We start from the raw sequence: 62,832 nt of genomic DNA on the forward strand, positions 1-62,832 counted from the left end.
ACGTGTTCGCGCATTCCGACTGAAAGGTTGGGATCGAATCTCTGATTGTCGGGTGCAGGCATAGACGTATCGCCGCCGACGTCCCCGCCGCCGTAAACTTGTTGAAAACCAGTACCAGCTTCAAAGAGAGCGGCGGGGGAGGGGGTTCTGGTCGCGAGGGCAGAGTGGAATCGATCAGAGACGGACGAGGCAGCCGCCGATGCGGGGCTGAATACTCGTGCGAAACGATATGTTGTAGTTGTGCCAAAGCGTTTCCCATGCCGGTCTGGAATAACCGCTCACCGGTCCTACGAGCGTTGGGATTAATGTCAGAAAGCTCCGCGACAATGCTATTACCTTCTCTCGATTCGCGTATTCGCAGACTCGCCAGCAGCAGGGGATTCCGCTCGGGGAGGCTGTCTCGCGCCCGCACCGAATTGAGGCTCGCCTCTTTCAACATCGGCGCGACCAACGGTTCCTGCTCACGTCAGCTAGCTGCATGCAAACTTTGGGCCCAAGCGACCACAAACACACCATGGAGCTCCGAGCGGAGCTCATGCTCGATCAGGCTAGGGAGGACGGTACAAAAATTGTCACCGATCCCACAGAACGGGGCGGTCAGTCCCATCCCGAGCCTTCCCGATCCTGGATACTCCGATTGACGCGATTACGAGCAAACGAGAGAGGAATCGGCGCATGGAGTGACAGCTCTTCGCATCGGGGATCACGGAGCAGCGATCATGCGTCGGCGCGTGTTTTCAGAGGAGGAGCCCAGATGTGTGAATTTCATTCCCGAGCAACAGAGTAACGCTCGGAGACCTCGAAGACTCCATGGAGCCGAACAATGAGCAGGACAAGGCCACACGGCCGACAGTCGAGGCTGTCATCCGTGGACGGGACGCTTTTTAGCCCTTAGCACTAGAGACCCGGAACGCACAAAAAGAAAAACAATGTCGATCGGTGTAGCATCGCTCCGTGCAGATCCCCTGTCAGAACATCTCACGAGCGCTACACGCGTCGCCGCCGCGGCTTCTCCCTCGAATCCAGCAAAAAACGTGCGGTCTCTTCGATGTAAACGCGACCCACCGCTTGTCTCCGTCAGATGATATACTGCGAGTGGAGACTGCTCTCCTATGATCTCGATCGAGGTTTTCGTATTCGCTCTTTTCTTTGCCAAGCTTGAGTGAATAGTTTGCGGGGAAAAAAGTGCGCAGAAGCTCCGAGTCCCATTCGGCGGAATTCCTTCCCTCCTGCGAGCCCCGTTCAGTCTCCCCTCTGCTCCACCATGCCATCTTCCTCAAGCGCACGATTTCACGGTCAAGTCCCTCATGAAGAAAGTCCGAATATGTCGGAAGTTCCAACGTACGGGAACGGGACAGTCCGGTAGCCACACAAGCCCTGTAATGAATCTACTTTTTTTGATGAGGACGGATGCTGACCTATCCGAATCGGAGCCAGTCGATCGGAAGGGACAATCTCAAGAAAAGTGGAGCTTTAATGATCGATGCCTGCTGGAATCCGAACCGATCGGTTTCCTCGTTGTCTTCAGGTGCTGTTCTCAGCAGAATATCAGGGATACAGGATTTGCTTCTGCGGATTAGGATCGTCGTCGCGGACGACGACGTCATCATCATCGACGCGATACGGGTTCCGGCGGTAAGAGGACACACTTCGAGAGGATTTTTACGAGAATTATTATCGGGATGAACCCCCGCGAAGCCTCGGGCTGGACTAATTCCAATTCCACCCAGTGCCGGAGATCGAACCATTCCTCGGAGAAGAATAAAAATACGTCAGATTAGAAAAATCAGCTCGGGAGCCAAGTCATCGATTGCCGTCCTAAAAACATCCGGTCTCGATAATAATGGTTCAAGTTTCGGACGCTTGTTATTCGAGTCGTGGGTGATTCCTCGGTGACGGTCCCGGTCGGCATGTTCAAAATGAAGCCCTCGGAGCCCCTCAGAACAGGAGGGAGCCGCGGAACGACTGGGAGCGATTCCAGAAACTTGTGGAATTCGGACTCATTTGGGTCTCTCTTCCTCCGCCGACATCAGTCTTATGTCCCTCGATCCCCGGATTACACGAGCGTTGCGGGAACATCGAACGTCGCGTAAGGTTCTCCGATCCCGAGCTAATGTCCGGGAGCGTTCCGTGAGGATTTCAACCTAAGATTGGAGCGATCGAAAAAGAATCGCGCCAAGTGTCGAATCGTCCATTCTGTTCTTCGTATCGAGGCCGCGACGGCTTCGCTGGAATTAGAGTCACCTGGTGTAATCTCTTACATTCGGAATCGTCTGTGGAGCTTGAGCTCGGCCGTTCTGCAAAACACTTGGACCGGTCCCACGCAATCCGCCTCCTCGCTCGCTCGATCGATCGATGATCCAGTGATTTGTCAAGGAACTTCACTGAGCCTTCGAATTTCTATCAACGACTTTTAATATGGTCAGTCTCGGCTCAGACGCAGACTCTCGCCTCCAATGACTCTACGGAATCCGAAAACTTTCATCGGATCCCTAAACAAAGGGATTCGCAACGGTGGTTGTTTTCTTGTGAGAACGTATTGAGCGAGAAGACATCGATCGTAGAAGATTGGGGCTGTCCTCTCCGAAGCCGATAGAATCACTCCTTTCCCTTGCTTTGAGGATTCTGACGAACAACGTGGCTTCCGCACATGATATATTGATTTCGCATATTTCCGTACGTCGTCATCATCGAATGTTTACGATGCCGCCGGGGTTGGACAATTCGTCTAAACGACCGACCCACGATGTTCTACCCCGACGCAGGCGAATCCGAGCTGGCGCTCGCGGATCTGTAGGCTTCGGCGAGAAAAACATCTTCTGGAAACTTCCTTCAAGGCGAGCATTAGTTTCCGACGTGAAACAATACGTGTATTCAGATAGAGAACCGATAATCACTTACGCGGGTGTCGAAGCCGTACGAGGCGTCGGTGCTGGAGCATTTCATGAGCATCGACAATGTTTAGCGACAGTCGAGAGAACTACATGAAATGGGGATCGCTCCCCTCGGGCGGCATCGGCGTCTCACTGAAATTCTCGCTCGGTGGGAGATCCTCGCAGAAGCTTCCTGTGGGGGAACTTCGTGATTTTCATTCCGTGGAAGTCCGAAATTGAAGCCGTGAGCCTTCGCGGATTCGGTGGAATTCATGATAATGAGTCCGTGGGAGCCCGGAATACCCTAAATTTTTGAGCTGGAGAGCCAATGCCCTGCCGTGGCCAATGTAAAAGCCCACCTGCCAACCCCGAAACGAACACTTTTGCGATCATAGGCATACGTCTCAACTTTTTTCGTCCGCGATACATGAGAGTACTCGAAACTCGCATTCCTTCCGAATAATTTCGCACCGGAGCGCTCGCTGTAGAAATGCGACGCATCATACATACACTGTCTTGCTGATGGACGACCACGGTGCCGACGCTGACGTACGTATGTCAAAGTTTTCGTCAAGTTCGACTTCGCGGTCAGGCGGGTAGGTACTGTACAGCTTGATCTTTCCGTCGCAGTCTCGGAACGACAAGAAGGGATCAAAAGAGTCCAATAGGAGAAAAAGACGACCCTGCGCCAGCGACGGAATCTCCACGTGCATTAGTCGCCTGACTGCATCATTCAGACACAATAGACTGAAAAATACGTCGTTGCAGCACGTATGCGTGCGTCGCGTCGTATGCCTGCCGCGCACTGACGTTCGTCCCGCAACGACCGCGTCCTTTCTGAATCATGAACTTCGTCAGAGTAGAAATGTTTCATGCCTTCATGACTTCGCAACAACGCGGAAATGATAAATGAGGGGACGAGTAAGTCTCGAAAATGACTCCAGACTCTTCCACGTAACGTGCCCAGCGCTCAGACGTCTGTCTCGTATGACAGAAATAAATATCCGGTCTCCTCCTATCTGAAACTCCCCGTGACAAATCACAACTCCTCGAGGATTGCGACGAGCGGCTGTGAACTCAGAACGCACACCGTTATTATCGGAGATAATCACGATGGGGATTCCACGGTGAAGTCGTTCCAAACCGAAAATATCCAGCTTCTCGCTGAGAACATTAATGACACCAGCTCCAAGAGCGAGAAGCACTGGGGTCGATGCGCCTCAGTGAAGGAATCCGGCTGCGGAAGAAATACTCGATTAAATTCTTTCCAAGCTCCTGACGTAAGTAGATTGTGCGAAGGGCGCCGATTTTTCTGCGCCGAAAGCCGATGCAGCTCGGGCCCGTCAGGATCTTTAGGCTTCAGCGGCTCCCATCCAAACACACAGTTCCATAGTGGAGGCAAAAAAGCTCGTCGTGGAGCGTGAATGGGTTCCTGTGGAAGATGCCGCTCCCGGTTTGCTCCCATGCATTCCTTGCCCAACCCATGAGGCGAGCAGTTGATCGGACTTCATTGATTCATCAGCTGTGGGATAGACAAAGGAAATGTTGCTGACCTTGTACGTTCATGCTCACCCGTGAAGCCCGCCTCCCTGGCTGCACAGGAACGTCGTACCCTATGTTACGACAAAGAGCTTATCGCGGAGGGAATCGGAATCTGTAACAGGACTTCTACCTAGCACCGACGCCGACGCGACCGCGAAAATGAAAATCCTGATGCATGATACATATTTCCCAATCGAATCGGGACCGAAGAGGGTTTGGAGTCTCATCAATGGATTGAAACAGCCACAGTTCCCTCATGTCCCTTCACGGCGAACGCTCACAGTCCGAAATCGAGGTCAGCATCGGCGTTGCTTTTGGTAGTAGTTTGGAATCTATTATACACGCTCTTGTGAGTTCACTCTGACTTCAAATCCGGCCCCCGAGTAATTACAACAGGAAAAGCCCTTCCACCAGAAGTCAACTGGAATGCTCTCGCCAGCAGGAATGCTTACCTGGCTGCTCGTCGAGTCAGAGCTGAGAGAACTCGTTCCAAGGCCGCCAGCGTCTCTTCGGAATCACGCTTCTGGCCTCGAATGGAACAAATCGCCGCTGCGAGAAGCCGTGCACTTCAACCCCTTCTCGGGAAAGCGAGGAAATAATGACGGGAGAAGGGACGGAGCCGAGAAAAATAAGGATTCGGAACTTGAAATCCCCTTGTCGTGTTTCTGCTCGCCTCAACAAGCCCTCCGTGTTCTCGTTCAATCAAGATCCTCGAGGATTATCCAGAACTGACCGTTCCCGCTGCAGGCAAGCAAGCAGAGCAGCGGCGTGGCCAGGGACCGCGTTCAATACCCTGCCCCCCAAGCCTCTCGCCAGAGAACCCGCCACCGCAGCAAAAAGCTCGGGAACGGAAAAAAATGAGAGAACAAGAAAGAAAGAGGGGAGAGAGCATTTCCGGAATTTCCGACGGGAGCCGACACCCGTCGTCAACTTGATCTCTGGGGAACTGAGTCGCGGTCTGAGTATGGTGTTGCGGCGAGATGATACCTTACTTTCCGAAGTGCAGAGTACGCAAACCGTGTTTCTCAAAAGTTTTCGATTTTGTTCTGCTCCAATATCTTACGCAAGTTTGCTGAGGAGTTTCGATCCGAATGATAGAAGAGTTAGTCCCTCGTTTTCACTTCGACATTTTATTGGCTTCACTTTCCTCACTCGCCTATCTAGTAGAGTCCGCCGTAGTATCCTCCGTAGCCGACTCCGCCGTAACCTCCGTAGCCGAGTTTTCCGTATCCACCGTAACCGAGACCCGCATAGCCGAGACCCCCGTAGCCGAGCTTGCCGTACCCTCCGTATCCGATTTTGCCGTAGTATAGGGGAGCCTTCTGATTATCGAATGAGTAGGAGATGCCGGAAGAATAGCCGTGACCGAGGTACCCAGCGGACACGCAGCAGACACCAGCGGCGACGACGACGAAGAGCAGAGGAACGAACTGAGGGAGAAACGAGGAGTCCAAATGAGTTCGAGCAAATGAGTAGATCACCTCACTCCAGTGTTTTCTCCGAATGATCACACATGACGCGCGGTGTGACGGACCTCCCACCTCCCAAAGGTGCTTCATTGCCCAAAACTGACAAAGAAAAACTCACCTGCATTGTGCCGAGTTGAACGATTTCGAGACACGGAAACGATCTGCATATCCAGAACAGTTTCCCGCTTATATCTAAACCGGTTACCCTCACTTTCTCCGGCAGCGGTTCTAACGTGAAACAATTATTGAGTTTTCGCAGAAACTTCGGCTCTGTTTTTTTTTCTTATAGAGGCGAAAACCGAAATTCTATTGCCGTGCGGAAACTCATTTCTGGGGACTTCACTCACGCTCAAAAAATCTAACGATACGTCAGCTAAGGGTTCTCAGTTTCCGAACGCGAGTTTTTGAGCCGAAACTTCTGTATCTGTCGTCACGCGGCCGAATCAAACTTCCCGTCGAGCTAGTCGGAGCTGTGAGAAAGTTGTCCCGCGATATTCTGGCCTCGAGCTGGTTGTGGCGGAAGTGGATCTGTATCGTTATCTTCGTTAGAACCAATGATTCACGCTTTGGTCCCGAGATTTCCCGAAGCCACCGGTCTCGGGCTTCTTGTTCTCTGGCGAGATTACAACGGCAGCACACTCTCCGCGGACCACTAATTGTACGCACGGCCATCTCATTCGCCTTCAGAGAGTTTCCGGTCCGAACAGTCTGAAATACATACCTACTTTCTCGAGCAAGCCGGGAACTATGAGGAGATCGGCGGTGGGCCACTCCGGGATGAAACCCACCGGATCCCGTGTTTAGAATATGTATTTCTTGTACTAAGCTGCCGCCCGGCCGTAAATCCGAATGAATTCCGCGCCGCGTAGAGCTTGGCAAAAAAAGTAGCTCGCCGCCCTAGTCGTCGGTCCGTCTCGCCGTCGAGTCTCTCTGAATATAGTTTGAGGAAATCGTTCAACTTCCACCCCGTTTCCAGGCGAAATTCTTGATATTTTCGGTGAGATTACCGCCATGAAATAGATTTCAGGAGCACATGTCAGACTAGAGAGTGAAAGCTCATCCTTGAAATTCCGCCTACGCCTAGCAGAAGATCGCGGGCGTGCGACCATCGCCCTCCGCAGAAATATCGTTTCTCTGGATGATCATTATACTATTCCTGTATCATTCGATGTCTGTCTCCGGGTGACGTTCCCGTCTCGAATTTCCCAGTCATATGAAGAAGACGCTTTCTCGAAAAATGGTTTGAGCTCATCGTCTCTGGGCCCGAGTGAAGCGAACGGTCTCGTTTCGACTGACGCACGTCGATCTATGCTACGGGATTTTCTTGGACACGTCAACCTCGCCCCGTGCATCTCCAAAGAGTTTCATGGCCTAATCCGGGAGTGTCCGAGCGGACATGTCCAAGCGCGAAACGGCGCTCTATTTTGCCCAAAATCCAGCTGCTGCAAACGACCCCTCTCGCTTCCGAAAATCACAGCACTTCGGATGCTCAAAATGTCAACACTCTCCCCGCGATAGGTTCCGCTAATGACACTTTTGCGAGTTCCGTTAGCCGGGGATTCACTCTTCGCCCGGAGAGCAACTCCGTTTATTGTCCCGCTCAGCGGTCAAGTTTCAAGCGAGCTCGGCGCGTAATCGCTGCGTCATTTAACGTATTCACTATGCGCCCGTAGCGACTATTGTCTCGGCTGCAGACGCCTGACCCCGATTAGGCTGGAAGCGCCCCCGCCTACGGCTGTGAGTCAGGAAGATCATTGCGGATGCTCAACGTCGTTCATTCACCGGTTCCCTTTCCGCCCGTCGAAGATGATCTGGGGGCCGTCTCCTCCCCTTACCTTATAACTGCAGCAACAAACTCCTGTTCGGACCCCCATAACCAATAGAGCATTGACTGCGGCAACTCGACGAGAATGTTCCCATGTGTGCGGAAATTCTGCAGCTCACTCGAGGAGGGAGGAACGTTGGATACCCACGAATAGTAGCGATCTGGTGGTTGCTGGGAGCCCTTGGGGACTTGTCCCGGCACTTAAAAACATCATCCGATTCTCTTATCTTATTCGAGGCACAAAAACGGAAAACACGGAGGCGTTCCGACTCAGATGAAAGGTTAGCTCGTTAGAGTGGCCTTCTCCATCAGATCGAGACTACATGGAGTCGGTTTTCGACGTCAGAGGTGACGAGAATTTTTTTCCGGCAAGACAATCGAAGAGCGATTGCTCTCGGACTAGCCGGATCAAATACTCAGCGAGCAAGACTCCCCTATTAGATCGCGGCCTGGATGCGATAAATTATCCGTGACCATCAGATTGTATGGGACGGAACTTGTACATGGCTGTCGAAGACATCAAGGTCGCCAGCCTGTAATACAGGAATGCTTCTCCCGATATTGACTGGCTGACGGCTGTGTCAGAGCTCTTAGGGGACAAGCGATCCCTCGCTTCGTTAGTCCACACTTCCCGAGTGTTTTGGTCCCCTCCCGGTTGCTACAAGGCGCTCGTCTCGATAGATTAAATGCGACACATTCCCGATCGTTCTCGAGAACTCCGAAAGCTCGCTCCTCGACTGTTGAATAGTGGAGGTCGAGCGAAGTCCCGGAGAAATCGTCGAGTATCGGCTGCAGGTTGCTGCTGCATGCTTGATTCTCGATGTTCCCTGACTTTGACACAGCTCTGATATCTGATGCCCGATCCTGATATCTGATATCAGTTGATGACGAAACTCAATAATAAGCAATAATGTAGTATGAACCAATGCAATGAACAGCTGTTCAGAGGTCTGCTTTCGATGCCCGCTCTCGGCTCGATGCGCTGTTCGGTTCTTGTTTGCTTCCCACAGGAAAAAGTCTGCCCATATCGCAGCTCTAGCCATGATTGTTCCCCGATGGAGTGCAACACAAAAGAATCGATTTCGACACCGGTTATGTGTGTTGTGGGAATATCTGACTCTATCCTAATGGAATGATCGAGTAGCAGTCTACGTACGCTCGTCGAATTACCTTGAGCATTGAGATCATCGTGTATGGAGTTCCTCAGCCAGCGAACCGGGATATCCACAATGGGTCCAGAAGAGTACTCATTCCTGATCTAGCGATTTCGATGAGAGAGCCGTCTTTCCCGCGCAACAGGACGGCCGCAGAGAAGATTTATATGGCCGAATAATGATTGTATTCCGCGCAGTATACGTACATCCGAGCTCTGGCTGAAGCTCAGGGGGAGAAACACAAATGCTCCAACTGGCCGGTATACCTGCCGGGACCGCACGGCATTTCCCCGGCTCGCTTTCGTCTCGTCGAGGCAGGGAGGTAATATCTAGTGGGATAGACCAATCAGACGGCCATTTCTCAACTTTTTGGAATTTTGCGGAGTGCGAGGTCGCTTCAGCGTGTTGCATCGATCCGGAGAGGCGGCCAGGCTCAATGTCGAAGAAAACGCCGACGAAGATGGAAGAAAAGTTTTCGCCCGGGCGCAAGCTTAATATCTTCCTCAAACTCGGCCACATGGAATCCCGGATTCCCTTAGCAAGGATTAAGTCGCGTCGCTAGGAGCCCGCGATGGCTCTCTCATGCTTTGCTCTCCGTATGCCCTATAAGTCCCAGCTCACGACGACAGCGTGTTGTGCTGATACCGTCTCATATTTCGAGAACCCGGAGAGAAATACATTTTTCCGATCCCATCTCATGGGATCTCCCCTTTCCGTGGGCGACTCTGGTAGAGAATAGGAACTGGTTGTTTTTTTCGTGCACGAGATTCGCTTCCAGCTCGTTCTTCCAGAGAACTCGGAGCCTTTCTTTGCCCAGTACTGATTGAGAACCTCGATAGTCTTCGAACAGTCAGAAGGAGACATCGCGAAATGAACAAAGAGTTTTGCTTCGCGACCGTCATACCAGAATATTGTCGAGAGTTTCATTCAGGAGCGCAGCCTCGAGAAGGCTTATTCAATGTCTCAGGCTTGCTCGAATGATCACGTATGGCGTTGCGCGCCGTCGCTGACTGAACTTCATCCACCAAAGATTACGCTAGGGGAACGAATCTCTCACCCAGTCTGGAGAACCGAATTCGACTACTCGAAACTTCTCGAGTACTCAGGGAATTTTCACCAAGGCCCCGTTCGGGGTACGAACATTCGGAGTGTCGGTCTTTCTGGTCATGCTCCATGAGTCCGAGCACTAATCGGACAACTTCGCGGCGGGTGATAAGGACCAAGAGCTCCTCGTCAAGGCGGAAGAGACCAGAGTCCGAAACTGTTCTCAACCTGAAACATTGTTTTCGACGCTCAAACCCTAATTTATTGTATTCCCGATCACATGCGAAGCGTAGAATTCCCAATCGGCTCGTAAGACAATCCCTCGCCCAGACGGAGGCTCCAGCCGAATCTGTTTAGACTGCCCACAGGAGGGAAAGCTCGGATATTCCGCTTTTACGTCTCCTTCTCCTCTCCGAGATGTTCAGGGCGAAACATGAGGTCCGAAACGGATTGTAGACAGAAGGAGCATCGGACTAATCTATTGAATTATTATGGAACTCGAAAGACAGACTTGGGTATTAGATTTATTGAAGTCGAGAATCATTGGGGAGACTCATTGTCTGTACAATAGAACTCCCCGCCCTGATCAGGGAAGAGGCATCGAGGGAGATCCCGCCTTTTTCTCAAAAAAAACACGGGACCTATATATGGGACTCGCCGCGGGCGATGTCCTCTCTTCCGCTTCCGTTCGGAGTGCTCGAAAAAGCGAACGTTTGGCATAGAGCTTCCATTTCTTTGCAATTAGGTAACTGTGAGACGTACTTTTTATTCGCACGAATCTCACCGCCGAGCCATTTGCGAGTGGGTCGCGTCTTCTCCTATCCAAAGGAATTAATTTAGAGAACCGGTTTCGTATAACATTCGTCTGGCACTCACTGATAGAACCATGCATGAGCACTCCAGTGTGAGGACTTCTTCCATCGAGAATTTCGGCCAGGGGGCCGTCGGTGATGATATCGGGGCCACAAGATCCCTGTACGATGAACTCTTCGTCAGAGACGGCAATAATACCACTGAGTGAGTGAGAAACGATAATGAACGATAATAACAATAATTGTAGTAATCTCGGACCGAGTCCGTCCTCCTTTACCCAATGGCTTGGGGAGAGTCCTTCATCGTCCCCTGTGGACAGATCGGGTTGCGGAGTCGAGGAAGCGAATTAACTCCTAGACGGAGAGCTCGGAAATCATCACAGGAACTTCCGACACCCTCTGAGAGCTCCGCGTCAGGGAGGATATTTTCCCGAGTTTCTCACGGGAAGGATCAGCGCGGCGACCGATTCACAGGCCGGGATTGACCTGACTCGTCAGTCTGAAATCTGGATACAAGCATGGAGTCTCTGAATCTGGCTTGAACGACTTTGCTGAAAGGAATTCCGTGAAAGGGGTCGTGCGCGCTCCGTTCACAATCTTGAGAGTGAGCTGGATCAGGATCGAGCGTCGAGAATCTGCCACAGTGTTCCAGATAGGGCAATAATTTCAGCCGTCCCGAATACGACGGCTGAGTTATGATTTTACCCCTCCGAGGGGACGAAGTACGGACTCTGGCGAGGTCGGCGTCGCCAGGTAGCAATTCTACTCTCAGATGGTGCTGTCGATTCTGCTGGATCGATTGTGAGCGATCCGCTCCCATTCATGCGTAGCGTGAAATCAATGCTCGATGATGATCATTCATAGTAGGGGTATTCCTGTGTTTTCACTGTTGATAAGTTCTGCTACTCTCTCGCTGAATGTTGGTCGTAGTCCGCGTAAACACACGGAAGTTGAATACAGTCTACAGAGCTCATTGTTTCGTGTCGTGCCATTGAGATGTATTCCTGCGCAGGGACTTTTACATCCCAGTCGGGCCGAAGGAACGAGCCCCAGTCCGTTCGGTCAAAAAGATGACCGGCTTCTGCATTCTGATGAGCTCGTATTTCCGCACGTTCCAGCAACTTCATGTAGTTCACAACGGGAATCTGGAGAGAATCGGCATGTTCACTCAAATGAATCACCGGTGCAATTTCAACATAACGTTCACCTTCTCAACGGAATGCCCCGATCGAGCTCCGAAAACGTCACGAGCCCCGGTCCTCTTTCTGTCGGATGCCACGGAGTTCGGACGCCGGCGATTCCGAAAGCTCTTGTTGTACTGTTTCCCGTGGATCGGAATAATGTGTCGTATCCCGGCCATGGATCCTCGGCGGACTATTTCCGCTCCGTTGTCGAGCGCCGATCTTGATTGTTGCGATTCCTTTCATCTCGATCTAGTCGACCAGCTCGAGGACGCTCTCCATCCTCCGGAGTTTCTAATGGAGTTCGAGAGGATCCAACAGACTCGCGGTCTCCTCGCCTGGTACGCAGTGAAAGCAAACACCGTGTGTTCCCGATGTGGTTGGACCAAAGGTTCGGCGGCGCGTCAGCTCACAACCGATGTCAAGGAGGCCGAATTGCACGTCCTCATTCATTCGTATCCGGCCTACACGGATGCACCGAAGGGCATCAAGCGCAGACTTTCGCCGTTCTCAAATGATTTCGGTGATCGGGAAGGATACGAGAGAGCCGTGGTGAGGCACGTGGCTAGAAAGTTCAACTTTACGCTCGTCGAACAATTTTTTCCCCAGGGGATTGTACTCGGTGACCATCCGGACTACGATCCAAATGTGCTCGAGAAGTCGATCATCAGCGAGCTACTCACCAGGAAGTTCCACATGATCTACGGAGACATCTCGATCAGAGCCGCGAGGCTCCAATACGGAGACTTCAGCTTCCCCACAACGTTCGACTGCGTGACGGCAGCGTCGAGAGTCGCCGTTGAAAGACGTAATTTCTCCCTGACGGTCGATAGCGCTTGTCTAATGTGGCACGTATGCTTTTCTCTGATCCTGGCCGTGTGCTTCTCCCAGGTGAACGTGCGTGACCCGATCCGGGTGATAAGCAATAATTTTGTGAGCGTGCTGTTCCGACCGATCCATCCACATGGCATCGTAAAAGGTTTGGAGTCCCGCAGCGTTACCGCGGGATTCATTTCAACCCTCCACTCTCTCTGCGCGCTCGTCATAGCCGTCTTGCTGTCCGCAGCTACGATAGCGATCCTGTCGAGAAAAACCTTGTCCGGCTTATTCGCCTCCGAGTCCGAGGTTTTGAAGGCGCTGTCATCGTCGGATGCCGAAGCTTATCTCAGCAACAGCATGAGGAGTTTATTCGGGAATAGCACCGACAGCTTCATGCAACGAATCATGGACAAGCACATACCCTGTAGGGAATCCTCTCTGGACTGTCTGGACGCATGCATCGCTTCCACTGCTTCGAGCTGCATCAGTTTCGGAGAAGCTGTGTCTATGACGGAAGCCTTGTTCAAACGGGATTCCCGACCTGGGATCCATATATGTCCTACGCTGGTATACAATATCTTCGGGGGGTTCCTGTTCAACAAGGGATGCTTCCTCAACCCGATAATGTCCCATGAGATCAGCAGGGCCGTGGAGCAGGGCTTGATTTCCCGTTTCCGGAGCAATGCGGGCTTAGTGAAGCTCCGACACTCGAAGAAGGTCACTACGGCATTCAAAAAAGTGTCTTTGAGTACCTTCCGAAGCCTCACATCTCTCTACTTCTACGCTTGGTTGATAGCATCCGCGGACTTGATCATCGAGAACGTTCTGTACCGAGCGAGAATCCTACGCCTTCCCTTTTCACAAAACTTTGCGGGCTCTGGACTCTGAATTTCGAAGGTCGTGCGGAGCTCTCATCCGCCAGGCTCAAAATGTCCCGCTCTGATTATTCGCTGCGTACGAAATGTTCGGCCGAGAATAATCCGTAGGAGTGTTTCGCTCGATGATCAAGCGGTCATGTTCCGGGCAGGCTTGCGATTAGACATCGAAAGCAAGTGAGCAGCTCACTGATGATTCCGACGAGGAAAAAGATGTGTCCGGAAATGCGCTCAGCGAAAATAACAGAAATCCCCAGGGAACGCTTCCACGAATCTAAATAAGCCGCTCAGAGGGCCCTGGAGCCTACGGAGCGAACGTCGCTCCTGTGCGTTGATGGGGCTCAGAATGCTGTCGGTAGAGGAGAGCCCAGATTGAGCTCGTTGAAGAAATGTTGTCAGGTGTCTCTAATTTGCAAGAACGTCGTTCGTATTTCAGGATGCTCCATATTTCATGGGAGATATTCGGCTCCCGATACTTCTTGATGACGTCCGTGTATGCCGGGCATGTTCCGTTTCATTCTCCAGCTGAAGCGTCGGAAACCGACGAAAAAAGTTCGAGCGGCGAGGCTCCCTTCCGACGATTCCTGCTGTCCAACCTCATCGAGCGCGTGTCGAGTCTAAACGTCGAATGATCCTCACGCAATCGTTTTAGTGTCCTCCTTGGAAAGGTCGAGATGTGGGATCGAGAGCCAAATCGTGGAGGTCTGCACTGCACGAGAACCTCAATCGAGTGCTACCGACCTGGAGTGCTCGTCCCATTCCACGGTCACAGCGCGGCGTCAGGAGAAGCGAAATCATATCTGTTCTACATCTGTACGCCCCGCCCGGAGACACGATGGAGTCCGGTCGATTAAAGCTCATGCACGATCGCCTTCGATTTCACTTTTCGAGAGATCTTGAAGTCTCGCGATACCCGCATGAGCCTCGCGACACGTTGGGGCAGAACCACTCGGCTGGACTACACGTATGAGCCGCGACAGGAATGACGTCCGGCGCTGTTCGTCCGCGAGACTTTAGCTCTTTCAGCCGCTTTAGATAAAGTAGCTACTCTATGATTCCGAGTCAGCTCTCCAATGAGAGCTCCACAGCCAGCAACAGCGTCCGATTGATTTTCGCAAGGCCAGAGAATAGCTATTGTGTTGCAAATTGCACTGTTGACTTTCGAAAAACGATTCACTCGTGCCGTAAAATCGTCCTTCACTAAGCTCCCGAGGTTTATGAATCGATTCGAGCGTCCCACGTTTTTGAATTTGATCATCGAGCAAACAAACCTACAAGACTTTCAATGAATGTTTCTCGTTTTTTTTTCGCGCGTAGGCATACGCAAATTGAATGCACGCTATAAGGCGCATTCTTAAAAGCAGTCTCACTCGAAAGCTTCTCCAAGGGGGAGCGAGCACTTCTGTCCAGACTGACGAAGGCGCTCGACTGCACAGAATCCGGGATATGGACGGCTATTGCACTTTGTTGAGCTTGTACCTTCGAGCCTTTCAACAGATTTATATCGTCCACGACGGGAACTTGGGCGAAATCGGAGTCTTGGCCCGCTTGAATAACATCTGTAACTTGAACATGACGCTCACAATGGTAACGGAATGCCCCGATCGAACACCGATGATATCGAGAGCTCCGATCCTGGTTTTGTCTGGCGCCGCCGCCAGTCACGGGAGCTGGCGGTTTCGAAAGCTGTTGTTGTACTGCTTTCCGTGGATCAACATAATGTGTCGTGTCCCGATTGTGTTACATCCGAAAGCCACAAGAACGTACCCCGTAGTGTCCGACGACGACCTCGAGTGTTGTGATTCGTTTTTTCCAGACTTCGTCGACCAGGGAGGTTTGGGCCTCACCGCTCCCGAGACTTTCATGGGTTTCGAGAAGATCCGACAGACTCGCGGCTTGCTCGCGTGGTACGCCGTCAAAGCGAAAACGATGTGCTCACGTTGTGGTTGGACTAAAGGTTCGGCGGCGAATAAGCTGACGACAGACATCGAGAGAGCGAACTTGCACCTGTTGATTCATCCGTACCCGGTCTATACGGACCCGCCGAGAGCGAGTAAAGAGAGACTGTCGCCCTTTTCGAATGACTTCGGTGATCGAGAAGGATACGAAAGAGCGCTTGTTAGGCACGTGGCGAGAAAGTTCAACTTTACGCTCGTGGAACAGCTCCTCCCCCGGGACACGGTTCTCGGTAACCATCCGGACTACGACCCGAGCGTAGTGAAAAAGTCGATCATCAGCAGACTTCTAAGCCGAGAGTTCCACATGATCTATGGAGACATCACCATCGAAGCCGCCCGGCTACAGTACGGGGACTTCAGCTTCCCTCCAGATGTGGACTGTGTGACGGCAGCGTCAAGAGTGGCCATCGAAAACCGTATTTTCTCCCTAGAGGCCGATAGCGCTTGTGTAACGTGGCACGTCGCCTTCTCCTTGTTCCTGGCTGCGTGTTTTTCTCGACGAGACGTTCGTGACCCCGTCTTGGAGATAATCAATAACTTCGTCAGCATGCTTTTCCGACCGATTCATCCTCATGGAATGATCTCTGGCCTCAAGTCCCGCAGCTTCACCGCGAGATTCACGTCGACTCTCCACTCCTTGTGTGCGCTAGTCATTGCCGTTTTTCTTTCCGCAGTGACGATAGCGATAATGTCGAGGAGAACTTTGTCCGGCTTGTTCTCATCAGAGACCGAGGTTCTCAGGGCCCTGTCTTCGCCGGGTGCCCAAGCTTTCCTCAGTAATTATATGAGGAGTCTATTCGGGAACAGCAGCGACAGTTTCATGCAACGCATCATGGAGAAACATATACCCTGTGAGGAATCCACTCTGGACTGTCTGGACGCCTGCATCGCTTCCACTGCTCCGAGCTGTATCAGTTTCGGAGAAGCTGTGGCTATGACAGAAGCCTTGTACGAACGGAAATCCCGACGGTGGATCCACATATGTCCGACGCTCGTATACAATATTTTCGAGGGCTTCCTGTTCAATAAGGGATGCTTCCTCAACCAGATCGTTTCCAGAGAGACACGGAGAGCGGCCGAACAGGGTTTCATTCCCCGATTCAAGACCAATGCGGGTTTGGTGAGCTTCCGGCATCGCGGAGGATCAATCCAAGCTTTCAGGGCCGTGTCGTTGACGACCTTCCAGAGTCTCGCTGTGCTCTACAGAAACGCTTGGATGGTAGCTCTCATGGTTTTGATCAGCGAAAGCATTCTGCACAGAGCAAGGAATCAGCATCCCGACTCATCAGAGACCTCAACGGGGGTCGTTAGTAGAATTTTCAGCTCCTTAGCACGCAGCTCTAAATCTCTCGTGTCCCGCTTGACTTAGCGGCTACATGCATGCCCCCCTCCCCCCCCCGTTTTCCCCGGGGAATACATAGATGTTCTCGATGATCGCATGCTGACCGTATGATTGTATGTTGGCAGCCTCGATGAATAATCTGATGAGCGATTGAGTGCTGTGTGAAAAACTCTGATGATTGACTAGGAACAAATTGTAAAAACATTCGCAGACGTCTCTAGGACAGAACCGGAAAAATATACGGCCTTGATTGGTAGGGCCATTGATCCGTATTGGAATGAAATTTTGGACAGCCTCGACGATTGCTCGGGTCAGTGAAGCTTCATGATTACTTAAGAGAACTTATTATTTCCCTAGTTTTCGCGACCTCCCCCCAGACCGATTTCGAGTCGAACTTTGTTCCGAGTCTTGCTTACTCAATAGCCTCCCTCTTGATTTGGAGGCGCGTGGTTTATTGTGGAAGGCTCAGGGCTGACGGATTCGATGCTTTTTAACTCGTGTGAAGCTTCGATCTGGCTTCGAATCAATAATTTGTCGTAAATGCACCGATCTCGGTCGATTATTAGGATTAGGCCAACGCCGCAAGAGAATGAAGCTTCGCAATCATGACGGTGGTACTTTCGAAAACCGCCCGTGTGGCCTCGCTCGTAGATCTCCATATGCTTCCCGAGCTTTCCCACGGCCGAGGTCGGATTGAGAATGATTTCAGCCTGAAAATGATCATGCGTAATCACTGCTGAGGTCGCCGTTCCAGATAATACCCCCTGTCGACAGGTTTCGAGCTACCGATGCCCACCTTCTTCCAAGTAAAAGCTTCTCGGGAGAGAGACCCTAGTCATGCCAGCTTCTGGTTCCATTCACTCTGAACTATGGAGACTGCCAAAGCCCTGATTCGACCCCGCAAGCGAGACCTCCCAGGACAACTCGATCTTGTGCCGATCCACCCATTCCACCCGAAGTATCTTCTGATCCGCCGAAGAGGAGAAAATGAATGTTTTCTCTTCATCACTCACGGGGGGAGCTTAGACTTCACCTGGATGGACAACGATATGCCCGCGGGAGAAGGCGCGATAGTTACAAACGGACGGCGTTGCCAACATTCGTGGTACAGGATATCGGTTGCTCGATCATCCGCGGCCTGATCTCGAGGCAACTCCCCGTACCTCCGGTTCAGGAAAACCCACCTTCGCAGGCGCGAGACACCAGTACGGGGAGTCAGCCATCGTCAAGAATTGATACATCCGCGAGAAGAACCGCCAGGAACGAAAAGTCACTGAAGCACGGGCTTGTTGTTCCAGATTTTCTTCGAACGTGGTTTCTGAGGGAAGACAGGCTCGCCAGTTGATGCCGATCGGGGAAACGCTAAGATCTAATCCATTCAAGGATACCTTATTCAACAAAGGATGACTTCTGCGGCGAAGCGTATCAGAGCATGAACGAGTCGTCTCGGAGCAGAGTTCGATGCCGCGCTACAAAATTCACGACGACTCGGGAGCTACCGCATACATGACAGAATCTTTACGGCTCCCGCATCGCAATCAGCGGCTCCCGCGGTCAAGCCGGGTGATGAGAAAGTGCTCTGCTTTCTGAAGGGTTTCCAATCGATTGAATTCGAGTCCTGGGATACCGAGCGCTGTCCCGAGCGTTGTGCATCGACCTTCGTTCCGTCCATGTTTGTTTGAGGAAGAATATTTTCTCCCGGGTTCGGAAGTCATACACTAGGTATAGATCGGGGGAGCCACGGAACCCGAGTCATTGTCATCTGAGAACTTTACCAATCAACCTGGGAAACCGACGCTACCAAAGATAAGAATTACTCAGCAGAAACAGCCCAATGCCGAAGTGCCTCCTCGAAAACTCCTGTGCGGGAGAAATTAAGATATGTCTGTGCGGATCCCGATTCGGGTTCCTCTAACTGCTGGGCATTAATTGATTCATCGTCTGAGTTTCCTCCCGTTCCATCCGGGAAGCCGAAGTCTCCGGTATGGAGACTGGAATCACGCTTCTCTGTAACCCTGCCAACCCTCACAGAAAAAGGGCAATCGTCTTCGGTTTCGGAGGCGTGCCTCTGAATGGAGTAACCTCCGCGAATCACGTGTGGAGTCTGACTTCTACTACTATAGCTCAATAGTTTACGCCGCGAGGGTCGAATCGTTCTTTTGGGCAGATACACGATTCCCCATCCTCAGGAGCAACGCTAAGAACTGAAGAATCTGAAGGCCATCGGGTTCTACGGAAAAGGCCTGGGGCTAATCCTCCGCCGTCGGTGCGCGTAGGATCCTCTGTGCTCATCTTTCTTTTTCTGACATTTAGCGTCTGAGCTCACTGAGCCGCGAAAAAAGACTCCTGATACTTCGAAGACCTTTTTGATGGAGCACCCTGAACAAACAAGTCATTATTTAATTTTCCTAAAGGTCATATCAAGCTGATCGCTGCTGATTCCGTAACATTCTTCTACGACTCCATCGCTGAAAAACCATTGTTCTGTCGGGCGGAAAATTGCTCGTACCTGATTGGATTCCGTAATGCATTTTTATTCGTAGGGGATGAAAAGCGAATTGCCCTTGAACTTAACGCGCTTAGCGATTCCAGACGAAGAAGCCTCTCGATGAATCCAGGGTAGAGCGAATCGACCAAGTTTTTGTTTGTCTCCGACCGGGGCATCGTGCGGTCGCAGAACATGATTTCCAGCAGCGGATTAAGCTCCCGACTCTGATGGAGACTCCATCGTTGGAAGTTTTTTTCTCTGGTGTTGAATTAGGCTCCGATTAGGCTTTCGGTGAGGACACTGAAAGGCTGCGACGAGGACCACCGGGCGCGGAGGTCGCCGCGCCTCATCAGCGGTCGGCTGTCTATACCTTCTAGTGAGTCTGCTCTCTTCCGACTCTTGATTCCGGCTGATCTTATCAGAGTTCACGAATGAAGCACTCAGTCAGCGATTCCCTCTCATCTTTTGGGGGAATGGGGAAGTCCCGCAGGCGCCAGAATCTCGAGCTTCTCCCGTCCCGCAGTTCATCCAATTCTCCAAGCCTCAACAACCAGAGCGTTCATCCGCCCTGCTGGGAAGTATATGATCAGATCCTAGGATTATTCCCAAAATCGCTCTCAGGTGCCAGTAGATGGTCATCGACTCTGATGTGGCGTAGATTTGGCGACTTCGACAAGGAAACAGCTCAACAATAATTACTATCCTCCCGAATTCTTCCACTGGGTTGCGGATAGCTTCACTGATTGTGAGTTCGCGCTCCCAATGTTGACCGTAATAGCCATCCGAACGAGACTCTCTTCCCCTCAACGTTCCCTACGCCGGAGCGTTCATGCAGCTCGAGATATCGAGTCACTCACGAGGCACCGAGGGAGGAAATCTGATAATGTCATCTGCTCCTCTTATGAGCAACAATCCCGGACCGTTCCGCCGCCTCTGGGCTAATCTAGGAAATATGCAGCGGAGAATATACCGAGGAGGTAGCCGAACTCCAGTGAGGCTGATCGAGCCACTCCATTCACGGGACTTCTCTGCTCCCTGAAATCGTAAATTTTGTCGTTCGGCTCGCCACATGTCTGTGCTCGGTCTGGTTCCGCCTAATACCTCATGTAACCGAGCCTAGCACCCGTCAGACCCACGAGACGCATTCATTTTCGAGCGGGGAAATTTAACGGAGCTCGCATACCGTCCTCCGACGGATTCACCCCCCCCCGAGGAAGCGCCGCGCTCGCGCTCTTGTGATTGGATGATGCCGAATGCCGTTTCTTCCAGCGGTACCGGCTACGCATGGTGATGACAGAGAGCTCCCTATTTCTATCACATGAGGAATTTCCCCCATGAGGGACGGAATGACACTCAATTCATCAAATGGGAAAATCAAGTATTCTAGTATCACACTTCAAGGTAATAAATAAAGCTCCGGTAGGGCTGAATCAGACGGGAGGTTCGCTCGAACCACCCTGGCGTTTCCGCGCTGGATTTCCACGGATGTTCTCTGCATCAGAAAGCTTGTCGCCCTTTCGGAACGGAATGAATATCAGTCAGCAATGTCATAGTCATAATATGATGCATCTGACAGATCGAATCAGTATACACGCTCGCGGCGGCGAACCCACCTGGTTCGGTCTAAGCCTCAATAACCCGAGAAGCAGCTAGTCGAAAATTAAGCATTCAGACTTTGTTTCCCGGGGTTAAGCGAGGGACCTGGGGACCAAGAAACGCGCAGCGGCCTGTCGCGATGGAAGACTGGTACGCGATCGGATTCCGAAAATATTGCCCGTTCCGACTCGGTCCTTTTCAACGCGAATCGGTCGATATTCTGCCAATCGGCTGATCGGACGAGCCCAGCCTGACAGGCTTCAAATAGAATCTATCTAAGACAAACTTCAGCGGAGGAGTTTTTCTCGATGCTGAACGAACGGGACATCCGATCAGTTCCATAAGTGCCAGTGTATCTCAGGAAGGGACAGGTCCCATGGGAAGTAAGCATTCTTCCCTTCGCGATTTTTCCAAGCGAGCTATTCTCAGCCTGGTTTATATCGGTACGTAGAGCTGCCAATCAGTGCGTTGTGGTAATAGCTGTCACAGCGTCCTCGGTGACGAACGCTGCTGAAGGGAGCCGCCATCTGTGCAGTCAGGAGAGCAGCAGGTTGTCCGCCACGGAGCTAAGTATTCATTGAGCCGGGAGCCGCTCAAGCCGACTTGACTGGAATTGACTACGATTGCTAGAAAACTCAGTTCATGGAGAGCCTTCCTTCGATACATTCCGATGCAGCTCCCAGGCGTCACGTTCGGGGCACGTTGAGCGAAAGCATCAGAGAATCGTATGTGAGCTCGCGCTCAAAGTTTGCCTCCTCTAGGGAATTATTCGCGGCGTCACCTAGCCAGAAGTCCCGAGAATTAGTCGAACGAGGAGGGAACTCGAGCGGTGAAACTGGGGGAAGAATTCGATTATTGCTATCAGAGAGGAGATTTTCGGAGTTTTGCAACCTTATAGTGTCCAAAACTATCCCTCGGGCATCACGAGGAGCTCCGCGAGAATCTCGGGTCTCGTCCGCTGAGCACGATCACTTCTTCGGAATTTCCGGAGCGGAAGTAGTGCCGAGAAGTAATTTCCTAAGTTCCTCATCTCCCTGTGTGTCATCCGAAAACAGTGTCTATTTCTGTTTAAGATGAGGAAGAGCGGCGGCAAAAAGTCCTCGACGCGTCACGTCGCGATTTTTCCAGCCCCAGCTTCCAAGATTACCGCTCACGGTTCGGAATCGTGTCCATATACCGAGTATTCTCTAACTGATTCGTGCTGTATCCAGCCTCCGTTCACGGGCTGCCTCCGAGCGGAGATGAAACGACGGAATCCCGGCGTCCAACGGAGCTTATTCCCGAGAACGAATGCCGGTCACCCACGAAAAATGATAATTGGACGAGCCGAACGCGGTGACATCATGGCTAGTAATCATCGAAGCTCATGCACGTAGTCGAAATTTCTTTGATACCGGTCTTTCATTTCCATGAGCTCATTGGTAGAACAATCCAATTCCACCATCGAGATCTCGTATACGTACTCATCGTAGATCTCCATGGCTTGCTTTGAGGTGAATTCATCATCCCGACACCGAAGATGTGTATGCAGATTCCAATCGCGTTGCTTGACGCCGTCCCCGACGTCGAGCACGAAATCCCTCGAGCGCGTTTACGGCTCGGAGGCGGTGGCGGTCCAAGCTCGAGCAATCTTCGTTCCTATTGCGGCGCCTTACGGTTCCACTTCGGATCGAGGAGTGAAATTAGCAAAGGATTCAGTCCGGATGACTGAATGAGATAGCTCCCGGAACCGTGATATGGAGAATCGCCGCCGTCTGCTGGTAAACAATTCATTCATCGCCAACGAAACAATCGTGCGTCCAGACGGTTTCGATGGCAGGTTCGCCCCTCTGATGCGGGCAGTCGGGTCGTTCGAACGAAACTCCCACGTCTAGAATTCCGAACTCCTACGCCAACCAAAGTTGTGGTTCTCGCTCCCTGCGGGCCTAACACCACCGGTCCGAGCCTCGGTGGATTTCAAGAACTTCTGACTCATTCTCTCCCATGATACGATATGTGAGGTCGTGTCGATCCGTTGGATCCGGCGAATCCGAATCAGAGATTAATCGTTGGTGCGATGGAGATGCGGTCATCTTAGTCGCGGTTTTATCGAGAAGGCGGTGCGGCCCGTGGTGAGCTCGGCAGACGCCTGTTCCAATTCCACAAACTGAGACCCTCAGGGAGCTCGAGCGGTGTCGGCCATCTGGAAGGATTTTGAACGAGCCCCGGTGAGGCGTGTCGTAGCGAAGTTCAAGTCCTCATCGAATCACCTAGAATTTCCCACAGACAGCGCGCGGGGCCTATACACCCATTGCTAGCTGGACGAGGCGAGTGAATCGCTTCTCGGCGGACAGCTTGCCGGAGAATCTCTCCTGCTCTACGGGGACCTGAACACCGGAGTCACTTGATCCTTTTTCGGAGAGTTCACTTATCCTTACGGCATCGACTGCTGCATCGGAAACCACGGGAGACAAGCGTTCTTCGCTTCATTGGTCCCAACGGGGAAAGTATCGGAGTCCCGGGCAGCTCACCGCCATCACGAGTACGTCGCGGAAGGGAAAGTAGTCACGAACAAGGGGCCCTTGCCGTTTCCCGATCCAAGATCCAAGGAGAACGGCTTGCGTCGACACTCCGTCTGCCGTGCTTGAACTTATCGTTCTGACACGGATTTCAGACCGTCTGGCAAGACGCCTGGTCCTAAGAATACATGTTGCTTGGTCGCGTGTTCCGAGAGCTGATAGTAGGGGAAACGATGAAAATGCGGAGCTGAAAGAAAATATAATAATTTTGAATCTGTCAAAGTGCACCCACAGCGATGATCGTTCCACCTCCAGCCATGGCCAGTCAGTCAGTCCGTTCGTCCGTCCGCTGAGAGTCTCGTCATAGTCACTGAGAAGTTGACGCCCCCCCCCCTCGCGTTGAAGAGGTAGGGTTCTACCGTCACGTCAGCCCGCACCGAGGCCTTCGCCGCCGGGTGAGGCTCGGATACCGCGGCTGCTGGAATGACTAAAAATTCCTCGTCCGAATCCGCCTCCGAGTCCTCCTCCACGGCCCTACTCGGCTATATGTATTCGTCATAATGTAGCTCTTACCCTTCGCATCTTCGGTCTCATGTTGTGATTAGAACCCGCCCTTGGAAAGATCGAGAGTCCCGTCGCTGCGGCACGGGCAACCTCCATCGGAGCCCCCGACGGAGACAGCGATCACGGCGCTAGCGGTGATGAGAGCCGGAGTTAAGGGGTGGCTGATTTCGTTTGTTTGGACTGATCTTGGTCGAAATTCTTCCCGGGATACCATCTGCTTCATAGGATATCTGCTTTCACCATTGTCCACATCTGTAGAAGTCGAATCGCAAGGCGGATGACGACCCTTGCCACGAACTTACGAGATCGACCACTGAGATAAACTGTAATGGCTCCGAAGCCGATGTCAACATGCCCTTGAGGAGGAAAAGCTCCGGCGTACAGAATCGTACCCACAGAGACCATGAAGCGACGATAAGACAAGAGAATCGTCCTGTCCACGTCGTGGGAGTCCTAATGTGATTTCGAAAGCTCTATCGAGCCCAGTTGATCGTGAGCAGCTCGCTCTGAGTTGACGTTCAGATAATTCCTGATCTCTCTATCTGATCTAGTCCCTCTCCTCAGCTGATGCTGCCTGCGAACGGGACACCAGTCCAGCTAATGACTGACGTCAAAGTGAAGAGCAAGTTCGATGTTCTGCAGTATTGGATATGCTCAGAGCAGACAGCTCGTTGATTCTGCGGCGATGGACTCTGCCGAGGATCCAGATACCAGCGGTGCCGTCGACTGGAGGCCAGGTTCTCCGAATATTTTCTATAATCGATTATTCGAATATCTCACGCCTAATGGGCTTCCGCCTGATGAGACAGATCGCCGAATGAGAGACATCAGCGAAGAAAACGTTCCCGGCTTCCTCCCAACGGAATAGATTTTTCAAAAAACCGCACGTTCCATGGAAGACCGCGCCTATTGACTGCGGTTATTCGCTAGCCCCCGTAGAGTTGAAGAAAAACCGTGGTTACTAATCGCAGTTGCAAAGCAGAAAAAGGAAGGAATAGTCCCTCTTGTTTTTGCGTTATCTTATTCATGTTCGGGGCCCGCCATCCGGGAGAAGCTCGTCTTCCTTTAGAGACTCTATCTCCTGAAGAAATTGCGCGACGTATGACAATTATCAGAACCGACATGCACCCTTGTGGCGGATCCCGGAGGAAGGTCCCACGCGGAATGGCTGACTCAATCGAGCTGCTCGACCGCGAAACCTCCCGATTGCATCGTCGAAATGAAGAAAACTTTGACTCGCGGGCCCTTTCACGCGGACTCTAAGATTCGAGTATAAATTCCGTGCTTCTTGGAAAAAATTGGATGTTTACGTCCAGCCATTCGGGGCGCATCCGAAGTTTCCCTCGCGACACGTGTTTTCCTCTGGAGAAACGGCATTGAGGATCGGTGACTTGCACTATCTCTGGTGGCAACATTGCCGCTATCATATCCGATGAGAGATCGGCGCGTCGGCGACTATTGATTTGACTCTGAGTTAGAGCACTTGACGAACTTTCGATCGTAGGTCTGCACCAAAGAGCGGTGAAGCCGTTCGTCGGCACGTGGCCTTACTTCTCACTCGCTTCCAAGAATGACACAGAACTTCGCGGATTCCCAAGTCGAAGGAAGGGAGAGTCGGGACTTGGAGAATGAGCGTCGAAAACACCATGATGATGAGAAATTTCTTAATTTCTCCGCTTTTGATGCCTAGATGCCCGTGGTGTCGAAGCCCCCCACTTTCTGAAGAGCTGAACTCTGTGACTTCAGTTGCGTAGCTTAAACAGCTACGACGCCGACGAGTTCCGCCCTCAGTGGAGCAGCTCCTGTGTCGTGTTCGCCATGAAGGATTGTTGTCGAGACGCCGTATTGCCCCCAGGGTCGTAGCTAAACGAGAGCGCTGCTGAACTTTCGTCACTACAAGAATCGTTTTTTTCTCTGAACTCGCCGAGAAAATCAAAGTTTCAAGAGCTGTTTTCGGTGTTTTCACCGGGAGTACATGAATCGAGTTTTCCGGAGGCAATCACCGTTGAAGACTTCGAAGTTTGACTTTGATGAAAGTTCTCATATTACTACGAGACTTAGCCCATAACTTCTTCCGAGCTCCGAGAAGTGCTGTAGCAATTTACGCTGAGTTCTAACAAGCTTTTACTCATTCTTGGTTTTCTGAAGGGATAAAAGTCGTCGCCTTTGAAGTGATTTGATGGGCTATTCGCGGCTCACTGATCACGTTCCCACAGATCCCAGCTGGAAGACTTCAATAACGGGGACTGAAATGAGGCTGCGTGTGCTTAGCGTATCGATTCCCAGCGTGTCAAATGCTGCCAGCGGGACATCAAGGACCAAAATTGAGGGTTGATGACAGATTCCGCTCGATTCGGTAGAAATAATGCAAGTATAATATTCTGGCCATGTCATGTTGAGGAGACGAAGTTCTTCTCGCCTTAGGGGATGCCCAAGGTATAAAAGCAGCGATCTTCCAAAGAAGCAAACACAACTACATCAATCCAAAGTCCAGTGCGAGATCAGCCCAGTAATCTCCTCCTCCTCCTCCCCATCGAATTTCTGATCGCTCTCGAGCATCGAGGGGCACTCCAGGAAACTATGGGAATCACAGCCTTGAAGATGCGCGTTTCAATCGTCGCGTGTGTGCTGCTTGTTTCCTCGGTATATGCTGGCAAATTATTCGGAGGTAAAGGTTACGGTGGCGGCGGCTACAGTGGCTACGGAGGCAATTACGGTAATTACGGGAGCAGTGGCTCCGGATACGGATCCAGCGGCTACAGCGGTGGACATGGAAGTTACGGCGGCTACAGTGGTGGGCATGGAAGCTATGGCGGTCACAGTGGTGGTCACGGCAACTATGGCGGCACTTATGGAGGCTACAGCGGTGGACGCGGCGCCTACGGTGGCAGCTACGGGGGTCACGGTGGCTACAGCGGTAATTCCGGAGGCTACGGAGGCAGCTATGGAGGATACGGTGGTAACTCCGGAGGCGGTTGGAGTACTGGCGGAGGCTTGGCAGGATGTCCTCCGTTCGGTAGCGCTTCTTATGGTAGTGGCTACGGTGGTGGTGGATGGTGAAAGATACTCGAAGGATTTCAAATCTGTAATAAGTGTCGAAGGAAGAATCGATCACGCTCATTGCGGCAGTCCACACGGCAATTGAGTTCTAGATAAGATCGAGTACAATAAAAAAACATTCAAAGACTAAGAATGCAGAAAGGGTTTACTTTCGTGGCTCATCCCTGACCCTCCCCCTGCTCAATGCAGTACATAAGGGGTAGCACAGACTGAGAGAGAGCCGGAAAAGTTCTTATACTGGACCACAGAGATAGGCTAATCGGAGCAGTGAACCGGACTCCACATTGACCCGAACCGTTCTCGACTGGGAGCCACACCGCGGAAAAACTTCATTCGTTTTCTCTGAGCACCGATCCTCACAGGAGCACTTGCAGTCCTCAATCGACCCCCAGTTTGAGCCCCAATTCGATCCTTCCCCATTCGATCACTCAAAATGTCTCCGATGGAAGAATCGGGCTCTCGCAAGCCGGCTCAGCCGAACGATTCGTGAATCTGTCCTTGAGATTGAGTCAAGTGTGTGTCGAAGACTGGATCGGGTATGGCTATCGTTCTGCCGTTTCGCGCGGCTCCGGGCATAAGTTCCAGCAGCACGGTCGCCTCCATCAAAAATCGAAGGGATTCGTCGGGAGCCCACTTGCAGCTGCGATGTCCCAGCTGCTGGAAACGAGTTACCTTCCGGAGCGCAGCAAAGTAGAAAAAGCATCGGGCGTCGGAGAAGTGGATGTGTCACGCTAGGAGGCTCGAGCGTACCGTAGCAAATAACCGTCTAATGCTCCCGATCCTACTTCTTCTGTAAACAGGCCCTTCGAAGGTAGGGGAGGGGGGGGCAGGGGGGAACCTTTCTCCCGAGGGAGTCGACTCGCGAAAATCCTCTTTAGCAAAGTGAAAGCCTCCAATTGCTGTGAAGGACATCAGACACCGAAAACTTCCATCAATGGATGAGAAAATCAAAGCTCCACTCTTGGAAATTCGACTCGGGACCTCCGTTTCTCTCCATTCGACTCTCGATTCCAATATTCAAAGTTTTGATTCCGGGAACGAATCCGACGGTCTCTCGGAGGCAACAGGAGGTCTATCCGTTGACGGCGATACGGTACCCTGCGGTACGATATACCCGTTTCAGGATCACGTACTATAGATACGAGTTATTTCGGCTCCCGCAGGTTCCTCATGGGAGTATATGGAGCGATATAGAGGTCGGAGTGGACGCTAATTAATAGAGCTAGGAAATTTAGGCACTAAAAAACCTCGGAAAGGGCAGGCAGAAAGGCGCTAAAAAGGACGGGAATAGGCGCTGAAAAGAGGCAGAAAAGGCATAATAGGCACCGAAGAGGCTGCTTTAATTTACCCGATATCCTGGTTACACAAAGGAATTATATGATACATGGCATTCTTAACGGTGAAAGATTGTCGTCTATCCGAGAGCAGCATCTCCAATCGTGAGAAAGTCCGTTCGACGTCCTTACTTACGATCGGAGCATATCTGTACAAAGGTATATCCGAATCCTTTATGCTCCCCGCTTCCGACACTTCCCTGGTACTTTGGAAAATTGACAGATCCGGAGCGAGATCTCTAAAACATTGTATTCGCGAAGGTGCCTTAAGAAACACTTTTTTCACGCTCGCGACAAAGGCATCCGTTTCTGGGGAGAGCTTGCGAATTTCCTCGCATACCCTGTGGAGGGCGTGCGCGAGGCAAGTGACATATACCATGCTCGGAAAAAGGACTCTCAGTCCCTCCGCCGCTTTTTTCATATATCTCGCAGCGTCTGACCAGAAGCAGGACATGGTCATGTTTCACTCCATCTGGCCAGAGTATATTCGTCGAATTACAAAAAGCCTGAGCGATCGTTGCATGATTTGTTCTTCCGACGACCTCTGATCCGAGGAGGTACGCTTTCGAAGGCTGAGAGGCGTCGAGCCTACCCACCACGGTATCCACGACGAAGAGTCCTCTAGAATCTGTTGTTTCATCTACGGATACCCAGATCTTTGCGTCGCCGATTGAGGCTCTGATCCCTCTGATCGTAGCAACGTACACTTCTTTAAGGCACGTTTTCCTCGAAGTTGATTCACGCGGAAGGGGTTGATTCGACCATTTCTCCAGGAATCGCTTCAGAGCTTTGTTCTGTATCTTGTAGAACGGGACGTCTGCTTCGACTAGGGCTTGGCAGAGCTCCATGTTGAATTCACTACCTCTAGTGGGCTTCGTTACGAAATTCGTGAGAAGCGACACTTGATCGCCGCCAGTATCTTCCTCACGTGCCACACGTTTATGGTGACCATCGCCCCGTACGTGTTGTTGAATGAAGTATTTCTTTTCATAGTTAAGTGACTTCCCGCATGGCTTGCAAAGCAACACGATGCCATCCGTCGTGAAAGTTTTTCCACCAAATATCTTCACGTACAGTTCCAGCTTGCTCCGAGAGGTGGACGATTTTTTCGGCATGGTGGAGACTGCTCCTTAGCAGATGAAGAGATCCATCACAAATTTTCTAGCATCTCGAATCTCACTCAGTCAGCTCCGAGCGCGATTTTCGTCCCCGCGCGAAGTACAGAACATCACGCTCGTCAAGATCGCGCTTGCGCAAAGCTGTTCACCGACCGGAGCGCGTCTTTCGAATTTCTTCCTCCAAACCGCGGAATATGATTGCCTAATCGAACGATGCGTATCCATCGCCCAGATCACTCTTCTTCTGGGATCCCCAGAATTCGACCCTACAAGTGCGAAAAAGGCACTATAGGCACGGAAATGTAGGAACAGGCAAAAGGACGAATAAAATAGCGAAATAGGCAAAAAAGGCATTTATGGCAAAATGCCTGAACTAAATTAAGCATCCTAGTCCCCTCGATCCTGATTGACGCCACGACGGCTCTGACAACTCATCCGCCCTCTCGCTCTGATCGATGAAATCTCGGGTAAGTGATGATGAAGAGCTCGTTTCGGCCGATCCTCTCTGTCACCTTGTTGAGCGCTCCCGCGACCGGAGCGGTGCAGGCTTACGGGACGAAGTACAACAACGACGACAAGACGGCGAGCGGAGGGGAGACGACAACGGGCATGAGAGTAGCTGCAGGAGCCCGCCGACACTTCGATATTCGCGAGTCTAATTAACGAGCCCAACAAGCCGGGGAGAATCGCAGTATATGTGTCGCTCTGGGCAACGCCATAGAGAACGGATGTGCTCAGAAGATCGGGATTTTCGAAGTCGGACAGAAGCCTCTACACGCATAGATACGGACCGAGTAGCCGACAGACGGCCGTCTGGCAGAGTGGTCGGATGTACACGCATCAGCCGAGTGGGTTTGTCAAGTGCTGTCAAGCGAGTGAAGCGAGGCCGCGAACCCGTCTGAATACGGTTACTTGTTTGCCGATAGGAAGGGTTACCATTGACCCCGGGGATACGACGAATGATAATTGGCAGACCAAAAATACTGGCGAATGTTTAATACTTATCGGCATCGAGCATTGCCTCCCATGCCAAGGTTTGTTGCCCGCTCAATCTGCTTTGTTTTCGGTCCGTCTGCCTGTGACAGGATGGTATCGAAATAGAAGAGCTCGTTTCCAGCATCGATCAGCAGGGTCTGCGTTGTGTACTCGCAGTTTATCGTATCGATCTCTTCCATCGAACGTATGCTCGCCTGAAGGGAGGCATCGGAGTCGCGTCATGGGCGGCGCCAGTATGAATAGGCTTCCAGCTTCGCATGAAAGAGAGCCTGGCGCCGCCTGTGGTCCGGAAAAATTTCCGAATCATCTCTGTTGTTCAGTCTTAATGACTCGGGAGTGCCTTCGGCTTGAGATGATTATCGAAACTCACGATGGCAGATCGACAGCCCAGACATTATTCATCGAACGGTGCTTCTATCGACGGATATTTCAGGGAATCGTGCAATCGAGGAAGGAGTTTCCACCAAAAATTGTCTCCCATTCATTCGTCGAATTCATGGAGCGTCAGAATCAGTCGCTTGCCGCGCGGCGCGCGGATCTCCGATGGTTCCACCTGAAAAGCGGTGCACAGCTCAATTCCTCGCTTCGGAGAAAGTTCGCTAAACGAGCAAACTGCTGCCCGAGCTTCAACAGGTTCCAAAAGAGAGGCTGATTTGGTCCGACGTTCCGACGAGAAGGTGGGTCATATGGTTTTCCTTGTAGAATTGACAAGTTTTTGACGAAGGTTCTTTTGTCATTCTAGTTTCTAGATGACATGAGTGTGAGCTCTAAAGGATATACTCGCAAGAAGGAATAGTTTGAGAGCCCACGGGCTCACGTTATTTGAATATCTTAGCATTCGTAGGGATGACTCGGCTCCAGGATCCCGTTTTCTGTCTGAGAGCCGTTCTCCGTGAACTTTGACATTCTTCAGAGTTCGCCTGCCGAGAGCAGCTCTGCCGACTTCTCCACTTGACGGTGGTCGTGCAGCCATCTCGAGCTCGGCATTGCCCGAAGAAAGGAGTCGGGGCACTTGCACGCTTTCGAGAGAACGGAAATTACTTCGAGAATAGCCCTTCCGCCAGCACCTTTTCCCTGGGGTCGTCCGGTTGGTCGGTCAAATGGCCTGCTTCTCCGACCACCAGCTCGCTTGCCTTCCGGGATCCGGTCGCTTGCTAAGGATGCCCAGTCCGTCGTCAGAGCGTTGAGTACCCGGTTCAGCCATGAGGAGGACCTAAGAATCAGAGAGGGAGTCTCAAGTCCACCGTATGCGAATGCGAATCAGCGCGCGCATCGTGGCTCAGATACACAGATACGAGTCGCTCCTACCGAGAGCTCGATTCGGCTCCGCGAGGCTTGTTGAGGTCCTAGTCCGACTCCCATCCAGACTGCAGAGCATGGAAACATTGAATGTTCGAAGACCGTTCTTCGACCAGCCTGTCAATATCATTCTGAGTCCCATGTCCTTTTTGAGCGTTTTCGAGCAGTCCGGCGTCCCTGTGGAGAGTGCTCGTCGTCCGCCAAGCTTCTCACCGCGCACCACATCAGAACGAAGGAGACGTTCCGAAACGGATTCCCACGGTGAGCTCCCGGAAGGATTTCCCGTCTCGTGTTTTTAGCCCTCGGCTATAGACACCGAAACCATTATCTCGTTCTATTTTTCTCGGGAGGGAATTCAGAAGCCACCATTTTCTCTAGCCTGTCGTCGAACCATCCGTTCCTGGACGCTGCTCTTCCGGAACCAGAGAGCGCCTTGACAAGGAATCCAGTCGCCGACCGTGCAAAGTCGGGACTGCATACGTACAAATACTCGAATTACGCTGGCGTGTCTTGCTTGTTAAATGCTTGGTTGGTTCCGTCTGTTCGGTTGGTTGTCCGGCCGGCCCGTCGGTCGGGCATTCCCTGGGAACAGACGGGTAGTAGGACGGGCCTTGGCGGTTGGCTCACTTGCTCGCCAGCCGGTTTCGTTGACATTGGCCAACGCGAAGCAAATAAGCCCCGGGCCATCAACTATTTGGTCTGAGGGAGCAAGGAGCGTTTTTCATGTCCGGCGGATTTCTCTGATCTTTTTTCCCGGGGGAATAAGCTCCACGAGACAGCGAAGTCTCGCTTCCCCCGCGCCGGGAAGTCAGGGCACTTTTCGCTCGGCTCGACTCGAGGAAATCTCGTCGTGCCCTCAAGTGGGCACGCATTGACGATCGGCGTGAGGGGGATTTCGGGGGAATCAGGACACCTCACTCGCATGATCAGAGTGAAGGGCCTCCCTATACGATCCCGGAAGCGTCCCATGTCTCCCGGATAATGATTCGGGTATTTGCGTTTTCTCACTATCTATCAGGTAGACGAGGCTGGTGACAAGGGACGACTTCAGAATCGCCAACAGCTGTGGAGCCGTCGGAGGCCCCTCCCGAGCCATAGTCATGCAGCTGAACCCGCTCTTGAGAGACACGTACGCAAGGGAAAATCTAGGGGGTTCGTCTCGGCGGGCCCGACTGTGCGTTTCAGCCCGATAAATATCGGACCCATTTGGACCACACTGAATAATTACTTTTATCCCTGTATCATCCAAGTCAATGTATTTGCACGAGGAATAAATACTCCCGGGCCGCGTTGCCGTGCTAGCAACCCCCTGCCCTCGTCAAGGCTTGTCAGGCGCGGAACTCCATCAGAGACCGACGAATTCGTCAACATTCGTCAAGATTCGTCGCTCGTTGCTCGCTGGTCCAGAATATACAGCGTAGGTTCCTGACGGAGTAAGTCATCAAGGCTCTGAGCATCTATCATTCCGAAACTCTGGAGCTCGAGCGTTCGGAGAAGGTGTGCTCGGAGGGCTAGCGTTCACTATTCACGTTTCTCGCCACCTCTTCGGTCTAGGGGCCTTTCCCGAGGCTTGAGTAGCTTTGAGAGCAAGATAGGACGAGGGGATCTCCATGGAAGTTTCTGACCCTGGGAATCCGGAGCTCCGTGCGACACGTGATCGATCATCATTAATAGACGAGGTTTGCTCGGACTGTCGGGTTCGACGGCGAATCCTGCAAGGAGCGAGGTCGGTAGAGTTTCCGTGCGTCGGTCAAAATAGACCTGGAACAGCTCCGAGGAAGATGTCCGCAGCCCCGGCTGCGAATCGCTGTGCCATTCTCAATGAATACAAGTTCGTTTTTCGGTAAAATTGGATATATTCGATGAACAACAAAATATGTACATTTATATCTTAGCGAGAAACTCGATTGGAAAACTAAATTTTCAACGGGAAATGAATCCGGTGTTTGATAATAATCTTTGTTTCTTGTTGCACTTCTTCGGATTTTTACATGTACATCGCTGAGGTCAACGCGTCGTCACATCAGTCAAGTAAACGAGTCATAAGCGAAAGTATGACATTTGTTCATCACCTCTCTCAAATAAGGATCAGAGTAAAATTTTAGGCCGCCTGTCAATTCATAAAGAAACCCATCCACCAAATCTAAATTCTCGGAACCTCCTTGCCGTGATAAATACGCATCCTTCACATGAAAGAACGAAAGATTTGAAACTTCGGAATCACCGTTTTCTCTCGGAAAGTTCACCCGTGTACCGCATCGTGCACATTTTCGAGCATCCGCGCCGCATATAAAACGGTCAACCTCTCAAATACTCAAAGTCGCATTGATGCAATTTCTGCAGAATCTGTAGATTGAAATACATGCGTGTGAAAATTGGCAGAAGTGCTGCGGGACATAATTGCGCTCTGAACGTAAACGGGATCAGCATGTGCATCGATACGGATGTAAACATTGCACGGAATTCAAGACCGCCATTCCGATGGTCTCTCGACCGATAATTGCCATGGTCGATTGGTGAATGAATGCTTGCGTTCGACACTCCGCCCCCACTGCTCCTGAGAATCCTTGTGGCGGCTCGAGTCGTTTCCCAATCGGGGAGCACCTGGCGAATAACTTAGAGTTCGTACTTTCTTTCTACCTGGCGAAAGGCACGACTGAGGAGATGCGGCGTGGTGAACGACGCTCCTGATATTTTCGTTTCGCGCGATTAAGGAAAGCTCTCCCACCGCTGAGAGATTTGAAACACGGATGCCGAAGGGCGTCGTCGTTCTTCAGCACGCCGACTGAGTGATGCTCAATTATGAAGGACGTTCAGATTCCGTACCATCGGATGACCGATGATAAACTGATAGAGGAATCATACCAACGAATAGACGAACAGACTGGCAGATAGACAGCGACGCAAGTCGTCACGAAGGAGGAAGACACTCGATTCTATGGTGCAGGTTTCCGTTACGATCATCGTCCATCACCGCCGTTGCCGTCGCCGTGAATGCGGTTCCCGTCACATTTTCGGAACTTCTATGTTATATTCCTTAAAACACTACAGTTTGCAGAAAGGCTGACCCTCTGTATTCTCATCACTCGGAATATCTTCGAAACTCAGGTTTGAGAAAGCCGCGGAGCTCGCTTTGTCTTTCTCTTTCTTGCTGGATGATTTCTTATTCTTCTTCTTGCCTGTAATTTTCGGAACTCTCTTGAGGATTTCGCCGCTTCTTTTTTCGCTGGAGCGGCGCTCCTGAATCTTCCCCGAAATCAAGTCCGATGTAGAGACGGAACCCGCGAAATACGCGTCGGGTGACTTCTTTGAGGGTCGGTCACCTTCGCCTACCTTGGGGTGAAGTGACTAGAAGCAGCTCGTTCTCCGGACTGGGCTCATCTCGTCGGGAGCCCTTCGTGCCCGAAAAAGGTATATCACCGAAGGAGTCGGAATTCACTCCGACAGCAACTTGTGGCCCCTCCTGGAACTGAAAAGTCACGCGAGGATGAGGTATCGAACCAGTGGATTCCGGAACCGCTGGAAGGATCATCATGCCACTTACCTTCTTTGCTGGACTGCAATTATTATTGTTGAGAGTCATCACAGTCGAGCTTGAGCTCTTCCGAACTTCTTTCGGCGCAGTGTCGGCATGGACACCGGACGAAACGACGGGACCTTCGCCTGCTCCGAACGCTGCAACTGTGTCATTCGTTTTCGGAGGAACCACAAGATCTTTGAACATTCCTGGAACTGGAAAACTCCGCGGTTCAATTTCACCGACCGAGAATCGGAGCGAGGACTGTGCGGAAGAACTTGGAGCCAGACGCGGGCTCTTAATATCGTTTGAGCTTAAATGGTTCATCTGAGAGCCGCCCTCACCACTAGGAACTCCGTGTGCAATATTAGACGCTGTTGTAACGTTGGGTGGGAAGTCTTCTTGAACTTCGACGAGAAGCTCGGTCTTCTCAGAATTGTTTGCGTTGAACGCTGCCGAGAAGCACTCGCTCTGCTGGCTTTCAAAGCCTGCCGAGGACGATAGGAAAGGATTTTTGGTTTCCCCGTTGACGGGACGAGCTTGGGAATTTTTTGGTTTTTCCTGAGTTTAGGAAAAGGGGCTTTGGCGAAAACGTCTTCATCCTCGTGATTTGTTTGGGTGTCAGCTTCATCATCCTCCAGGAGCGGTGTTCCACCGTCGGAATTTTCTCTATCGTTTGACAGCTTGGCTCCCTTATGAGGCGATTCTGAAATTCACGATTATAACATGAAGAGTGTACAACCCTGTTGGTCATGAGATGGATCGGGTGAGGAGTCCATCCCGGATCAAGATGCTGATCCGAGCTTGGGGAAATAATGAAATCGACAGTTCCGATCCAATGAAGCGAACGGATATTTTTGCGCAGGATTTTCAGCTCACGCTGTAAGTCGGAGGCGGAACCGATCGAATCGTCGGAGTCCTCGGACTCGCCGTCGCTAGATTCTTCAGGACGTTCTCTCTGGTGGAAGTCGCTTTCGCCTGTAGTCTGCGGCGCCGAGTCATTGGCATCTGCGTTCTCATGCTCTGCATCTAATCGCCCGTAGCCCTCCTCGCTGGCAGCCCGCTCCTTTTGTCTTTTCTTCACTGTTGCCGCTGTGAACAGTCAGAGTACCTCCGCGTTAGACATAGAGAAGATTCTCTCCGAACAGGAGACACACATCCAAGCAGCGCCACATCAGACGAGCATGAGGACGGAGGACAAAACCCGCGGGACCATCGACGACCGGGCATGGAAGGGACGAATAGCCGGTCCCATATGCAATAAGCAACTCCGATTGACCCCTCTGGATTTTGGAGAGGCTCCTCGGACATCGGGAAAGCCGGATGAGGGCAAAGACACGCAGCTTTCTTGTCACTAACCGCGTCATAAAAAACTCGGCGTATCTGCGCTCGCCCAACGGTCGAGCCATCTGAACCCTCCTGTCGAATCGATTCGCTACGTTCACTCAATGGTCAAAGTTCGGTAAACATCATGTGCTCCACTGTTGAAAATGCTTGCAGGTCGCGTGCATGCACCAATACGAGACCTCCACTCACCGATGGCTTTGTTGAAAGGTGCGGCTCCGAACGGGTCGACCGCTTGCGTAGTTTTGCCCTCGTCTCCGGGGCCACCGGTCCACGATCCTGTTGACGACGAAACACTGCCCCCGACTCCACTTGATCGTATCGCATCGAAGGCCTGACCGAAAGCGTCTTCGGCCGTGTGCTGCTCCCCAGGATTCGAACTCGGGCTCTGGGAAGTACAGCAAGCAAATGAATGGTTTCTGTGGCCTGGAGCGCCGACAGAACGGAGCTCGGTGAGGAGTCGATAACAGTAACGGATATCCGCCGATCGATAGCTACCTGGCCTTGAGGGTATTGGCTAGCTGGCGGAACGAAAGTGTCTTCGGCGAACGGATTCCAACCAGCGAGTTTGACGGGAGCATCGGTTTCAGAGTTCGGCTGATTCGTCGGTTTCGAAAGCGGCGTGACGGGAGGAATGGGGCTCACACCCACAGGAATGTTCACGGATGACGAAGAACACTGAATGGGGGTTTCTGATTGGCCAGACGGGGCGAGAACCGGTAAGCTACCGATCGTTGGCAGCGTACGCTCTCTTCCCGCCGAGTTGCCTTTCGGTCGCTGTCTGATGTTCACAGAAGTCCCCGAGGCGGACTCGGAGCGAGGCGTGACGCGCTCCAGCCGCGGGGTTGTGACCTGAATTTTATTTCGATTAGCCAACCGATGTTCGGGAGTAATATACCTCAACCGGTACGAGTCGATCTAATTGAATCGATTCGGCGATTTCCCCGGCACTTCGAGTGGGATTCCTGCGAGTTGCACTCACTTTCGGAGGTGGCGAGACTGGTGCAGCCGCTGCTTCGGAGACCTGGGGCAACTTTTCCAAATCGGGTTTAGCCGCTTTGTTCAAATTCCTGACGGGACATTCCTTCCCAGCTAGTGTGAAAGCCACATAGGACACTTGGTAGATATCGGGTCGGAGATCACAATCGGTCTCGAGGCAGTAACGGATGAGTTGATGCAGCGGTTGAGAGTACTTGGAGTTCGCTGGTATCGAAAACTGCCCGGATTGAATCGCCAAGGGAGACTCTCCGAAGGGCGTGTTGAAAAAACACAGTTTGTACAGCAGACATCCAAGAGCCCAGATGTCCGCTGCCGTAGTAATTGTCTTCTTCGAGAAGAGGTCAATCATTTCTGGGGCCCGATACGCCAGCGTGGTGTATTTGTTGATTTCCTCTTCGATCTGGAATAATCGAATAAGTATGCCCATCGATTCTGATGACGCTTCCGGTCCTCCAGTAGTTCGAGATATCCGTGAACCTCTAGCGAAATACGCTCGACGGCTTCTTACCTGAGTGATAGGATGCTTCTGAGGATTCAACATTTTGGCGGTTGCTGATCCAAAGTCGCACAGGATATAGGTTTCGCTGTCATTCGAAACCAATATGTTCTCTACTTTCAGATCTCTGTGGATAATCGGCGTCTGACAATGATGCAGGCGTGACACGCCCTCGCAGATGTCGCAGAAAATCTTCAAAACCTTCAAGAAATTACAAGTTCGTTTATTCACAGTCCCGGTCCATCCGCAGACCCGGATTGGATCACCGAGCCATCCGGCCGGCATGGAGATCGCATAGTCAAATCATGCTTGCAAGATGAGATTGTCGTTAGCTGGTGCTCGTGCTCGGGTCGATCGATATACATCTAACTCGTTGAATTAGCGATGTATCCAAAAGGCCAACCTTTTCCTGAGAGAAACATTGTCCCTGAGAGAGCTTCTCGTTCATCTGTTGCAGGACGTGTCCTTTGTAATAGTTCATAACCATCAAGATTTCATACACTCCGTTCCCAACGCTATTTATGCTACTATCAACAAAACCTGCAAGGAGGAACGAGGCCTTGAAGAGACAGCCGCTGACGCTCCTCTGACTTTACGAAGTTCGCATGTCTTTTCAGAAGTTCCCGCCGGACGACCAGTCAATGCCTGAGCAATAGCTACGTCACTCGTGGAGGTGACTGTATAGCACCACTTACCGATGATGTTTTTGTGACCCGAGAGACTGGAGGCAATTTGAATTTCCCGTTTACAACACTGCAGATCATGGTCGTTATTTACAAACATCCGTTTAAGAGCGTATCGGACGCCTCCGGACGCTTTCACGAGGAACACCAGCGCAAAACCCCCTGAAAGGCAGGAATACATGGAATGATGCCTCGTCCTCCACGAATTCGCGATCGATTACCATCTTATGTAATTTCCCAGTGGAAGATCACATTCGGTTTCTAATCGTCGGAATTGAGAGATTCCGACCTTGTCGGTCGCGACCAAGGTAAAATAAGCCAACGTGGGAGTTTTCGGACTCTCATCGTAAATGAGAATCTCGTGGTGAATAAAATGAATCATTCGGAATACACAGGAATCACCGTCCGCCGTCGACTATGCAACGAAGATATCTCAAATAGAATCACGGATTTCTTGAATCAGCGGCTGCGTGTCAGGTCAGATAGAACTTCATCGAGTGCCTTAGGGTTCCGAATATCCGAAATACACTTCGTGCCTATATCAAAATCCTCGGGAGCGTTTCCGGGTCCCGATAGCAAGCACGTGCACGTTCCATTCTTTGTCCGATCACGGTACACGGTAAGATTCTGTGTTAAACCCACTCTGAAGCGTTAGGTCCCGATTGCGGAACATCAGCAGGTAAACCGAGGTTCGCCACGATCAGCGATACCTGTCAATTCTCTGGCGGACTGGGAACGCTCACTACGAACTCCGAGGGTCTTCCGGACCCTTGAGAGATCAATTGTATGAGGGGCCAAGCACTGAACTTCGAATCTAGAGATTGAGGCGTATCACCTGCTCTTGGCTCTCTCCGCAGGAGTGTGGGAACACCTTGGAAATTCATTGAATCCACTGGAAGGGGAGAACGTTCGATAGAATACTCACCTTCGGCGATAACATCTTCGACTACCACACTGATCCGTCCCACCTGGAAAACTTTCCCCACAAAACTTCCACCAGCCCCTTCTTTGGACTCGGTTTTCTCGTTCTTCCGTTGGAACAGTTTTTTCATCTTGCCTCCGAAGGGCCGCGGCTAAGATCCCTAGAACATGACTGTCTTTCCGCACGCCTTATGCAAGTCGTACTTGCTGAATTGTAGGTGGCCGCAGTCAGTCAGTCAGTCACTCAGCCAGCCAGTTGGTCAGGCAGACAGGCAGTCAGTCAGTCAGTCGGTCGGTCCGTCCGTCCGTCCGTCAGCCGACGACCAGCCAGAGAGCAGGATTGCACACTGGAGCAGCAGCAGCAACACCACCACCACTTGGAGCTGTCAGACGTCGGTCACTACCCACACCAGATCACAACAGAGAAGCTCGGCCTCGCGTGGCGCCAAGTTCGAATACACCAAGATACAGTGCGAATCCCGAAAGCTCCGTTTCGAAGCTCCGGAGCCAACTGACGGAGGCTCCTACCGGCCGGGAGCTAATGTGACACTGGCGATCCTCGTCCTGCTAGAACTCTAGTCCCTTCCCGATGAGGATCCAGAATCATGACGAGCTCTGTCATCGTTCGTCGACCACAGCCACAGCTGTTTCGCCGGTCGTCTCTCCTATGAAATCTCTCCTGCAAGCACATGAAATTCGGCCTGTGTGATTGTACGCGTTGTGAGGCGTACTCCTGTGAGCTTTTACGTATGCTGAGTTTATGGGAAGCGCGGACGGAAAAACGCGGGGTGAAATCATTCGAAAACGAAATCTGTCGATGGGAGAGTGGAGACGGTGATGTCGATGATCCATGCTTGAGCGGGATCGGGCGGTTCCTGCCCCTGGTTTTCGATCCTTTTCCCACACGGTGGTCTCACAGTACCTTTCGGTTTGGAGATTTCACGGACATGACTCACAGTCCAGACATGAAATTCGGTTTGTACGCTCTTACGCTTCATACAGCGTATTTTTGTACGCCTGTCCTTATGCTGAAGATAGCTCACGATCTTACGCATCTGAGTCAATGGGAAGCGCGTAAAAAAAGTACGCGGGGTGTAATTCCCCAAGAATGGAATCTATCGATGGGAGAGAAAAAACAAGAGAACGATGCTGATGATGTTTGCTGAGATTCTGACTGGTGTCTGGCGGAGACTTCCATTATTTTTTAAATCTGACTTTTCGATCATCGGGATCACGGACGAACGAAACGGAATCACCACTCCTCTGTGGTTGCGGTCTTCTCGGATTGCTCGGAACATTTCATAGGTGCCCCTAGGATCCTATTTTCGCTAGGTACCTTTCAAAGAGCGAAATTCCGGAGAGGATCCTGCGGCAATACGAGGCGCCGAGTGAGATTCACTTGATCTGTCGAGCGCATTGGCTCGTTGTAGAGGGCAACGAATAGTTTTTCTACGGGCATATACTCACTCCAGGGCCGGCTGCCAACTGGTGCTACGGATCCTTAAGCTATTCGCAAGTTTTGACGCAAAACAAGACCCCGCGTCCAGAAGAATAGTCTTCTCGAAAAGGATTGTTCCTTTCCAAGGTCGTGCGAGACTTCACATTGATTCGCCGTCAACTGACGAGATGGTCAAGAGATAAGTGCGTCCCCGTGCGGAACGTGCTCCCAAGCCTCTCCTCCCCCCTCAGCAATTCTCCCGCTCTCTCGGAGTATGAGAGCGGTCGCCAATTCGGATTCCAAGTCCCATACAGATCCGAACCTGGAGATGAAATACGCTGTAAGAAAATAGCAGTTATGTACTGCGAAGCCGGAGACCCCTGAAACGTATCGGTCGAGACAGCCTCGAACTTGTGCTACATGAAAACGATGCCGAAGTTGGCATACGGAACGGGGCGGGTGTGGGAACACCTCTCCACATGAAGCTCCAAGGCGTATGAAAAAATCTTCTGTACATACCCAAGTTTTCAGAGTCTCGAAGAATGCACTGATCTATAAACACTAGCAGGATTGGAGTCACCATTCGTCGGGAGTATGTCTACTCAGCCTCTCTCTCGCAGGGATTTCCGCGTCAGCTCAGGGCTTCTCCCTGTTCCTCCAGCTAATAGTTTCTCGTCATGGTTTCATCTAGGATTCTAGTGTTGCGCTCCCATTCTACCTCGCTCGAGAGCATTTGCTCCAGGATCTCTGAGACTGTTCGGGCCGTGATCCCTTGCGTCCACGAGGTGAAAGACATTCAAGGATCGTGTGATGCGCGCAGTCTATTTTTCCGCTGGCGCACCCAATGCAGAACTCTAATGGCGCGAATTTGCTCGCGGCGAGGTATTCCCTGAAATCCTCGGGGAGCACCTACCTTGTTCAATAGGTGAGCTCTCTCTCCATGCCCTCCCAAGCCACCTGCTCAGTCTGGGTAATTGCTCTTTATTCCATGGATTCCGTCTCGACTGCGTTCGGACCACATCGGCGACTCCGACTCCTCTTCTCCTCAAAGAGCTCAGTTCGCTATGCGGCAAGCGGACTCCACGGAGTCGTTCGCGCCAGATCGAGAGCGGCTTCTGTAGAGATCATCTTATACGCTCTGGTGATGCGAATGGCCATTACTCTCTGGGTTTTCTCCAGTAGGTCCCGGTGTTTCTTGAAGGCGAGAGCTCTGGAAGCCCATATCGGTGCTCCGTATATTGCGATCGATTCGGTCACCTAAGCTCGCATTCCCTGCTGAAATCACTCGCTCCGTATTTTCTCGGAAGGATTCTGGCTGTGCTCGTCGCCACTCGTGTTGCTTCCTGGGGGTTTCTTCGATGTGCGTCTTCCTATCAGGTTTCGCTCCAAAATAATTCCTAGGTACATTGCATTCTCTTGATCTGGATTCTCTCGTTCCCCATTCCATTCAATTGAAGGCGTTCTTCACATCGAGAAGCACGACGAGCGTTTTCGCTCTCCTTCTTAGTGGCTTCTGTAGTTCCGCGTTGACAGTGTCGTACACGTTTCCCAGTGTTGTTCTTTTCGACTTCGATGCCTTCTAAGGAGCAACTTGAGCGGGTCGATTCCGACCATACGCTCTGAAGTCTCTCGAGCGGCAAGGTCGAGACGTTCGTTTGTCCGACTGGATGGAGAAGACCGAAGACGTTCAATGAAGACAGGCGAGACAGTAAAAGAAAATCGGGACAGGTATACAGGGGCTTCAGAACCAGATCGTCCAATCAACGATTCCTGGGCGGGCATCCCGCGCCATTCGGGTTCCACCGCCCGCTAATCATTACTCTCCCCGAGGGGATCTTCCACCGAGTGTCAGCTGTCTGACTGGATACCTGCTCCCCCTGGTGGAAGCCGTACCGCTCTCGGACAGGTTCGAGATACATTTGGAAAAACTGAGAACTTCGCTTAGAAACACCTCGGCGATTGCTCTGGTCCGCGACGAGGGTACAGACCCCAAAGATCGATATAGCTTCAACTCGCTTGTCGTTGATTGTTTGAAGACACAAGCTACGAGCCTCACTCCCGAATTCGGAAGTTCTGGAGTCATCGAACCACAAAACCGTGAGCGGAACTGTCCTCAAAGAGCTTTACAAAAGCGAGATTCCGCTGACGAATATTAGCGCCTTTCTTACCGACACCGCCTTGTGCATGCACATGGGTTTGAGCTCTCGTTTTAGAGCCGTGCTCCTGAACGCTCTTCACGTAACGTGTACAACTCATCTGCTCAATTCGATATGCTTAATATGGCTCAAAGAGTTCCGAGCTGTGAACGAGTCGGTGGTCACAATCAAGAAGGATTTCTTGGCTTTTCCGTCGCGTGAAGCTCGGTTACTGCAGTATCTAAGAGCTAAGGGCGGATCCGGAAAGCGCAGGCCCCTGCTTCGCCAGCCAGTTTGGTGGAGCTCAAAACCCCCGACGAATACAAGGTCTACAATGTGACTCCGGGGAGGCGCGAGAACTTCCTGCTGAGAGATAGTGGGCCAGAATCGGATCGCTTTCTGATATTCGATCGTCAAAGAAGCATCTCTGAATTGAAGCGTAGTAAAACTCGGTTTGTCGATTGAGCGTTCTCTATCGCACCGCCACTCTCCTGCCAAGCCTACTTAATCCTCGCAGAGGTGAATGGCGGCGTGCATCCTTTCCTCTACGCGCTCCTTCCGAAGAAGACAGAAGTGACGTATGTATGTACATTCGGATGTGATCAAACGTGCTTCCCAGTATGAACTCAAGTACGGTGTACAGTATCAATATATCAAAGTACTTCAGGACCGAGCATCACGATGCAGCATAATTCATCTCCGATGAGGGATGCGAAGTTAGCCTATCAGATACGGCAGTTTCTCTCTGAGGATGTCATCGTCCCCCTCAATCGAAGTCACTCCTGCTCCGTAGAACTTGCCCGTCGCTTTATTTCCCTCAATCATATTCGGACTCATCGTTCATAAGAATGGGCTCGACGGATTTTTCGCGCATCCGCTGTCATAGCAGCTGTTACCTTGTGTGAGTGGATATGGAAACTGTGACCATCATCCGGAGCCATTCGGCGTTCGACAAGGTGAGGTCTTCAGTAGTAAACTCGGTTGTCCACGGTGGATGCATCGATTTGCGGTAGATCGGTGGTGCGGGCGAAAATTTGGAAAGCCTTCGACAACTATAAAAAGACGAGTCAGTACCAAAGTCTTCCGATAGAGCCGGGGCGGGACACTCCTGAATCGATGAATCGGATCTACCTGACGCGTGCACGTGGACTGACCTGGCTTGAAAGTCTCCGTCTATCGAGAGCATTTTCCGGTGCGCTTTGCGAGGGCTCACTGTCGCTAGATCGCTCCCACTCTTCAATTCGTAGACTGTCAGCGAGTTTCTCGATGAGTACATGCCGTAGTTTCTCATCCTCGACGCTCCAGCGTTTCTTCCTCGGTGGATCGAAGTCCAGAGGAATTTGAGCGACTCTCGGATCGGTGAGTTTCAGAGCTGAGCCGTTCACTGCGTTCCCTGGGTACAGGAAACCTCATTCAGAGGTTTTCAGGCTAGGATGGCATGGCCGTCCTCAGATCGGAGGGCTCATGGGTCCATATAACTCACTCTTATTCAGGCTCGTGCCGACCAGCTGGAGCGAAGCGAATCTCTGCAGCCAGAGTTGGAGTTCCTCTTGCAATCTCTCATCTCTGACTTCACATACAGCGTCCGTACAGTTGATTGCATCCATGAAAGCGGCACACTGCAAGAGGAGGGAAAAAGACTATGAATTTATTCCGCCATTTGAGATTCATGTTCATTCACAGCTAGAGTTGATATAAATATATGTATATATATCGAGGTCGAGAAAAATCACGAGAAACGCCGCAGGGTACACTTTTGGCCTCATACGCTGAGCCGCTCCCGACGCATCCAATGGCGATGTGATCCAGGAGATATCGTTGATGAACACAATATGCAGCGGAGAATATCACGATGTCGGGGCCTTACCTGTTCTGATGCGTCACCGCTGGAGTAGGTCCAGGTCCTCCCCGAATCCGGAGACCAGTTCGAATGATCGTAATGCCGCCTCCTCTCCATTGTTCCTGGAGGGATATATTCTCCTTGTCATTGTAGCCGTTATATCGAAGTCTGTTGTCACACACAATTCAATCATGATTCATGATGTATTCGCGGTCAATAATTCAATGGCTGGGTCTTATTTGTATGATGATTCGGTGGCGTTTTGGATGAACGACGCGGGTCGAGGGGGGGAAGGAGGGAGGGAAGTCTCGAAGGATTGTAGCTGATCTAAAAGTGCCTTCACGGAATTCGCCCTAAAGAATAATCCGTACCCCTTCCAGCTTACTCAATCGATGATCTGGAGATTCACGCACTCGCTCCCGAAGAGTGCAGAGCACCGCATTCTCGGTTGCCTTGGTTACGGAGTACTCATGGAGCTACCCTCAGACCTTGGAAGCTCAGGCGGCTAGAATTGGCAATCTAGACCGTCAGGAGAAAGCAGAATAGGCAGCTTGAATAAGCGACATTAGCGCTCATCATAAACAAAATAAGCAGCGAAAAGACGAATTAGGCGAGGAAGGTCTTTGCCCTGGGCAAGGTAGACACTTATACGAATATGCCAGACAGGCCCCCTACATAGAGAAGGGAGGCTCTTGGTACAGATCGAATGAGGCATGTAAGTCAGACGATGGTTCCCGAGGTGATTCACGTCAGCATTCCTATTCCATCGACATTCCCGGAGGCCATCCGGAAGAGGTCCCAAAGAGCTCGCCTTGTTGGAGGCTCGATCCCAACTGCCAGCGTGGATTCCACGGTGTCCGCCTGGTCCACGCTCTCACGATATCCGGGTCCTTGAAGTCCGGGCTGTATGATCTGGTCCTGGAAAGAGGGAATCCAGAATCGATCGGCCCCCGAACTGTGTCCGAAGCGAAAATCTCCAAACTCGTTCTCATTTCGAGAATATCGTGAACAGCGAGAGGATTCCCCGGAGACGGATTGACCGCCCGACAGGATGTCCTTGGGATTTCGGTTTGGCTTCCCGTGGGGATGCTTTAGTTCGTCTTGAACGATCTCTGCGATCACTTCCGGTCGCTCATCGCCGATTAGTTTCCTCGGCACTGGCGTTCGCGAAAAATCCCGCTCCCTTCTACGGAGCTTCCGATATACGGATGCGTCTATCACATGCTCCTGAGAGAGCAAACGAGGACGCTTGATTCTCGAACCTAATCCCTAGGTCACCCCATCTACATCTTTGTCCTTTTCGCAGTATCAGAAGTCGTCAATGAGCAGATATTAGAGTCTGTGCCTAGACCATGCGACATGCCATGCCCAGAGCCCCTGATTGCTCCGGATTTGGCGCGTCGCTCAGCCCTCTCAAAGAGAGATGCCCTCTCCTGTTGGTTTCCCTCGATCAAATGTTTTCAACTCCCTCTGATTCGGAAGAACTTCCCCAATGGAATCCCGTTCCATCCTGAGCAGGATTTTGAACGTACGCTCGTCCAATCGGGGAAGGATGGCTCTCCATTTGATTTTTCTCGCAAGTCGCATAGTGTCGTCTGCTCTCTCTACGCGGAGCACTCACGGGTTGAACTCTACCGGTATACACAGCTGAGAGGAGCTGGGTATATCGAAGCAAAAAGAGTTCGAAAATGATTATCGTATAAGTGCTCGTCTACTCGGAGGCTTGGCTTTGGATTTCTGAAACCCGAGGAAACTCGTCAGCGGTCAGCGGTGTTCCTACCCTGCGCTCCGGATCGAAGAGCTGAAGCTCGGCTCCATGAGCAATCGAGACTGACCGACTCGGTCTGTCCGTGGTCGAGTTCGTCTCCAAATGAACAACCCTTCCGTAAGTCTCTCTTTCATGCAGTTGCCTCCCTGATTCAGGAGTGAATCTCGCTCCCAATCCAAAGCAGATTCTCTCCGGCATGCCAAGCGCGCGTTCTCCCTGTACCCTCGAGGCTCAGGATCTTCTTAGCGGCCCGGAGGCTTCTGTGTAGGGAGTTCAATGATAATCATTCGTGGTCTCTCGGCGATCGAATCTGCTTCTCGGTTCGACCGATTTCGTGCCAGCAACTCGGTCGGAGACCGAAAATTGCGGACATCACTGCCGTTCGATGGGGAGGACGATTCGGGCCTCATCTCTCAAAAGTGTTATCCCGTTGCAGATGATGACGACCCCTGCCCTGCCGATCAAAGTTTCGACGACATTGGCTTCGGTCGTGACGGAAGCGAAAACAAGCTCGAGTCCCCTCAGTGTGACCCAGAGCATAATTCAGACAACCAAGAAAATCACAGCGGCGATCACGGAAGTGAGTTCTCATGAGTACAAATTCAGTCGCGAGAATCGCGTCGTAAGACACCATCGTTGCATAAGACGAAACCCTTCCCACGGGGTGGCCTCAGCCAGAGAACGGCCGTCCCCATGGCATAGAGAGACATACTCGTTCATGTATGTACAATATATTCGGCTCACGGGGAGAGAACATCGTTCTAGGCCCATGCCAAGCTCGAGAAGACGCCAATTGAACCTGAGGACACCCCGAAGGCAGTCGTGATCGATTCACGGACTGGGCAGATCTTCAGATTGGATCCGTCGCAACGTAAGTCAATCCGAGTTTGCCTGAATTCTGCTCATATCGTGCGAGTGATCACAATCCAAATTATCCTCCTGTGTGCGACGTCGATGCGAACTTCTGTCCCTCTACACAGCTCTCTATGAGGACGATTCCCATGTATTCGTCTATTTCATCCTCGCGATGTTGATCTGCGCCGTCGGCTACATAGCGTTTCACAACAAACGAAAGGTGAGCTGGGGCACTCAGATCGACTCTGGATTTTGCTCTGGATCCGCGCTGCGGGAACACTACCGGCTAAACCTTGTAGCTCTCGGTACGACCTGGAACTCTTACATTGCAGATCCTCGCTCTCGTCATTGAGGGTCGGCAAAACCATGGCGAAGTTCGAAGGTCGGGCAATGTTAATTACAAGAGACTGAATACAGAACCGCCAGGCGTCTCGGTTGCTTGAGTAGATTAGCGAGATGAACGAGAATCCAGAAATCATTGTGGTATTTTGCACTCGACCGTTGGGAGGTACATAGGTCGTTGGCTTCGACGTTATCGCCATGCACCAACTTAATCTACAATATGATCTTGTCATCACTAGAGTTTGAGTTTGAGGAAAGGTTCGAGTCTATTATACATACATGAGAACCCTCATCCAGCCGTACTGTCGGCATGGCAACCGTCAGAAGACGTGTCACGAGAGCTTTCGGAGTTTTCCGTATCGACCGCTGGATGAGCGAGCCAGTACCGTGTTTTTCATCCCGATGAATAGTTTGAATGATTACATCTTGAAAGTAATTCAAAAAAGATGCTGATCAATAAAAAGTCTGTATATCTCCGAATATCAATTTTTTCTGCTAAGCACGTGTTGCACAGCAAAGTTGCCTGATCCGATTCTCTGGAATGCCGAACGGAATTTCGGACTTCACCCCTGCGTCAGAGGAGAAACGATGCTGCAGTGGGTCCGCACGCTTGTCTCGTATATCACGCTCACATGCCGGGATTCCTCGATGCACGTCCGACCGTCTCCGACGTGGAACGTTCCGTCGATGGTTTCGGGAGCCACAGAGAAAAGAGAACGCGATTCCCCGTCGACTGCTCGGCTGACGGCCCGCAAGATCTGCAGAAATGTCAAAAATCGAGCTATTATGCGTGTTGTCAGCGATTTCTTTCACATTGGTGTCAAGCTGTGGTTTCCCGGGAAGTCCAGCGCATGCGAAACTCCTCACAACTGATGATCGATTCATGGAAGGCACCGTCGTTACGTGAGTCCATGTTCGAATCTTTTAACGGAAGGTCCAACACGACATGGGAAACGACTTCTTCAAAATGATGTGATTCGATGAGCGTTCCCTTATAGAGGAGGGCTCTGTAGGATCCCCTAGATCTAGTTCGGCAGATCACAGAATGAGTCTCTGCGTATTTCCGGACTTGACCATCCAGGATCGTCGAAGATACAGAATCGGATATCTCTTGTTTGACATTGAAGGTTCGAATGCGACCCTGGTTACCAGCTGCTCGGGCGCTCGATGCTGCGGTGTGTCAACTCCGAATGGGACTCCCCGGGACTACCTTTTTGTGTTCGCGAGGTAAAGTCGCGGAGCATTCCGACACTTCAAAGCTCCGCGCAGCCGACTCATTGTTCCCTTTGTATACATGGTTGCTATCACTTAGGTCCGAGGACGACTGAATTTTCCAGATAGCGTTTTCCAAACCGTCCGGGATGTCCTCTCGGAGCGAAACAGCAGCACTTGCAGCCGACGATCAAGTTTCTACTTGTGCTGAGACGAGCTTCAGGAGAGAACATAGCTGGTGGGTCGATCTCATCGAAACCAGCTCAATCCACGTGAGTCATTCGTTACAGCCATCTATGGACTCTAATTATCGATTTCGATCCGTTCTGCTGACTGAGCAGTTCTCCGCCTCGACATGGATCGCAATTCGACCGCTCATTCGGTCGCGGGTCGGAATGGGAGTCCCTCGGAAAACTCGTCAGGATGGCGCCCCGATTCCGGGTTCTTCCGTCGGGGTAGTCGGCAGGGAACCCTGGTTCAGCCCGGGATATCGTTGTCGAGAAGGGGTCTCATGTCGAGATGGCTCTCTTGCTTTCTAGATCGTCGAAGTTCACTACGGATCAGAGATGAAAAATCTAACGGTTGACATAACGGTCAATGATCCAAAATCGAACTCGAGTTCGCGATGCGTCCGCCGTACCGACCTTGTCACCCACCTCACATCGGCGCACTATTTCATTTGCAATCAGACGGCATTTGGCAGGAATCTCTCGCTCAGCATATCGGCCGAAGAAAAATTCACTCTAAAGCTATGTGAAGTCAGAGTCTACTCGCAAAGTGTGCTCTCGCCGCAGGACGCTTGTGGAATCGGGAACAAAGGGAAAATCGAAAGCCTCAAGGTACTCGCTCTTTCCCGTCGGTGTTCGAATGCGGGGTTCTCAGAGCTACGCTTTCCGACCACGAGTTCGTTTCCTCTTCCAGGGTCGATGTTTCGAAGTGACCCCCTCTGAGGCCTCTTTCGTCGAAGCCAATGACTTTTGTGCATCGCAAGGAGGCATGCTGTGGAGCGGCGATCAGTCAGAATTCGTCTCATGGATGATGTTGGTTCATAATCTGGACAGTGTTTGGTATGGAGATAAGGAAGTCATAGGGAAAAAATCCTCCGCGCCGACGAACTGCACGGCATTCACGCGAGACGACCAATTCGCCGGGGGCAGTCTGCGAGATACGAATTGTACCGAGGTCAGGTTCGGAATATGTGTGCGACCGCCCCGAACGTGTGGCAGGCCTCGGCTGCCGAGGCACTTGGCAACCTGGAACGACATCGGTGAGTATTTCGAACCCGGTACTTCTCCTCTGAGCTTCAATTCGAGCGTATGTCCTTCACCCCGACAGCGTCTTGATTCATGGTTCGACGCTCAGGATTCATGAGAACGCTTTCCGCTATCCTAGGCAAGGCTGTAACCGGCAGAGTCGTCAAGGGTTTCACCTGCGAAGAAGGATTCCATTTGAGTGGTCCAACAGATATCCCATGCCTCGATAGCGGGGAGTTCCGGAATCAAATGCGTAGGTCCTAAACCCGATCGAATGTGTGATCAACTCCCGCGAGAATATTTTCCACCTTCACGCAGTCTGAGCCTCAAGGAACTCTTGGTTTCTCCAGAGACTACGTGCCGTCAGTCCGTTTGTGGCGAACCCCCCAAAGTTGCCAACGCCTACCCTGTCCTGGTTCCTGAAGCCCGCTATTACTGTCTTAATGACAGTTTCGTCTTATACGGTCCTCCGGAGATGAACTGTGATCCTCAGAAATCCCAGTGGGCGACCCCTCACGTTTTATGCGTTCGTCTGACGCTAGACACCAAACCTACCATCAGGAGTCTCCGTGATCGTCTGCTGCAGGTGCCGATTTCAGAAGACTGTCCCCGATATCAGTGAAATTCGTTGCGACATTATTCTTATCTAGGCGAAGCTCTTCTTCTCAAACATGGATACTCCAAACAGGGTGTGAAGCTATATCCCACAGCGAGCAGAGTTGGCCTCGTCCTTTTCATCATTATTCTGGTTCTCTTGAAAATTTTGCTGGCTGTTGCCGTCATCAATCTCGTTCGGTACTACCGGGTGGAGAAACCCAAGCTGTATCGGAAGCACAATAGCGGGTAAATATGTATATCAATGTAGCGTTATGTCGTCAGAAAAGAACGGATCGCATGAAATGTCGAGCACCGCGATAAGCGCAACGCAATAATATTGCACCTTCATCTAGCATCATGCTGAACTCTATGCATCACGAGCTGTCGCGGGACTCAGCTCCGGGACCGGCGAGCACCGAAGAAAATAACAACCATCTCAGCCCAAACGCGAACCCTGAACTGGAGCTGAGTACGGGAGACGCGCAAGTGGTGACACGATCGACGGGTTCGTCGACGCCGAAAGCTCCGCGGACGCCGAACATGCGACTGAACGAGAGCAGCATCAGAGAGGGCAGAACGAATCATTCATTTTAGCTCCGGAGCGGTTCAGGTCATCATATCGAGATTATGGATCTGATGCTCGTGGACTCTGTAGGCGACGTACTTAAGTGATCGGCTGACACCATTGGCGATTTTACCAGGAAGAGTCTGCGTAAACTTCGACTGTCAGCTGATGAGAACAAGCTTGATTACTCGAATAGGAATTTATTGTAGCTTTTTATCCCTTGAAAAAAAATTGTTGATTTCATGTGAATCGCTGTTGTTGAAACACTACCCTCCTGCACAAGAAGAACTTGGCAGGCTTGATTTGCAGCCACGAACTCCGTGCATGAGGCATCCAATAAACGAAAGTAGTCGATCCGTGGAAAGGTCATGACCTCAGTCTAGTGTTTAACTTTGAAAATCTAGAATCTCTGGACATCCGGATCCAGTTGCCAATTCTGGATACTATCAGATATCCAGTCGAGGTGTGCCGAAACTTTCGTGGAGACAGCTGGCATATCGGGTGCCGCGCACGAGAATCCGAACGAGACGACGCCATACTGAATGTGCCGTCCCCTTTGGCGTACCATCACTGGACCGCCGGAATCTCCCTGAAAATCGAAGGGGACCAAAACGTGCTTCTCAATGTCTTGGGGGTTCTGATTTCTGATCCATAGAGAGGGACGCCGTTCCCTCAGAGATTCTTCTCGAGAGAGAATCGAAGAAGACTCACGTAGCAGGTGTCGGTGTCGTTTCCGAGCGTGCATATCTGGACTTCGGGATCAAATGATACCAGCTTCAAATTCGCATATTCACTGCACAATTCGCCGGGCATCATCACAAGGTCGGCGAACATCAAAACTTGGCTACGTTTAGCATCTGAGGAAAACCGAAGCATGAGAATATTGCAACAGAAGTCTCCGGATCGCAGCTTCTCTCAGCGCTTTTTCTCGGTCCGACGCGATCCTGGCTCGAGTCTTTGCATAGCGGCCTCACCTCTGTGTTTCGTTTTGTCTTTGTTGAAGCCCCAGCCCGCTACTGTCGCGATCACATTATCATCCGGAGTGCCGATGAAATATTTGTCGCTGGGAACACAGATCGGCCTCGCTGTTCTGTGATCGACGCGATTGTCCAGTCGCAGCAGAGCGATATCATGCTTCTCTCTCGGCACTCGACCGTAGTCTGGGTGCCTGTGAAATCGATGTAATCGATGATCTGAGCCCTTTGATTCAGTTCATGGTCAGACATAGTCTTCAAAAACGTCAGGAGACCTAATAACGACCTCGGGTCGAATCTCGACTCACATTTTGTATGAATGTACAGGAATAGGATCGCCATCCGTTTTGTTAACGACTCCGCAGACCACTTCCATCGACGTGGGGGGAACGCCGCTGCGGGGAATCGGCATCGAGCTTAACAAGGAGAATTAAGAGCATATCGGAAGGCTGAGAATTCGCTCGCGATCGATCGCTCGCTCGCTCGCAGAAGGAGGGCAACTGGGACTCCGGACTCGGTCGTCTTACATGGAAAATACTTACGCCTGGAGAAGGCAATGCGCCGCGGTGAGGACATATCGAGGGGTGATGATTGAAGCAGCGCACATGAAACTTATGTCATCTCGGAATATCCGAAGGTACGACAGCCACGGAAATTGACCTTCCGCAGCTACTTTCCCATTTACCACTCTCGGTTTGACTCCGATCATCCCGCATTCGTTCGAATTGAGCCGCGTGTCTTCCTCCGTGTCCATCTCCGGCTCTCCCCGTGTCTTTTGCTCCATCGGTAGGTTTTGATCGTCTTCAGCGGTACTCCGACTCCGCATGAAGGCTCTCTCCAGTTCTTGTCGGGACGCAATGCGAGGCATCGCTGGGAAAGACCCCTCGTCCTCGAAGCGCTCGCTCTGAATTCTCCGATTCTGTGAGGATGCGGGAGCCGAATGATCTTGACGTAGGGTGGCCCTGATCGTTTTAATTTGTGATTCTGCTCGAGTTGATTGTGTCGGTCGATCTCGCTGATCGCTCTCCCGTCGAAATTCGAAGTCTTCCTGCCAAGGTTGTTCGCGGCCATCGGCGTCTCGATGCCGTTGGAGGGAACCTTTCAGGTAAAGGGTCTCCCAGCTGTCGGGAACCTTCGACGTCTTTTGGATCACCCGTCGTTCGTCTTTATGTTTCTGCGTGATTCGAGTCCAATCATCGCGGACGCCCTGGTAATTCATTGGCCTCGGGAGGTTTTGTATCGATAGGCTCGTAACTCCTACGGGTCGGAAAACTTTCCCGTTGTACTGCCCGGTAACGTCGTAGTTCTCATCGTAATAGTCTCCTCTGGCTTGTTGAATTCCTTTATTTTTCAGCATCAAGCAAACTTCGTCCTCTCCCTGTTCGTCATGGTCCGTGGATTCGAGATGGCTCCACATTTCGGAATGAGGTGTCCGCCACGAATTCATGGCGGTGTACTGCTTTTGGTAGTATGTCGCATCCGATTTCGGCCGCTCGAAAGCATTCACGTAGTTAGGTCTCGCGGTTGTGATCTCGATGAGTTCTAGCTCGTCCGAGTCTCGTCCGTACTCCGAGTTGCTCACTTTCAACAACGCGGGTTTGCGGAGCTTGAAGAAAGCGTTGTTGTTGACCCGCGTTCCCGTAGCGATCGATAAGTCCTTCGTTTCAGGGTCTCGAATTTTTTTGAAGAGTATCGGCGTACGTTGGCCCTGCGCGGGCTGCTTCGAGGTTATCCTGACTCTTGTCTGCTCAACGTACGGAGCGACGATGCGGACCGTTTCACTATGGATATCGTGCACAGGCTTTTCGATAACGTCCTGGACAACTATGGTCCGGCATTCGCAGATCTCAGTTCTGCCACTCAGGGGATCGAACTTTTTCTTCACTCGAACTTCACCCTCGTGTTTCTCCTCACGATACCTTCGCACTGCCGCAGCATACTTCAGGGCCGCTCTCGGTGGCCGCACGTTGAGGAATTTTTCCATCACGGACGGCTCGCCCGAGAACATTATCGGAGGCGGTATCCGCTGAGGATCCGGTAGCTCGTGGAATTGAGCGCTCGTTGTGCGTCTCTGTTCCAAAACAGGTTTCACCGTGACCGCTTCCGTGGAAAGTTCGATGCTCTCCTCGTCAGAAAGATCCTCCTCGTGCTCCGGGATCGATCTGCTGCTGGGCACGGGGAACACTGTCGGCACCACGTCGACGTCTCCGAACTCATTCGCATGTGTTCCGAGCTCTTCGTCCTCGTCTAAAATCGAATCGGTACTTAGCGGCTCCGGAAGCGGATCCGGCGCGGACTCGTTGACGAAGTGGAGCGTTTCCACGTCCAGCCTCCGTTCGCACGGCACCAACGGCGGGCAAAGGACATCTTCGGGATTTTGCACGGAGATCTGTTCGCTCGCCAATGCAGCCTGCAGTGGTCGAAGGGAAGCTTTTTCGGGAATCGTACGAATTGTTCGACTCGTCACTGAGCTAGAATCTATGTATCTATTGGATTTCGATTTTTCAAACGCACCTGAAGCCACAGCACGACCATCCAAATCATGTTTGGGCCACTCTCATTCGTTTAGCCTATTTATAAACCTCAGCACGACTGGGAGCCGACCGGCGAAAGCCAACATTTACTCATAATGAGTGATGGTCGCCACGAACACAAATCCCACGGAGCGTTCTCTCCCTTCGCTTTCGTCGTATACATGACCAAACGTGATATTATAATCGTCGTAATATCTCACTCGGAATGATTGATTTAGGTCTATCGTTTGTCAGTGTTCACCGTCCCAGTCCACTCAATGCCAACAACAAAGGGGAACACTGAGTGAGAAGTAACTCAGGTACCGACGTCAATTTTTTTTATTCAAAGATGCATTGCGGGAGAAAACAGATTTTCTCTTGAGCCGATGCCTCCGGAGGAGGAAGCATCGCGGATGTCATCAGTAGAGATGATCATGCAGGAAAGTCGGATAGCCCACTTCGTAGGATCGGCAGTAGGTCTCGTCGGTGCGAGCGCCCGGATCGCGGGTGCAGAGAAGACCTTGACAACATTTTCGTCGTCGGTCGCAGCGTTGCTGAACGGGAACGTCTTTCCTTAGTCATATTTTTTTTTCGCGCGGGCTATTCTCCACAGGAGACCCCTTGCGGCATTCGGAATCTGGTTCTACTGTTCCACTTACGTAGTCGAACTGACAAGCCCCGATGACACTCACTACACAGAACAAAATCAGGAAAATCAAAGTTCTCATTTCCGTGCACAATCGAGGCGGGCGGACGGGGATCAAGTAATTCCCACACGTATTCTCGCGTTCGCAAGTCCGAGATGACTCCTTCCCGGAACTACTTTGCCGAAAGCGAGCTCGTCTCGTAGCTATACGCTCTGGAGTGATTTCGGAGCCTGATCGAAAGTTGTTCCGCTGTCGGCAAGCAGCGAGGACGGCTCAATTTCGCGCCGAGAAACTGGACCACGTTCTTCAGCGACAAGACACAAAGTGACATAAGACTCGAGCAGGTGAGTGGGTGAGGTGCGGGAAATACGCGCTCCCCAGAAAAGAGAATCAGAAAAAAGACAACCGTGTCGAACGACCTTGCTTTTGTAACCATTAGCAGGACGATAGGATCTCTTCCGATTGCGAAAAAGATCTTTGAGACTCTTTAGACTTTTGCGCTTCAGCGACAGTAATAATAATTGTTCACGATCCTTGGACTGATAGCCGGGCCGATTGACATAGGTACCTAGTGATTTCCCGGTTTCGGGGCGAACGACGGATCCAGTTTTTTTCACCCTCCGATTCCCCGGGAGACAAAGTCCTAATTTTAGTTATGGGAAATCACTGCGCGGACGGATATCTCAGTCGATTTTCAGTCCCCGCTCACCAGAATCACTCCCGAAGGCCGGAAGCGCGACTATCCGAAAAAAACATTTCGGCAACTCCTCAATTACAATTGCAGTAATCAGCCGATATAATAATTCATCTCATTCGAGCTTAATGCTCATTGATGCAAGGTGACGCGAACGGAATCGGTTGCCCTAGATGAAGCAGAGCATTTTCGGTCGGTTCCGGAAGAGGAAATTTCTGATCTCAAAATGTGAAATGCCGTTCCCATAAGAACAATATTCGAAATCCTGTTCCAATAGATGCGAGCTTTTTCCAAGCTTTGTTCCTTTCCGCCTCATCTCTGGAATTACGCGATAAAATGAGACGCCTTCGTGAAAATCCCTCACGGATGCCCTGTCGCGTACCCCAGCCTCCTCGGAGAGATCAAGATGTCCGCCATCGGGTCCGAGCGCCGGCTACTCGCCATCTCAGCCCCGCTGCGGGCTATCAGTCTCGATGAGTCAATTCGACCACCGTATCTATCTGCGATCGATGCGCTGGTAACCCCCGGGATCCCTCGAGATAGTTTTGAGTTCATATTCAGGGGGGTGCGAATCGGGTAGTCGGGAGACCGGAGCCCGAAAAACTCACGTTCCGAAAACCGTCCATTCAAGGTGAGCTATTTCGGTTCGATTTCGTGCTCGCTGCTCTCTTCGCTCCTATCGGCCGATTAGATTAGAGATCACTTTCCCTCTCTTGTTTTTCTCCGACGGTCCATCTAGCGCGGTGGTCGTCGCGAAAAACACGTGGACCGCAAAGGGTGACGAGACCGTGCTGTAGGGAATCTCTCGAGTGTATTGTTTGGCCATCAATGGAGACGTTTGTCTTATTCGGACCCCGGAGAACGGCATCGCACCTCCCCGTGCTACCATACCGTGGAAATGTGTGCTTATACGACATGGAATGCTGAGTGAAACCGGCAGCCCCTGAGGAGCTGAGAAACGCAAGTATGACGTGCGTCTTCGAGGCCAGGAACCACGAGAAGCTGAACAGAGCTCTTCTCAGCGGTCGGAATCGTTTTCGGTGTTTCGATGTCTCCCAGAATTTCATCGGAGCGGGAAGTTCGTCCGGAGACGTTTTCCTCTTCGAGCGGGATTCTCAACAGCTGATTCGAAGAATACCCGCAGCCTCAGCGAAAATCGATCGAATCGCTTTCAACCCGGCTGTCGACAGCATTCTGTGCATCGCCACGAATCGAGGAGAACTGACTGTCCTGGAGGTCCGAGAGAGCGAAAACAGCTCGAAAGACGCTCAAGTTCTTTTCTCCGTTCAATCGCATCTCAAGAATCTGGTCACTCAACTGGTTTGGAGCTCCACGGGCGCTCAGCTGATCGCGGGGGACAACGCCGGTGTCGTGAGCATAACCGACGTGTATTCGTTGAACGACGCGGTACTTTTTGAGTTTTCGCCAACGAACGCTCTCGCTCTGGACAGCGATATTGTTCAAATCGATGCCGCGTCCGACAGAATTCTCATATCGACGCTGACGGCAGCCTATCTCTTCGACCTGGACGAGCGTTATTTCACGAAAGTAGGCAAGAAACCGCGCAATGGAGTATACGGAGCTTGTTTCTTCAGCCTAGAGGACGCTCAGGAAAGCGACCAGGGAACCCGACTGGAAATCTTCTGCGCTCGACCAGGAGGACGGCTCTGGAGAGTCAACCCGTTCGGTGAGGTTGAATGCACCTTGAATTTCAAGCATGAGGGATCCACCTCGATAGATCATTCGAGTGTTTCTCTTCTCGGCAACTGGCGAGTCGAAGGGCTTTTCACGCAAAAAGTGAATTTCGGGAAGCTCGTGCATTTCGAGCAGTGGCTACTGAGCTTCACGGAAACCGCGCTCTTTGTTCTCGACGTTTGTAGCTCGGAAGTGCCTCGGGTCGTTTGGCAGTCTACGGAGTTAAAAGACTCTCTGATCGATGTTTCCGTTTTCGATGACTCCATATTCCTGACCCTGAGGGACGGAACATTGCTCGAGTGGCAGATAGCTCTGACGTTCGATTGGAAAATCATGTACATGCTTCCTACTCCGGCTCAGCGTCTCGCCGTGACTTGCAGGAATTGGACAGAGAAGCACTTCGAGTGCCTTGACATAATACGACGCCGAGAATCCTTGGGCAAGGAAGTTTCGTGTCGGAGTTCAGAGTGGCGGATGATTCCTTCTGGATCGAAGGGACCGATTTATCTGAGCGTACCTATTCTGTTGACGCTCCTTCGATACTACGAAGGTATCCTATTGAGTACGAACCCGAGGAACTTTTGGGCGGACAAACTCGTTTACATTCTGCCCCCCGAAGTGCTCCAGCCGCAGGCAGTCGCTGCCCCTCAAAAAAAAGCCAGTGGCAACCCTGAAGCTCCGGATCCTCCTTCAGCAGAGAAGGAAATTCAGGTCACTCGGGAAAAGCACAGAAAACTGCTTTGTGACATAATCTCTCGCCGTCAGAAAGAGATCGCTGACTTCATGCTTGTGGAACTCAGTGCCTCCCTATGGGCTCCGCGGGCTGTGCAGGAGAAACATTCGATTGACCAGCCCCTCGTCGCGTGGGGAATGAGGATGAGCTTCGTTGATTGCTGTGATTCGTGCGGAGAGAGCTTGGTCGTGGAAGGCTTCGATGAAGACTTACAAATTCATTTTTGTGGTCACAAATTCCATCTTACTTGCAACCCCACCAATAGGTTGTGTTGCATATGCATGCAAATGTGACTCCCTGAGGAGGAGCCGAAATCCCGTATGTGTACGCAGTCTAGAGATGTCGTAACTTATATCATCGATTCGTACAATAAAACCCATCAGTCCCGCCCCGGGAATTCCTGGATTTCTACGGGGCGAAGCCGGATTTCGAGATCAGAAATGGAGTCTCCTTACATCCATGTCTCCGAGTGGTTTTCGCGGGGACGGCGAGCCTCCTGTTGCGGGAATAAGAACTGGAGTTGATCGGGAATTTTCATGACGGGGAAGAGGAAGAGAAGACGGGAGAGACAATGGAATATTAGCCCCTGAACTCTCTGCTCGAACATCCCGACCATCGGTGCTTAGCAGATGAGTCAACTGAGAGCGTCGCCGGAGATTAGCAGAGCGATAGGATAGCTTGACTGACGAGAAACACCCTGGTCGGATCTTCGCATCTTTCGGCTAGATATTCGGTATCGAGAATTGATTTACGCGAATGTTCATGGGGTTCATGATATTGCTCATCAATCTATCAATTGTATTATCGGATTGTGATCCTGTTAGCTTTTCGATGCTTACAGCGACTCCCAGATTCGAGCTGTGGAGAGCGAGAGCGTTCCAGCCTATCCCGAGTACGACTACCTACATTTATACATTCATAGGTATTTTCCGTCGAGTTATGGGCTCTTCTCCCATATGCTCTGTGAACTATGAACGTGGGCTTGGGCAATGCATCCCATGAGTTGTCTCTGATGAGGAATTCGGATGAGCATATACATATGTACCCCTGTACATATATGTGTGCGCTTCTCTCCCAGCTCGGCGGTTTCCCAGTCGGGATTCCGGCGGAGGAAAGCCTTTGAGAATATCGAGCGAGTATCCGAGCTGATGAAATACACGAGAATGAACGAATAGTGAGAACTTTCCTCTTCATGTGAAAACGCGATTCTTATCTTTTGGAACAGCAGGCTTCTTCGTCCGAGCGAGCGAGCCAACTCTTCACGATACGGATCATCGAAGAGCTCGAATGTACATCTGATTTAGGCATGCTTCCTCCAGTAGATCCGTGTAGTCACATCAGTCACCGCTCTGATGTGATTTCGGCTCGTAAAGACGCATTCTCATCGGTTTCCGGAGTAGTGGTAGTGGTCGTCGTCGTCGTCGACGTCTTCTACAGCTGTTGGTGTGGCCCTCGAAAAGGGGCTGGGAAATGCTCGACGCGTTTTCCTGAGAAAGAGTCCCGTCTGAGAACGCTCTCATGTTGGGAAAATAGTTTGCAGCTTTCGTTCTCATAGAGAAGAACGAATGAATTTCGTTGCCCCGTGTGCCTCTCTCTCACACACCTCGTCCCAGGCACGTAGGATATAGTGTTTGGCATTCTGCCACCGCTTTTAGGTGATATTGAAGACCGTTGTCGGTGAGGCGAACTAAAGTTTGAAAGTTTGAGTATAGAGCTCTCCGGAACATGAACTGAGCATGAGAAAAATGGATGAAGACTAATTTTTACCAGAAGTTCTCCCACCACCAACGACTGACAATTGAGAAGATGCCGCCGCCGCTGCTGCCATCGCCGATGACTACCATGAGATCTGCGAGCGCTGGTGCTGCTGCTGCTGCTATGGAACAGTGCATGAGAATCGTCACACATTAGCCTGAGAACCGCGTTGTTAGGTTCACAGGAACATTGTCTCTGCAGAACCTTTCGCCGAGTTTCCGTTGGTGAATCTATATCCATCATAGCGTATGGCATGCACACCGAACGCTCGAAATTCCTCCGGAATTTCAAAGAGTGAATTCGTAATTCAGCTCTGGCGGACGCTCATCCTCAGTGGTCCGCCTGCGAATGGCACAAACGCGTGATGTTTCTTGACGAGAACTCGAGCACGACGACGGTCAGCGATTTGGAAGCAATATGAGATGCGAGGCGTTCGTGAGATTTTCGTCGCCGCACCTCCTCCGAAGCGGCGTGGGAACTTTGGATTCCCACGCTCATTGAGCCCGGAGAGCCACAGGCGGATCGACCCGATGCCGCCGCCGCCGCTGTCGATGCTGCTACCAGCGCTGCTGCCGCCGATGCTAGCGATGGAAAGGAAAGCGATCTTTGGAAGAGCTCGTCGGACGAATCGTTCAGCGCGAAGAGGCGAATGTCAAAATCATATTCTTACCTTGTTGTCGGTCGATCTGGCTCGTGATCCATTGGATGATTGCGGGGATGATACATACAGCTTCGGCTCGCGGGTAATCGAAGATTCGGTTGCCGTCGCTAATACACATCCGTGTGGTTCGCCCATAAATCGGACAGCCCGAATATCGAACTAAAGTTCCGTTCGAGCCCGAGATGGCATCTCTCTTTCGGTGGTCGGTCGGTCGAGGAGGACCGTCGCACCATGTCAATTTTCAGCGAGTGTTTCCGCTATTGTTTCAGCGGGGGGAGGGGGAAATCAGAGCGGGACAAAAAAGCTGGCATTGAAATTTTTGTGACGCGATGAGAAGCCACGTTTTTCTCGCTTCAATCGTCCCGACTTCAAGCGTCAAGCGAGCAAGCAATGTTTTTGTTCGAAATGTAAACGAAGCCAACGTCGTCGTGAGAACAGAAATTCGCCGTCTCTGCCCTTTCGTTGCTTTCGTCCGTCAAGGCTCTCGGACGATCGACCGTTTTCTTTTCGTCAACCCGCTGTCATCAGAGATTTTCCGTTACTTCCAAAGAACCACGCTATGATGTTTTTTCGAACCATGCAGCTCGCGAACATCCGCTTGCGGTGAACGAGAGCCCGGAATCATGCGTCATGCCCGGCTTACCGATCTCATGATATTTCCGTTTTATTAGGCACGTTCCGGAGTTCTCACGCACCTGGATGCCTGCACATCGATATGTAAAGGCCCAAGACTTGTCTCGGAGTGATGTCGTATTGTCTCGTAGATAAGGCTGGGCTCCGACAGCCCCGCTTCCGAGTCAGGAAAGGGAAGAAGAAGGAATCGTTCTCGGATAGAACCCCGAAGCATCCGCAAGTTTCCCACGGATTTGCCCCGGAGATCCGCGCACGTGGCGGGCTGCCGCTCGACAACTGAGGTTGACATTGGGAAAACGTTCGTCCTGCTTCGCTATCCGACTCAGTGCCCGAGTGAGCGAGCGAGCTCTGTGGCTGACAGATAAGCGGGCACGTTCTCACATGTAGTAGATTGCGCTGAGATTTCTCCCATTACTGGCAGTAGTTGCGCTGATCGAGGTAGTGTGCTTGAGTTGGACGGGGCGGAGATGGTGTGTAACTTTCTCAGCATCCGCTCCTATGTATTGGACTCTTGGCTAGCTGCTCGTTCGTTCGGTTGGGTGCGAGCAAGCCAGATAAGCTGCTGGCGTTGACATCGATGAGTCCCCGACTCAGGAGTCGCGCGCGTCGAGGAAGCTGCTCAGCCGGAGTCTCTCAGTAGAGAGCTCCAACGGCTAAATTCCCACTATTACGAAGGAGTCGATCCTTCGCCAGAGAGTGCAGCGATCGCCAGCAC

At 51.6% G+C, this 62,832-nt stretch overlaps 8 protein-coding genes across 8 annotated transcripts; 4 read left to right on the forward strand and 4 right to left on the reverse strand.

Moving 5' to 3' along the window:
• Nucleotides 1-5,536: 5,536 nt before the first annotated feature.
• Nucleotides 5,537-6,040, reverse strand: LOC100905675 (keratin-associated protein 19-2). Its single transcript, XM_018639335.1, has 2 exons — nucleotides 6,003-6,040; nucleotides 5,537-5,845 (listed from the first exon to the last, which is right to left on the reverse strand). Exons 1-2 carry the CDS (start codon nucleotides 6,006-6,008, stop codon nucleotides 5,576-5,578), a joined length of 276 nt encoding a protein of 91 aa, XP_018494851.1. The 5' UTR covers nucleotides 6,009-6,040; the 3' UTR covers nucleotides 5,537-5,575.
• Nucleotides 6,041-26,620: 20,580 nt separating this feature from the next.
• Nucleotides 26,621-27,100, forward strand: LOC108864187 (TATA-binding protein-associated factor 2N-like). Its single transcript, XM_018639307.1, has one exon. It carries the CDS (start codon nucleotides 26,621-26,623, stop codon nucleotides 27,098-27,100), a length of 480 nt encoding a protein of 159 aa, XP_018494823.1.
• A 1,072-nt stretch (nucleotides 27,101-28,172) lies between these two features.
• On the reverse strand, nucleotides 28,173-29,549 carry LOC100898505 (uncharacterized). Its single transcript, XM_018639308.1, has 2 exons — nucleotides 29,027-29,549; nucleotides 28,173-28,198 (listed from the first exon to the last, which is right to left on the reverse strand). Exons 1-2 carry the CDS (start codon nucleotides 29,547-29,549, stop codon nucleotides 28,173-28,175), a joined length of 549 nt encoding a protein of 182 aa, XP_018494824.1.
• Nucleotides 29,550-34,892: 5,343 nt separating this feature from the next.
• On the reverse strand, nucleotides 34,893-39,938 carry LOC100898646 (AP2-associated protein kinase 1). The gene is made up of 12 exons (XM_029111301.1): nucleotides 39,812-39,938; nucleotides 38,899-39,048; nucleotides 38,607-38,743; nucleotides 38,216-38,404; nucleotides 37,709-38,107; nucleotides 37,207-37,626; nucleotides 36,901-37,096; nucleotides 36,244-36,456; nucleotides 35,709-35,903; nucleotides 35,392-35,579; nucleotides 35,181-35,316; nucleotides 34,893-35,026 (listed from the first exon to the last, which is right to left on the reverse strand). The coding sequence occupies exons 1-12, from the start codon at nucleotides 39,936-39,938 to the stop codon at nucleotides 34,893-34,895; spliced, it is 2,484 nt and encodes an 827-aa protein (XP_028967134.1).
• A 4,236-nt stretch (nucleotides 39,939-44,174) lies between these two features.
• On the reverse strand, nucleotides 44,175-45,337 carry LOC100898788 (uncharacterized). Its single transcript, XM_029111323.1, has 4 exons — nucleotides 45,248-45,337; nucleotides 44,864-44,999; nucleotides 44,535-44,764; nucleotides 44,175-44,432 (listed from the first exon to the last, which is right to left on the reverse strand). The coding sequence occupies exons 1-4, from the start codon at nucleotides 45,335-45,337 to the stop codon at nucleotides 44,346-44,348; spliced, it is 543 nt and encodes a 180-aa protein (XP_028967156.1). The 3' UTR covers nucleotides 44,175-44,345.
• Nucleotides 45,338-46,859: 1,522 nt separating this feature from the next.
• On the forward strand, nucleotides 46,860-48,652 carry LOC100905823 (trans-Golgi network integral membrane protein TGN38). Its single transcript, XM_003742751.1, has 5 exons — nucleotides 46,860-47,105; nucleotides 47,425-47,568; nucleotides 47,754-47,859; nucleotides 47,969-48,063; nucleotides 48,176-48,652. Exons 1-5 carry the CDS (start codon nucleotides 47,091-47,093, stop codon nucleotides 48,284-48,286), a joined length of 471 nt encoding a protein of 156 aa, XP_003742799.1. The 5' UTR covers nucleotides 46,860-47,090; the 3' UTR covers nucleotides 48,287-48,652.
• A 253-nt stretch (nucleotides 48,653-48,905) lies between these two features.
• LOC100905971 (sushi, von Willebrand factor type A, EGF and pentraxin domain-containing protein 1) lies at nucleotides 48,906-52,173 on the forward strand. The gene is made up of 9 exons (XM_003742752.2): nucleotides 48,906-49,088; nucleotides 49,313-49,412; nucleotides 49,523-49,669; nucleotides 49,937-50,236; nucleotides 50,319-50,664; nucleotides 50,790-50,903; nucleotides 51,001-51,236; nucleotides 51,339-51,493; nucleotides 51,601-52,173. Exons 1-9 carry the CDS (start codon nucleotides 48,952-48,954, stop codon nucleotides 51,839-51,841), a joined length of 1,776 nt encoding a protein of 591 aa, XP_003742800.2. The 5' UTR covers nucleotides 48,906-48,951; the 3' UTR covers nucleotides 51,842-52,173.
• Nucleotides 52,174-57,407: 5,234 nt separating this feature from the next.
• LOC100899077 (WD40 repeat domain-containing protein pink) lies at nucleotides 57,408-59,443 on the forward strand. Its single transcript, XM_003742784.3, has one exon. The coding sequence runs from the start codon at nucleotides 57,607-57,609 to the stop codon at nucleotides 59,359-59,361; it is 1,755 nt and encodes a 584-aa protein (XP_003742832.1). The 5' UTR covers nucleotides 57,408-57,606; the 3' UTR covers nucleotides 59,362-59,443.
• Nucleotides 59,444-62,832: the final 3,389 nt, after the last annotated feature.

Source organism: Galendromus occidentalis, unplaced genomic scaffold (genome assembly GCF_000255335.2).
Source record: "Galendromus occidentalis unplaced genomic scaffold, Mocc_1.1 scf7180000077431, whole genome shotgun sequence".
Lineage (NCBI taxonomy): Eukaryota > Metazoa > Arthropoda > Arachnida > Mesostigmata > Phytoseiidae > Galendromus > Galendromus occidentalis.

Bases quoted from the DNA above. Each gene is read 5' to 3' on its own strand.
- LOC108864187 (XM_018639307.1), top strand. From the start codon at position 26,621: ATGGGAATCACAGCCTTGAAGATGCGCGTTTCAATCGTCGCGTGTGTG.
- LOC100898505 (XM_018639308.1), bottom strand. From the start codon at position 29,549: ATGCCGAAAAAATCGTCCACCTCTCGGAGCAAGCTGGAACTGTACGTG. The intron at 28,199-29,026 runs GTAGGCTCGACG...ATCGTACCGCAG, and splicing joins CGTCGTGGATACCGTGGTGG to GGTACCGTATCGCCGTCAAC.
- LOC100898646 (XM_029111301.1), bottom strand. From the start codon at position 39,938: ATGAAAAAACTGTTCCAACGGAAGAACGAGAAAACCGAGTCCAAAGAA. The intron at 39,049-39,811 runs GTGAGTATTCTA...CCTGCCTTTCAG, and splicing joins CGAAGATGTTATCGCCGAAG to GGGGTTTTGCGCTGGTGTTC. The intron at 38,108-38,215 runs GTAAGAAGCCGT...CGATTATTCCAG, and splicing joins AGAAGCATCCTATCACTCAG to ATCGAAGAGGAAATCAACAA.
- LOC100898788 (XM_029111323.1), bottom strand. From the start codon at position 45,337: ATGGAGAGGAGGCGGCATTACGATCATTCGAACTGGTCTCCGGATTCG. The intron at 45,000-45,247 runs GTAAGGCCCCGA...CTCCTCTTGCAG, and splicing joins GCGGTGACGCATCAGAACAG to TGTGCCGCTTTCATGGATGC. The intron at 44,765-44,863 runs GTGAGTTATATG...CAGGGAACGCAG, and splicing joins CGGCACGAGCCTGAATAAGA to TGAACGGCTCAGCTCTGAAA.
- LOC100905823 (XM_003742751.1), top strand. The intron at 47,860-47,968 runs GTAAGTCAATCC...CCCTCTACACAG, and splicing joins CAGATTGGATCCGTCGCAAC to CTCTCTATGAGGACGATTCC. The intron at 48,064-48,175 runs GTGAGCTGGGGC...CTTACATTGCAG, and splicing joins CGTTTCACAACAAACGAAAG to ATCCTCGCTCTCGTCATTGA.
- LOC100905971 (XM_003742752.2), top strand. From the start codon at position 48,952: ATGTCAAAAATCGAGCTATTATGCGTGTTGTCAGCGATTTCTTTCACA. The intron at 49,089-49,312 runs GTGAGTCCATGT...TTGACATTGAAG, and splicing joins ATGGAAGGCACCGTCGTTAC to GTTCGAATGCGACCCTGGTT. The intron at 49,413-49,522 runs GTAAAGTCGCGG...TGAATTTTCCAG, and splicing joins TACCTTTTTGTGTTCGCGAG to ATAGCGTTTTCCAAACCGTC.
- LOC100899077 (XM_003742784.3), top strand. From the start codon at position 57,607: ATGACGTGCGTCTTCGAGGCCAGGAACCACGAGAAGCTGAACAGAGCT.